The 72,089-nt window shown below is 36.0% G+C and overlaps 5 protein-coding genes across 7 annotated transcripts in view; 3 read left to right on the top strand and 2 right to left on the bottom strand.

Annotated features, from left to right (window-relative positions):
- Nucleotides 1-1,004, bottom strand: part of LOC145632120 (nuclear transport factor 2-like) — a 4,803-nt gene extending 3,799 nt beyond the window's left edge. The window contains exons 1-2 of the mRNA XM_081684408.1: nucleotides 723-1,004; nucleotides 507-641 (exon numbers count right to left, since the gene is read on the bottom strand). Coding sequence (XP_081540534.1) covers nucleotides 507-641; nucleotides 723-752 — 165 coding nt within the window. The 5' untranslated portion in view covers nucleotides 753-1,004. The remainder of the gene's footprint in view (nucleotides 1-506; nucleotides 642-722) is intronic.
- A 964-nt stretch (nucleotides 1,005-1,968) lies between these two features.
- LOC145632924 (uncharacterized) lies at nucleotides 1,969-5,360 on the bottom strand. The gene is made up of 5 exons (XM_081685246.1): nucleotides 4,819-5,360; nucleotides 3,606-4,656; nucleotides 3,314-3,463; nucleotides 3,048-3,213; nucleotides 1,969-2,918 (listed from the first exon to the last, which is right to left on the bottom strand). The coding sequence occupies exons 1-5, from the start codon at nucleotides 5,358-5,360 to the stop codon at nucleotides 1,969-1,971; spliced, it is 2,859 nt and encodes a 952-aa protein (XP_081541372.1).
- A 34,393-nt stretch (nucleotides 5,361-39,753) lies between these two features.
- LOC145630764 (uncharacterized) lies at nucleotides 39,754-51,816 on the top strand. 3 transcript variants are annotated; one of them, XM_081682935.1, is made up of 5 exons: nucleotides 39,754-39,996; nucleotides 40,294-40,395; nucleotides 49,456-49,544; nucleotides 49,635-49,727; nucleotides 51,093-51,816. In XM_081682935.1, the coding sequence occupies exons 3-5, from the start codon at nucleotides 49,496-49,498 to the stop codon at nucleotides 51,569-51,571; spliced, it is 621 nt and encodes a 206-aa protein (XP_081539061.1). In that variant the 5' UTR covers nucleotides 39,754-39,996; nucleotides 40,294-40,395; nucleotides 49,456-49,495; the 3' UTR covers nucleotides 51,572-51,816. The 3 variants fall into 3 exon arrangements, 2 of the variants coding, with proteins under 2 accessions (XP_081539061.1, XP_081539060.1); XM_081682934.1 differs by lacking the exon at nucleotides 49,456-49,544; XR_014112237.1 differs by lacking the exons at nucleotides 49,456-49,544; nucleotides 49,635-49,727.
- A 2,449-nt stretch (nucleotides 51,817-54,265) lies between these two features.
- Nucleotides 54,266-58,163, top strand: LOC145632119 (28 kDa ribonucleoprotein, chloroplastic-like). The gene is made up of 4 exons (XM_081684407.1): nucleotides 54,266-54,752; nucleotides 56,903-57,004; nucleotides 57,441-57,713; nucleotides 57,839-58,163. The coding sequence occupies exons 1-4, from the start codon at nucleotides 54,312-54,314 to the stop codon at nucleotides 57,890-57,892; spliced, it is 870 nt and encodes a 289-aa protein (XP_081540533.1). The 5' UTR covers nucleotides 54,266-54,311; the 3' UTR covers nucleotides 57,893-58,163.
- Nucleotides 58,164-67,802: 9,639 nt separating this feature from the next.
- Nucleotides 67,803-69,236, top strand: LOC145632923 (uncharacterized). Its single transcript, XM_081685245.1, has one exon. It carries the CDS (start codon nucleotides 67,803-67,805, stop codon nucleotides 69,234-69,236), a length of 1,434 nt encoding a protein of 477 aa, XP_081541371.1.
- The last annotated feature ends 2,853 nt before the right edge of the window (nucleotides 69,237-72,089 follow it).

Raw genomic sequence — 72,089 nt, 5'->3', positions numbered from 1 at the left:
CATGAAGCACCAACATTTACGCTGCTGGCAATTGAAGTGCAGAATAATTAAAGGCTAATTCACAGGGACCTAAGGGCATGAATTCACAGCTTTCCCAATCATTCATTTCCACCGCATAAACTACACAAATATTCCCATCAAATTCCAATAAGCAAAACACACTTTGCCGTCATTTAGTATATAGAACCATTAATCAATTTCCACCATCACCTAACATCACTCAACGCAACCACGATTAATTAACCCTTTATCCATCACGCCATTTCCAATTTAATCCCCATACCTCCCTCTTTCATCCGAAACACTCATTTCTCACCGAGCAAAGGCCAAAATACCCATTTCACAAAAGAATCCAAATTCACTAACCAAAAAACAATTCATTTCAAGTTACAACAAAACCCAACAATTCCTACAATTCCCACAACCAAATCTTGCACAAAATTAAGTAGCAGCAACTAAAACAAAGCAAGCATTACAAAAAGAGGAGAGAGAAAAGTGTATATGACCAGCATTGCAGTAGCAGTCTCGCGAGTATGACCATCAATACGAATCATCGTACTTGCGTCAGAGTAAAGCTGGTGCACAAACTCTGGCCTTTGCTGAAGCATTGAGTAATATTGCGTAACAAAGTAGCTGCCCACCTAAAAAAAATAATAATAAAAAAAATGAATAAAATAAAGTTGAAATAATAAAATTAGGATTGAAAAATGAAATTTAAATACCTGAGCAGCAGTCATGTAAGGAGTCGCCATTGATAAGCAAGAAAAAAATGGAAAAATTCAAAATTGAAAAATCTAGGGTTTCAGAGCGAAACCCTAGATCTGGAAAAAAAAATACAGAGAGAGCAAAGAGAAGAAGAGTAAGGGAGTTAGAAGACGAAGAAGAGGAGAGAGATAGAAGGTAATTTTTAATTTAAAATTAACTTAAAATTTGATTTTTAATTTAATTTGAAAGATCTGCGGGAGAAAAAAATGGGGAATAAAATTGGGATAAGCAATAAGATTTTTTTTTATTTGATTTTTTATTAAAAAAAATTAAGAGAGAGAAAGGAAGGAAGGAGGAGATAGGGTTTATTTTTTAAGGATGAGATGAATGATGATGATAGGTTGGGGTTTAACGCGCAGGAAAAAAAAAGGGGGGGTGGGGTGGGTGTCTGGGTGATTATGGGCGTAGTGTTGTACTGTTGTGGTAGCGTCGCTACGGTTTTTTTTTTTTCTTTTTTTTTTTTTAGTTTTTTTTTTTTTTTTTTTTTTTTTTGACAAAGAGAACTAACAAAAAAACTTTAAATGAAATAAAAAGCAACTCCCTACGCTTAGCAGCTGCAGCAAGAGAATGCGCCTCCGCAACTAAATCTCGAGAAACCTTAGAAATCCGGCAGCTGCCCAAAGAGGACAAAATACCCTGAATTTCCCGTAGAATCCAAACCACAGCAATATCCGTAGCTCCCAAATTTGCAAGTAAAGGAAGAATCCTCATGCAGTCAATATGAATACAAATACTCGTGAAACCACGCTGCCGAGCATGCTTAAGACCATACAGACAGGCTAACAACTCAGAATGGAGCGCCGAACTAGCCAAACAAGCACGAGCACCACCCCCCAAAACCTGAGAAGATGAGAGCTCATGAAAGGACCAACCTGTACCAGCAGCAAGAGACCCACGATCCCAAGCACCATCAAAACCCATCACGACCTCGCAAGGAGACTGGCAGTCACCCCTAAGAATTCGGGTTAACGGGAGGTTAGAAAACCCAGGAGGGAAAGTAGGACAAGAGCCTGTAATATCACGTGCTTTCTGACTACGAGAACACCACTCGGAAGCTAAATCTAAAACAGATTGCGGAGAGGAAACAGCCGATCTAAATTTGATATTATTCCGCATTAACCAAAGAGCCCAACACGTACCCAAGAAAAGATCTAAAATATCCCACAGCTTGCCTCTTATCAAAGTAGAAATATTATCAGAAAACTAGTCCTGAAAGGAAAGCCGGGAGTCCAGCCTAGGACCCGTATCCCATGGAAAGGAATCCCAAATGAACCGAGAAAAGGAACAATCTCGGAACAAGTGGTTCACCGACTCAACAGAGGAACGACAAAAGGAGCAAGTAGGATCAATCGGCATACCTTTACGAACAAGCAAAGAAGCCGTTGGAAGGGCGTCATGGAGAATTTTCCAAACTAAAATCTTCCATTTTGGTAGAATAGGTAAACCCCACAAACAATTCCACCAAACACGAGGAAGAGATGAAGAAAACGAGGGAACATACTGAGAAATTAACCAAGTATATGCTGATTTAGTAGAAAAAGACCCATCCCGGGTGAATTTCCAGTAGACATAGTCATCAATTATCTGTAACGGACGTTCCAACCCAAGAATCGCCGAAGCAATTGAATCTGGAAAAAGATGGCGAACAAGGGACACATTCCAGGCAGTAGAATCAGGCATCAGCAAATCAGAAACTGAAGAAGGCCTATCCTCCATTGGAACAGAATCCTTAAAAGCAACCGTTACATTTGGTACCCAACAATCATTAATAATACTAACTCTAACACCGGAACCAACCTTCCAGGCAATACCAGCAGATAAAACCGCACTCCCTTCCAGCAACCCCCGGCTACCCCAAGAAGGCCCAGCACAATTAATAGAAGGGTTACAAGAAAGAAGGGAAGGATACTTTTCTCTAAGAACACGAGAAGCCAGAAGCTGGGGATTAAGCCTCAGTCTCCAAGCTTGTTTGGCTAGAAGAGCCAAGTTAAAAGAGTGAATATGACGGATACCTAAACCTCCCATACCTTTAGGAAGATGTAAAACAGATGACGGAGCTAAAGCCAAACCTCTGGAATCCTTCCCAGAACTCCACCAAAACCGGGAGAGTAAAGAATCAATCCGGTCACAAATAGTGGAAGGAACTTTAAAAACTGAAAGGACATGATTGAAAGTGGCCACCAAAATAGAGTTAATAACGACCAATTTCGCAGCAGGAGAAAGATGGAGAGAAGCAAACGAAGTCAGGCGTCAGACCACTTTATCCACCATGAACTGAAAACTTTTGCATTTGCTACGACCCAAATCAACTGGAAGACCCAGATAATCACCAATAGATGATCGAGAATTCATTCGGAGGCAGGAGGACAAATAATCTCGATAGTCATCAGGAGTATTAGAACTTAAATCTAACAAACGATTTTTGCAGATTAACCATCTGACCTGAGGCTGCACAAAATTCATTTGTAACAGACAAAATGTGTTCACATGCTGACGGTGAAACACGAAAAAACAATAATGCATCATCCGCAAAGAAAAGATGAGAAACCGAAGGAGCCCTACGCGAAACACAAAGTCCTTGAAAAAGCCCTTTTTTCTCATCACGGCGAAGCATTAAAGAGAACACTTCCATGCAGAGGACAAAAAGATACGGAGATAAGGGATCACCTTGACGAAGACCACACTTAGGAAGAAAAGGCTGAGTAAGAACACCATTTACCAAAATTTGATATGAAACCGTAGTAACACATTCTTGCAAAATATGAATCCAATACGGGGGGAACCCAAAATGACGAAGGGTATCCCATAAGAAGTCCCAATTTACCCTATCATAATTAAGCCTTATTCATATCAAGTTTTAGAGCCGCCGAACAAAATCTAGAAGGCGAAGTAGACATGTAGGAGAGCAGCTCATGGGCCAGCAGCCCATTATCCGCCATTATCCTGCCCGGTACAAATGCATTTTGAGTGTCCGAAATCAAGGCCGGTAGAACACAGCGAAGACGATTAGTGAGACACTTCGCAATGCATTTATAAAGCACATTACATAAACCAATGAGGCGGAATTGTGCAGGAGTTTCCGGATGATCAACTTTTGGAAGTAACACCAAGAAAGTACGGTTCCACTCCTTAAGTAGATATCCATGAGCGAAGAAATACTGAACAACGTCAACAATCTGGGAACCCACCACCGCCCAGTGAGTTTTAAAGAAACCAGCTGTAAAGCCATCCGGACCAGGGGATTTATCAGAACCAATATGAAACATTGCATCCTTAATTTCCGAAGAAGAAAAGGGACGTAAAAAAACCTGACAATCATCAGTAGAAAGCATAGGAATTTCCAAATCTTCCCAATGACAAGGAGAAGGAGTCGGCAAGGATTCATCAGTGTTATAAATCCCCAAAAAATGACCTAGAAGAAGATTAGAAATCTGAGAAGCTTCTGTAAACCAGATATGATTATCATCTCTAAGGCCCATTATTTTATTTCGGCGATGACGAGCCTGAACTGAACGAAAAAGAAGACTCGAATGAGAGTCACCAAAAGCATCCCAATGATTCTTGCATCTCTGTTTCCAGAATAAAAAGGCAGTCTGAGCCCTCGAAATTGTGTCTTGCCTTGAAAGTAAAAGATCACTCCGACCCTGCGCAGAATTCAGGACAGAAGAATCAGAAGGAGCCGAATTATGCAAATCCTGCCAATCAATACCCCATTTTTTCTTATGTGAAACACACCATGACATCAATCCTTTCTTAACTTCCCCCAGCTTCCGAGAGATAGAAAACATACAGGATTCCGGTTGAAAATGCTGCCATTCGGAAGCTATCAAAGAAGAAACTTCATTTAGGCCTAAACACCAATTTTTGATCTTATACGGGGATTTTCTGAAACTGCATATACCAGATTCTCATAAAATTATAGTTGCATGATCAGAAAACAAAATTGGTTGATGAGCAATAGCAGCATTCGGAAACTGATCTAACCAAGAAGAGGTGGCATATCCTTTATCAAGTCTTTCAAAAGTAGGGTTTTGAAGTTGAACATTGGTCTACGTGAAGTGCGGACCAAAGAAAGGAATATCCATTAACTGAGAATTCAATTTCCATTCTATAAAATTATGGCGGCCAGGAATCTCAGGAGACCCACCTACTTTATCTGAAAAGTACTCAACCTGATTAAAGTCACCTAATAAAACAGTATTTGGAACTGAAGATAAGATGTTGGCAATTTCATCCCAAACTGAATTTCTAAACGAAATATGAGGCGATCCGTACACAAAAATAATATATTTCATTACTTGACCAGGAACCTTCACTTCACAAAATACAACATTAGTAGAGATACTAATAGGCTTAACTACAACAGGAGCAAACCAAAATACAACCAAACCCCCGCTAAGACCTAGGGAATCCATCCCGCAAAAACCATCAAACCCAACTAAAGACAACTTTTGTACAGCCATACTAAGAGACATTAGAGTTTCCATGAGAAACATAATATCTACACCAAAAGAGCGGACTAAAGAAGCGATATACGGAACCTTAGGGGAGTCCGCTGTGCCAAGACCCCTACAATTCCACGCAGCTAGATTCATGGCCAAGTTGGTGGCTCCTTACGGGCAGCCACCTCACCCTCAGATTCCACTGATTGAGAAGTCGAAGAAACCGAGCCATCTGCACTGCACTTCCGCCTTTTGAGCGGTTTAAGGAAAGATAGACAAACCGACCCTGCATCAGAAATGTGAGAACGCTGAACTTGAGGGTCCGGAGTAGAAGAGCTGTGCTTACAAGGACATACTTCTTTAACCCACTTCCATATTCGATCCCCCTTTTTTGATAATTTTAAAGTGAGCGTTTTCCTCTGACCTGTATCACGAACCAGGGGAGCTGAAACATCAGTAGTAGAACGGACTGGAGAAGGTGGAACCGAAATGGGAGGGGAGCAATCCATTGGAGTGGGACCCTCTGAATGAACCTCAATGCTTTCACCTGGAATTTGGTAATCCCGTAGCAAATCAGAAGTCGAATGAGAGTCTTGAGAAAAAGCAAAGCCTTCAGCTGAAGAATCTGCCATATAACCGGACTCCCCTGAACTATGAGTCGGGAATGAGGCCGCAAGAGAAGGAGAAGGTGACGGAAGCGGGAGCAACGGAGTTGTGGGGTCAACTCCGGTAGGGGAAACAAGCCAAGTACTCGCGCCTGCACCAAAGTGGTCCGAGAAGATCGGACCAGAAGGACCTAACGGAGGTGGCGAGAAATGGAAGGGAACAGCCGCCGGTGTCGGAGCAGACTCAACACTACCAAGAAGAACATAAAGGTCACTTCGTCGGTACAGGGGAATGTGAGATAAAGAAACAGGGGACTCCATATCAGAATTACTATGGAGGTGGGCTTGTTGCTGGGATGTTGAAAATGGGCCTAACATGTTACGTTGGTGAAAGCCCAAAGGAGAGGCAGGCCTTGAATTATTAATAGATAGACCAGCCGAAATTGTAGAAGAAGAGTGGCCCAGTTGGGAAATTGGCCCAGGATTGGGAGTACTAGAACTTGGACCAGATACTTCCTGATAAGTATCACCACTGCTACTTGAATCAGAGGAGATGTTAATCACATGGACTGGAGATGACGTGGCATAGGGATTACCACGTGTCTGAGTTGTAGCCGACCTCCTGGGATTAGGATGAAAAACTTGGTGGGGAAGAGGTGGGGGTTCACGTGGAATCAAATTGCATCTAGATGAGCAAATATGCTCTGCATGGTTAACACGTGTTGGCTCATTACGCCATGTGCCTTGATACCCTTCAAGCTGCGAGAACCTGCTCGGACCACCAGCACGCGGAGGCTGAACTTGCCGGAGAGAAGCGGCCGGAGCTTTAAACTCAGCCCTTAAAGCCCGATTAATACCCAAATTTCTACGCCAAACTTCATCTTGCTCACAACGAAAGCCACCAGGAATTGGGGTTGGAAATAACCCCGGCAAAGAGCGCGATGGTAGCGGGCCAGAAGTAGGAGAATCAAGGTTACCAGGCCCAAACACATCCCCATCCGAAGGATGTGAATCTCCTGAGTTTTCAGAAGGATCATTGTCATCATGTTCACCAAACCAAAGCTCCGTAGTCCAAATTTCCGGAGTTGGAGAAATACCACGAGTCGCATTTGAATATAAAGGAATATCCGTAGGACCAAATAAAACACGTGCGCCGCCCTCATGAAGCTTACGAAAGAGACGTTCAAGATGGAACGTCACCTCCGCTTGTTCTTTATTACAAGTGTCACGACCATGTCCGACAAACCCGCACTTTTTGCAAAATCTAAAAATACCTTCATATTTAAATCTTACCCAAGTAGCGCGATTCTCATAGGTCGGGAAGTAACAACCCGCAATTAATGGCAGAGACAAATCTACCAATATCCGCACACGGGGTCGAGGAACAGGAAACCCACCTGGAAGTCCTTCCTCCATAGTCACCTCACCAACTCGGGATAAAACTGAAGCAGCCACCATAGGTGTTGAATATCGAATAGGGAGGCCAACTACCGAAACCCACATGTCTGCTAAATTCAAGTTGTGATTTTCAGGAACATGGTAAGCACGGAGACGTTGTATCACCATAAGACTACCTTTAAGATGAACCCAACCTTGATTATCAAGATCAATCGCATCTTCTTCATTACCACAAAAGAAAATAAAATCCCCTTCATAAGGAAATACTGTAACCGATTGACGGAGATGCCAATATCTGGAAACCAGTCGTTGGACAAGCTCAACCGAGAAACTACGAGCATCCCAAAATCGTCCAATAACACAAAATTCCCAATTTAAGTTAGACGTTTCATAAACCAACGACGGATATTCAAAGGCACCAACACGGTGCGGGTAAACAAAGGTATTTGGAAAAACACGATCACTCATAGTGAACTAGTTGAAGAAAAACAGAGAACCTAGCTAAGGAAAAGAGTTTGAAACAAAAAGAAAAGAGATAAGAACTGAAGGAACCTACAAGAAGACTAAAGATACTTAACGAACTAGAGAGGATTTTCTCTCACTAACTTTCTTTCTCTCACTAGAGATTTTTTTTTTTACTAATCCCAGTCGTGTTTTGCTAAAAATAATAATTAACAATAATAATAATTAATATTTAATACTACCTCCTATTTTGATATGCAACTTTGTAGTATTATTTAAGAGATATAAAATATAATTCAAAAGAGATATAAAATATAATTCAAAAAAAAAAGATATAAAATATTTCTAAGTGATATATAAAAGCAATCAAAGGTAGGGTCTGTTTTCTTCCACTTATTTTCAGTTCAGTTTAGGTCAGCTCCAATACGTTTAGTTCAGTTCAATTTTTAATTTCCTTTTCTCATAAAATATTCAATTTGGTTTAGTTCAGTTTCAATAATTTTAGTTTAGTTCAGCTCAATTCAGTGCAGCTCATTTCAATCAATCAGAACAAATCTGTAATAATAATATTTAAAAATAATAATTAATATTTAATAATAATAACTAATATTTAAAGATAATAATAATAATCTAGAAGCTTGTGGCTTGGAGGATGATGTTTTAGGTAGGTGGTGCTCCTTCCTTGATTGGATAATCAATGTCTTCATTAATTTTGAGAAGGAGAAGCACAAATGGATAATGGTCTTCTGCAGGGCCATTTGGGGTGCTCGAAATCGGGGGTTTATTTGAGGGTGATTAGAGTGAGCCGGGGATGGTGGTGAGCTATATAAAGATGGAAACCGAGGATGTGGCTACTAATACTTCAGGTCGGTGGCTGGCCCCTTCTTTGAACCAGGTGAAGATCAATGTCAATGTTGGTATGCTAGGGGCTGCTAGGTTTGGATTGGTGTGGCTGTTAGTGTAATCCCCCATATTTTCAACCTAATTAAAGTATATTTATTTATTATTCATACATATATTTTTATTTTAATTTTATAGTATGAATTATTTTGATGAAAAAGTAACAATATTTTTATTATTTGTAACCCAAAACTACTAAGGCAGTGTTTGGGAATCAATATTTGATTTCAAATCATTCATTTCAATTCTTGGATTTGAAAATTCTAGTATTTAATTCCAAATGTGGTGTTTGGGAAATTACTGGAATTTTAATTCTAGAATTTCAAATTTATTATGTTGTTTTGATAGACTTGAATATCAATTTCACAATTCCTATCAAAAAAAAAAAAAAATCACAATTGGATTTTTAATTGATTTTTATAAACAGTAATATAAATTAAAAAAAGAACAAAAAAAATGATAACAACTTTGTCGTACTGCCGTCCCTTACAAGAACTCCAATGACAGTTCAACAATGGTGATCGACAATGCGAACTCGAATTCAACACTGAGAACTCCAATGGCACTTCAATAATGGCAACAAAAATGTTGTAGCGATCCTAGTTTAAGGTTCCATCATTGCTTCGTCGAAAAGTGGAAATCCTAGTTTGTTCTGACAACGAAGGTTGAAGCGATCAAGTGATGGAGCTATGAAGGAGATCGTTCATAACTTCATATGGTAGAAGAGAGGAGAGAGAAAACGTGAGCAGCTTTCCTAGTAAAAATGGAGGAGAGAGAAGTTGAAGGTGAATAGAGAGACATCACTTGGAATTGAAATGACATACTTTAAAGATGGATTTCAAATTCTTTGGTGTTGGCTATTTTTGATAAGTATGTGGAATTGATTCAAATTCAATTCCAAATGTTTTGAGTTTCCAAACAGCTTAATTGGGACAATTCCAAGATTTGAAATGAAATGACAATTCCCAAATAGACCATAAGTTTAATTTAAATTATAAGCCTCTCTTAACTTAGTAGCCCAATGTTTAATTCCTACTCAAGCCTAAATTACACAATTCCTACTCCTAATAAAATTAGGAAACTAAAGCCCAAATAAAAATCCCAAAACCCTCAAACCCTTCTCCCTCTCACGTAAAATTCATTCACCCTTTTTCCTCCTCCTTCTCTCCTCTTTCACGGCTTCACAACAACAACAACAACAACAACAACAACAACAAACTGAGATTTTCGGCTGTCGCTGCCCAGCCGCCGATGCACCACCTTCGTCGCCACCCAGCTAACCGGTGACCACCACAACCTACAATAGTTCTCTCCTATTTCATCCTCCCTTTCTTTACTTCTTTTTATTTTATTAAATTGATTTAAAGTTCCCATCTTTGTTTAATTTTGATTCTAAATTATTAATATTATTATGGGTTGATATTATACATGGGTTATCAAAGATTATAAATTTATGAATTTTTATATGTTTAAATTATTATACAAAACTTAAGATTTGTTTAATTAAGAAAATAAGGCTTTAAGTATTGATTTTTCATGTTTTAGGGCTTGAAAACGTGCTAAGAAAGTTACCAAATCATACTATATTTAAATTACGTTAAAGTATTATAGGGAATATTTCAAGCATTACCCCAAATTTGAACCTCACTATGATCATACACTTAAGCATGGTGGCGTCCAAAGGGAAAGAAGCTAGAGCAAAAGAGTCGCCAACAAGTTTTAAGAACTTGTAAACCGTTCACAGGGTGAAGGTTACACCCCTTAACGATCCAGGAAATCGTCAACTCCAATAGGTCTGGAACCATGACTGGTAGTTCGGGGATGAAGGTACAAATCCAACCTAAAAGAGATTGAACTTGCCCTAATAATAGGTGTAGACACCCATTTGTGTATCCCCAAAACCAAACCCAGTGATGAGTACCTTTCACGTCGAATCATAATCAAATGAAGTGAAAGTGTGGAAAGTTTAGTGTTGCGGATAGTTTTAATTTCTTTTCTCTTCTCTCTGTTTTTGAAAACTTATTTTAAGAAAACAGCCAATCCAATTCGGTTGGTCCATGATATGGGTCCAATAGTAGTGTAGTTGGATAGGGCTTGACAAGAGCTTTCCAACAATATATTATAAGCCCAATTCTGATGAATATTGAGGAAGTTATGGCCAAATTACTGAACTGGGCCCGGTTTGAGCCTTATATGCGACCCAATGATCTAGGGGAGGGCCTAATATAGATTTATCATTCCTAATGCAATTAGGAATGGTTTTAGTCCTCTGGATTCTTCTAGAAGGTTCTTTTCATTCCTAATTCAATTAGCGTTGATAAATTGATTTTTGTTGACTTTTTAGAGTTTTAATTAAAATCAAAGAACATATTTTGAGAAAAAAATACGATTTTATACTCCTGTACGGCAATTTCTATCTGATTTTAAGAAAACGCGTGAATTTATGAATGAGCGCCAAACGTCAACTGTAGCGCCTGGCGCTAGCATTGGCGCCTGGCGCTAATGTTGGCGTCTGGCGCCAATAGCCAGCGTTGGCGCTAATCAGATTTTATCTGCGCCAGAACTCTGTTTTGATATTCTATCTTTTTGGCTGATTTTCTCTATAAATAACGTCGTAAAACTCCGTTTTCATTCATCAACAATCATCAATTCTCTCTCATTCTCTCTACAATCTACCAACTCTCATTAAGATTCTCTTGATTACTTTATCTCTCTCTTTTTCTAAACTAGCTTCTCTCAAATATAAAAATTCCGCATTCATTAGATGTAGATACACCTAGCCATATTCGAAGTTGCCTTCGCCCTAGGCGTGAAAGGTTTAATTTATGAGGGTTTGGTCCCAAATCTCTACTTCAATTATTTAATTTAATTGTTTTGTTTATTATTTTCCTTGAAGTTACTAACGTGTGTATTTTGTTATTAGAAAGAGGTACGAGGCATCAAAGTAAGTGTTTTAATGACTTATTGATTCTATGATATAGAGTTCATATTTAGGCTGTTATTATGATTCCTAGTACCATGTCTAGGGTAAATTTAATATCAAATATGATTGTTACGATGCTTCCTATGTTCTTCCTAATATTTATGATTGTTATTTTGATTATTATTATGTTGCTTGATATATTATTGTTATTGCTTGATCACACCTTTTTATGCATGTTTAAAGGGAATTTGTATTTGTAATCACGCTTAATAAGATAATTAATAATCTTATTTAGGGTTAATTTGATTAACTCAAGTGATCGCCAATAATAGATTTATTTGTGCATTAACATTCAACCAACATAGATAAACAGGTTTAGGGTTAATCCTATTGCTTGTATGTTAGTCAGAAAGCGCACATGAATACGATCAGAATAAAGTAGAGGCCTATTATTAGGGCAGGTTCAATCTCTTTTAGGTTGGATTTGTACCTTCATCCCCGAACCCCATTTGGTTCAAGACCTTATGGAGTTGACGATCTCTTGGATCGTTAAGGGGTGTAACCTTCACCTCGTGAACGGTTTACAAGTTCCTAAAAAAACTTGTTGGCGACTCTTTTTCTCTATCTTCTTCCCTTTTGGACGCCACCATACTTTAGTGTGTGATCACAGTGGGGTTCAAGTTAGGGGATTAGCGCTTGAAATATTCCCTACAGTTTTTTGGCGACTCCACTGTGGAAGATTTCTATTTTAATTCCTGAATTTGTTTCGGCAATGATTTAGAATTAGTGGATGAGACTCGAAACATTCTAAGTATTTCATGTGCGTAATTTTGATTAACATTATTGTCATATGCATAAAAAAGATCTCATTGGAAAGACCATCCGTAATGAGTTAAAACATAGGATTTTACACGTAGGAAATTTGAGAAATATCTTTCACAACTAGGACCGAAATAACACTGCGCGAAACTGGAAAATTTTATCGAGCACAGAAAACTGCTGAGGCATGTAGGAATTAGCGTAAGCAAACAGAAGCTGGCGCCAGACATTTAACTGTAGCGCCAGACGACAGCTCTGTCGCCAGGCGCTACAGCTAAAACCTGGCGCTAATCTCTGTTTGCTGGCGCCAAGTTCCTCTAATACCGAGCCAGAAATATGCGTTCTAATTTCGACCAGTTTTTTGCATTGTTTGCTCGATCCTACATCCTGATTGAATTTTTTTTCTCACTTTTTTGAAACCCATATGTGTTCTACATATGGACATAACCCTCTGGGAATTCATGCTCCATCGACCTGATTGAACGCTCTGAGCAACAAAGGGTACATCCGAGAATGTTGAATTCACCAAACCATGGAAGCGAGTTTTTCTAAAACTCGCGGTGTCCCATCCACTTGCGCCAACCCTTCACGGTTAGGCTTCCGCGCGGTGCATCTGGACAATTAACCATGGACCCTCTATTGACTAAACCATATCCCGAACTTTAGAGAACTAGAGCCATGGTTAGGTTGCAAACTCATTGCATCATATTGTGCCTACTTGACTAATTTTGCATTATTTGTTGTGCATATATATGTTTTCTTAACCGTTTGTTTGACTTGTGTTGAGATTTAATAAGTTAATGACTTAAAGAACTTTGCCTAATTAATTAATTGATTAATTTGAGTAAATAAAGTCTAATTTTTTTTAATCAGAATTGACTTAGTACGACTTTAGGCATACCCCTGTTGATTAATAACACCGAAAACAGTCTCGGATTGAAGCTCCAGCATTGGCGCCAAAGTCTGGACTGTAGCGCCACTCTATGGAGTGTGGCGCCTGGCGACATCTCTGTCGTCTTGCGCTACACTACACAGTGCGATGCCAGTCCTGTCGTTTTGCCGACAGTTCGGATTATTGATCGAGTCATCACCTAGTATCTAATTAACCAGTTTGCTAATTAAGTCGGTTAAATTTCGCTGTCAATAACACCTTGTCGAGTCATTAATTGAGTCTAGTCACATAGTCTAGCCACATGGTCATGACACGAGTCTTAACATATCACCTACACTCACTAGTCTTAGCACACACTTCAAGTATGTATCGCCATGACCATGTCTTAGGTTCATGCATAAGTCGATCTTTCCGTCATTTGAGTTGGGGGGTACATCCTACTCCTAATTCTTCATATCCCTCCATCTACGTCATTTTTCTTCACATTCTATTCCAATCTTTCTTCACTTCCTCCATCCATTGCATGTTGAATAAAGTTTGAGTCAAATAATTAACAATGAATATCCCCAAATTCCTTTTCCACAGTACTTGGTCGAGGAGAGAAGGGCGATTAATCAAGGACAACCTCTTTATTCAAGTTTCACTTTTTGATAAACCAATTCGTCAAAAGAGGAAGGCTAAAAAGATAATGGCAAGTCAAGAAGAAGTAAATGAACTTAGGAATCAATTGAATGACATGACTGAGGTGTTAAAGGCTTTAACCCTCAAAATTGATGACCCTGTGAAGCAACAACAAATGAAACTCATGCAAGAAAGTTTGAGAAAGCTGTCTAGTGACTATAAATTTCAGGGCATGAGTTCACAAGGGGTCTCGCTGGACAAGGAACTTCTTCCGCATAAGTTCAACGCCACTGACATCCCTAAATTCAAGGCAACAGATAACCCTTACTTCCATCTAAGAGCTTTCGAAACTATAATGAACATTAAGGGTATCGATAAGAAGGTTTTCCCCTCTCTGTTCTCACTATCTCTTGAAACCGTTTGCCAACAATGGTTCTTCTCCCTTGACAAAGAGAAAACCTTTACCTGGGAATTGATAATAAACGCTTTCATTGATAGGTACAAGTGCAATATTCAAGTTGAAACCGACTATAGACAACTTGAGATGCTAAGACAAAAAGAGAATGAAGGCTTTACTTCTTTCTTTAATAAATGGAGGGAAACTTCCGCTAAGATGATTGAGGTGTCCACTGAAAAAGAATCTGTGAGGATGTTTATCAAGAATCTCCAAAAGAAGTATTCGAAGCATTTAAAATATCAACACAATATGAATACTTTCAAGGCCGTCTATGACATCGGAATTGAAATCGAAGATGACCTCGCAAAAAAAAAAAGCTACTAACAATAGTAACCACAGTGGCTGGAAAGGAAAGAAGAACGACAATCCTTCTTCTTCCGAAACGCCCACTCTAGTAATAATGTTAGTACCTTTGACCATAATGGTGTCTTAGCCATGGACAATCAAGGATCTAAAAGGAAACCCAGGAGAGAGTTCACACCCATTGGAATGACCTACGATGCTGCTTTCGATCGTCTCTATGATCGGGGATTAATCAAACCTATTGGCCCTACCGAGGATCCAACGCCAGAAAATCGATCTTCGAGATGGAATCCCAACTCCTATTGCAAGTACCATCGAGGACGCGGTCATACTACTGATGAATGCTACAGGTTTCAAAATCTCATTCAAGATCTCATAGAAGCATATAAGATCCCATTGCCTCTAGCTAACGAGAAGACTGGGTGATGATGAAGCAAATAACACAAGACAAGAGGCGAGCTTCAACGACAAGATTTCATGACATTTTTTTTTCTTTTTCTCTATTTACCCTTTCCCCGATAAGTCTAGCATAGACACCTTTCTTTTCCCTTAGATTATTTTTTGTAGATTCTTTATTTATTTTCCTTTAATAAAATGAGCATTTATTTTCTTACATATGATCATTTCATTACATTGCAAAAAAAAAAAAAAAAAAAAAAATCCATGTCGAATTAAGCACAAGGTATATTAATGATTTGAGGCACCCCTTGTAGCCACATCATATTACCTTTCACCCTTCAATTATAATCCTTTTTTGGTAAACCACTTTGAGCCTCATCTAACGATAAACCCTTCATTTTTTCAACCCATATCTACCTAACCTTGGGATGGGATGGTGTGTAACTTATACAATTTCAAAAAGGCTTGAGTGAAGTCAAAAGATTAAAACAGCAAAAATAAGCAAAAAAATAAATAAATAAAAGTGTACAAAAGGGTAAGTGTTCCAATGTCTTTGACATGAACATGTCTTTGATATGAACACGTCTCAGATTGCGTCTCTTATCGAGTGCTCGGTACCATGCCTGAGAAACATGAATGCCAAGTGAGTGATAGACCGCATGATCGGGATTTCCCACACTTATAAAAATGAAATAAATGTTAAAGCAAATAAAGAGCTAAAAAAGAGTAGAAAGCTAAACCTCAAGCATGAAAATATAAAGATTCAAAAGCAAGGTTGCACACCTTGGGGGTTTATCTAGGGTCTTGAGCCTTTTATCCCCTTCTTCTTCAACCTTTAGCCTAACCACGTTACAACCCTTAAAAAGACCTTTTTGAGGTATACACACTTGTGCGAGGTTCAGCTAGAGCTACATTCGCCCTGATTCCTAATGGATACGTAGGCAACCTCACATTGAGGTGCGGCTGCAATAAAAATGCATTCATATTTACATTCACAATTGATCATATCAAGGGATCCCTGTGCTCATCCCTATTTACTTAGAGCTAGACTTGGGGGCTTGATCCCTACATCATTAGATTACCTAGCCTAAGAGTCACCACCATTTGACTCTTTTCAATATATTTTTCCACACACTTAGCCCTTGTGGCCTTACTTTAGTGTCACTATCACACACATCACACATACATGACAAAATATACTTCCCTTAGGAACCCTTTGTCATGAAATCTTAACACAACGTTGAAGCATGCCTTGTCATATCAACATCACTCCTCAATCATAATTGTCATTGCATCACGAAGTATGAAGTGCTTAGCCTCCGTACCTAAGTTACCCAACTACTTTCATCATTGAGTCAACCATTGAGATAGCCTAGGATGAATTAATCCTTGCACCTTGAGAGATAGTATCAAACAACATTTGACTAAGCTCATTCAACATGCACCCTCAAAACTCCGATTCTTTTTCGCGTCTTTCTTTTTCGGGAGAAAGTCGATACCCTCCACAAAAATGACGGAAAATTTTTGCTTTTTTGCATTTTTGAGTCACATTGAGTCAACACTATGCACACATGGGTCATGAGTCACACGAGTCATTTCACTTCGAGTTGAGTCAACCTCGAATCAATCACAGCGAGTCAAGTTTATACCTTGAGTTGTGTCAAGTCAATGAGTCAAGCAATGCTAAACCTTAGGTCAACCCTAAGATGATTAAAGAGATTAGCAAAGTTCTATAGTCAAAAATAAATACAGGTGCATCAGAATAAGGAAGACCCTACCCCAGCGCCAGACGAAAACATCTAGCGTCTAGCAATAGCTTTTAGCGCCTGGCGCTAGATCCCAGCGTCTGGCGACAGAGTCAATTCTTGGCGCCAGAGATATTTCAGCAGCGATAGAGCTCGAAGCCTCTCAGAATGGTTATTTCGACTTCATACAACAATTTCGCGTTCCTTGGTACGTCAGTTAGTCCCTATAAGCAATTTGACATGATTAGTAGTCGGCTCGATTACAATCGTGGTAAGTGATTGACCTGACAAAAAATCGTCTCACTTAGCTAAAGCGCCTAAAACACTGGATCATTACAAGCACCAACGTATCGGTTTAAAAGCAAGCACTTAAACGACAATATTTTCAAATATGGATTGTCGCGCATTCTTCTTAAATGACAATTTTTCCAAGATTGGATTGTCATCTCCAACTGACAATATTTCCAAAAATGGATTAACGACAATTTTTCCAAGATTGGATTGTCATCTCTGGCAAAGTTTCCAAGCGTGGATTGTCGTGCTCCTTCTTTGTTTGGCAAGTTTTTCCAGGTTCGGATTGTCATACATTCATCGACTCATTGGCAAGTTTTTCGAGATTGGATTGTCATACACCCAGTTCCCTATGGCAAAATTTCCCAAAGGGTTGTTGTAGGTCTCTATTCATCATAAAAATCGGCAAAGGTTCCTCAACGTGGATTGTCATTCATTTCAGTAAGTGGCAAATTTTCCCGAAGTGGATTGTCGGTCGACTCTTTTTTGCAAATGTTCCAAGACGCGGATTGTCAATTGTGGCAATATTTTCCTAAAAGGATTGTCGCATAGCGTTGGCAAATTTCCAAAGTGGATTGCTTTCAAGAGTTATATTCCAAGATGTGGATTGTCGATCGTAGCAAAATTCTTATGACAGATTGTTACGAAACACTGGCAACTTTTCCCAAAAATTGGATTTTGGCAAATTTTCCGAGATACGGATTGTCGCTTCATCGTGGCAACATTCCAATGATGGATTGTTACGAAGCATTGACAACCTTCCCTAAATCGGATTGTCATACATCATACAAGAGTTGTGTTGGCAACTATTCCCAAATAAAAGAGGATTGTCATCACAGCAAAAGCACGGACATAATGGTTCACAAGCAGCAAACCATCGACGTACTGGCATAACGGAAGCAAAGTTCAAGCGAGCATTAGAGATCGGTAAGCGTTGGTCTTCGGAAATTTTTCTTCGGAATATTATCATCAAAGATCTTTGTTCAGAGACGCGTGAACATATAAAAAAAAAAGAAGCTCTATGTTCAGAGACGAGTGAACATCGAAACAGCAAGGTGGCGTTCCCTAGATTGTGGAAAGTTGACAAAAAGAAATTGAAGATGATTTCAAGCGAAGTTGTCTTCGATCATGTTCCCTTAGACGTGGAAGGTGGTCATAAAGCGGAAGAGGATTGTTTCAAGCGAAGCAATCTTCGATAGTATTCCCTTGGACGTGGAATGTTATCAAAGCGGAAGAGGATAGTTTCAAGCGAAGCAATCTTGAATATTGGAAGCAGTTACAAGCGTAGCGGTTTTCAAGCGGGATGACATTCTCTTGGCAGGAGATCATCAAAACAACAGTAAGCAGCAGCAAATTGGTTACCTTCAGATACGTGTGCTCGGCGGTGTAAGATACGCGTTTCTTAACTCTTTTATCTGTTTAATTAACGCTAGCTTGTAGGTATCGGCGTTACAAGAGTGACTTAGGATCGCAGAACGTTCTGAATCATTCTCCGTCCCTATCAATACTTTGACTTTTGTTTTTGAAACTTGCGTTTCTCCAAACTCAGTCAAAGTGGGGGCTTCTGTAGACACCCATTTGTGTCTCCCCAACACCAAACCCAGTGATGAGTACCTTTCACGTCGAATCATAATCGAATGAAGTGAAAGTGTGGAAAGTTTAGTGTTGCGGATAGTTTTAATTTCTTTTCTCTTCTCTCTGTTTTTGAAAACTTATTTTAAGAAAACAGCCAATCCAGTTCGTTTGGTCCATGATATGGGCCCAATAGTAGTGTAGTTGGATAGGGCTTGACAAGAGCTTTCCAACAATATATTATAAGCCCAATTCCGATGAATATTGAGGAAGTTATGACCAAATTACTGAACTGGGCCCGGTTTGAGCCTTATATGCGGCCCAATGATCTAGGGGAGGGCCTAATATAGATTTATCATTCCTAATGCAATTAGGAATGGTTTTAGTCTTCTGGATTCTTCTAGAAGGTTCTTTTCATTCCTAATTCAATTAGCATTGATAAATTGACTTTTGTTGACTTTTTAGAGTTTTAATTAAAATCAAAGAACATATTTTGAGGAAAAAAATACGATTTTATCCTCCTGTATGGCAATTTCTATCTGATTTTAAGAAAACGCGTGAATTTATGAATGAGCGCCAAACGCCAACTGTAGCGCCTGGCGCTAGCATTGGCGCCTGGCGCTAATGTTGGCGTCTGGCGCCAATAGCCAGCGTTGGCGCTAATCAGATTTTATCTGCGCCAGAACTCTGTTTTGATATTCTATCTTTTTGGCTGATTTTCTCTATAAATAACGTCGTAAAACTCCGTTTTCATTCATCAACAATCATCAATTCTCTCTCATTCTCTCTACAATCTACCAACTCTCATTAAGATTCTCTTGATTACTTTCTCTCTCTCTTTTTCTAAACTAGCTTCTCTCAAATATAAAAATTCCGCATTCATTAGATGTAGATACACCTAGCCATATTCGAAGTTGCCTTCGCCCTAGGCGTGAAAGGTTTAATTTCTGAGGGTTTGGTCCCAAATCTCTACTTCAATTATTTAATTTAATTTAATTGTTTTGTTTATTATTTTCCTTGAAGTTACTAACGTGTGTATTTTGTTATTAGAAAGAGGTACGAGGCATCAAAGTAAGTGTTTTAATGACTTATTGATTCTATAATATAGAGTTCATGTTTAGGCTGTTATTATGATTCCTAGTACCATGTCTAGGGTAAATTTAATATCAAATATGATTGTTACGATGCTTCCTATGTTCTTCCTAATATTTATGATTGTTATTTTGATTATTATTATGTTGCTTGATATATTATTGTTATTGCTTGATCACACCTTTTTATGCATGTTTAAAGGGAATTTGTATTTGTAATCACGCTTAATAAGATAATTAATAATCTTATTTAGGGTTAATTTGATTAACTCAAGTGATCGCCAATAATAGATTTGTTTGTGCATTAACATTCAACCAACATAGATAAACAGGTTTAGGGTTAATCCTATTGCTTGTATGTTAGTCAGAAAGCGCACATGAATACGATCAAAATAAAGTAGAGGCCTATTATTAGGGCAGGTTCAATCTCTTTTAGGTTGGATTTGTACCTTCATCCCCGAACCCTATTTGGTTCAAGACCTTATGGAGTTGACGATCTCTTGGATCGTTAAGGGGTGTAACCTTCACCTCGTGAACGGTTTACAAGTTCCTAAAAAAAACTTGTTGGCGACTCTTTTGCTCTATCTTCTTCCCTTTTGGACGCCACCGTACTTTAGTGTATGATCACAGTGGGGTTCAAGCTAGGGGATTAACGCTTGAAATATTCACTAGGAATCATAATAACAACCTAGACATGATTTCTATATCATAATATCAATGCAAACAATTAAAGCACTTACTTTGATGCCTCGTACCTCTTTCTAATAACAAAATACACACATTAGTAACTTCAAGGAAAATAATAAATCAAACAATTAAATTAAATAATTGAAAGAAAGATTAAGAAAGTTTAGACTAGATCTGGGACCAAACCCTCAGAAATATCAAACCTTTCACATACAGGGCGAAGGCAACTTTGAACTCGGCTAGGTGTTTCTAGATCTTGTGAATGCGGAATTTTTTATGCAAAAGCTAGTTAAGAAAAGAGAGAGAGAGAGAGAGAGAGATAGATAGAGAGAGAGAGAGAGAGAGAGAGAGAGAGAAAAGATCTTGTGAATGCGGAATTTTGTATGCAAAAGCTAGTTAAGAAAAGAGAGAGAGAGAGAGAGTGAAAATAAGCTTTAGCTTAGAGAGAGAAGAGAATTAGAGAGTTCTTGATATTTGATGATAATTAATGATTGAAAACAGAATTTTAGGAGGCTATTTATAGAGAAAATCAGCCGGGCGGATAGAAAAACGAAATAGAGTTCGAAGAGAATAAAACGCTATTGGCGCCAGACGCCAGACATTAGTGCCAGACGCTAACGCTAGCGCCAGACGCCAAGCCTTAGCGCCAGACGCTAATGCTGTCGTCAGGCGCTAGAAACAGTTTTCACGTGTTTTCTTAATTTTGATAAAATTTAGCCGTACAGAAGGGCAAAATCGTATTTTCCTTAAAAACACTTCTTTTATTCTGATTAAAACTCTAAAAAGTCAACCAAAGTCAATTTATCAATGTTAATTAAATTAGGAATGAAAAGAACCTTCTAGAAGAATCTAGAAGACTAAAACCAATTCTAATTGCATTAGGAATGATAAATCAATATTAGGCCCTCCTCTAGATCATTGGGCCGCACATAAACATCAAACCGGGCCCAGTTTAGTAATTTGGCCATAACTTCCTCATTATTCATCGAAATTGGACTTATAATATATCGTTGGAAAGCTTTTTTCAAGCCCCATCCAAATACAGTATTATTGCACCCTTGCCATGGACCAAACCAAATTGGATTGGTTGTTTTCTTAAAATAGGTTTTCAAAAACAGAGAGAAAGAAAAAAATTAAAAACTAACCGCAACACTAGACTTTCCACACTTTCACTTCATTTGATTATGATTCGACGTGAAAGGTACTCATCACCGGGTTTGATTTTGGGGAGACACAAATGGGTGTCTACAAGTATAATTATTTTGATCATATATAAATTTTCAGATTATTAAATTTCAAATTTCATGAACAAGTTATATTAATTTCATATTTTTATGCTTCTAATCTTATAAAATAATTATTGTGGGCATTTCACGATTAAAAAGCCTTGAGCTTTAAATTCTAATCTCAAGAATAAATTTTCAGATTTTAGGTTATTGTTTTTGAAGCTTCTAATTGCATTGAATTGGTGAATTTTTGAGTTTAAAGCCTACTAACTTAATATATAATATTGGTAGTTTCAAATATTACAATAATTTTAAGATTTCATGTATAAAGTAAATTTTTCAGATTTTTATAAGGCTTTAAACTTGTTGTAATTTCATTTATAAGGGTATATTTTAAGGTTTTTATGAAGAAAATTTAAGCTTTTAATTAATTTAATTAAAGGGGATGTTTTAAAGTGTTGTTTAATTGGATTTTGAAGGTTTTTAAGTAAGTTAGTATTGCTGTAAATTTGGTTATTTGAGTATTGATTGAAATCTTATTGTTTGGTTTAGGAGAGGACTTTATAGAAGGTGATTTCTAGTTGATAAAGTGGCATACCAATTCGTTTATTCAAGGTACGTACAAGTTACGAAACCTTGCCTTTAGATGCATGTTTAGGGATGTATCGAGAACTTAGTATCATGCATAGAGAAAACTAGGCTAAATTGTTTGGTTATACATTGTGATTTCCGTATGTTGTGCACTATTCAATATTGCAAGTATTATTTATGCTTTAATTATGCAAGATGTGCTTAGAGGCAAAGGTATGTGATTTGGTGAAATGATTCATTTATTACTCGTTCATGATAATGGAGATAGAATGAGTAAAGGAAAATTTTAAGTTTTATAAAACGAGGTTAAGGTTTTGGGGTGCCTTATGCACTCAAGGTGTTTATACACCGAGGTAGTTAAAGGAATAAATAACAAATGTTGCTTGTCACAAATAAATCAAGAATTAAAATTGGAAACTTGCTTTGCTTGATTGAATTGATATTGGATTGATTGTATTGTTATGCATATGAGTTATCACCAAGTCTAAACTTGTAAATCACGTAAAGTGTAAGATGGATGAGCAATAAAACTCTGGATTTGTGCACATGTGGAGTAATGACAATCAGGGGTTGGGGTACACGGGGTATTAGCCATGCACTTTTTTAGGGGTCGTCTGATCTACGAGTCTCTTATTTCAAATACTTTTCCAAAACTAGGAGTTAGTTGAGATCTCATACTAGCTACGGTCACGAAGTCATCGCGCCCGTGGTCGTTGGATGTTTTATTGATGTTTTCGAAAGGTGACATGGGGTTTTTTCTTTTATTGATGTTCCAAATGGAGCATGGGGTTTTTCTTTTATTGATGTTCCAAATGGAGCATAGGATGGACAACCTTGTCTATTGCTTAATCCAATGATTATAATGAAATTAATAAATTGTCATTAAAAAGAGGTGTCTTAGTACGTAGTGTTTGAGTCGTTAATTAAATTGTATGTCATGATTGATTATTAGTAGCATGCTAGGGATTTCTATTATATTTCGCAGCTTGTATGTACTCATCTTTGCTTATTGCGTGCTTTTCTTTGGTCATGGCTGCCGCCTTTCAATGACCCTGTAATGATCCAATTTTTACACTTGTAATATTGAGGAGCAGATTACCACAGGTTCTTACACATGCAGCATTCGTTTCTAGATGGTGGGATCTTGAGTGGAGTGTTGGTTGCTTTTCCCAATTTATTTTGCTATTTACTTTTGAAGTTATTTAAACTCGATTTCATTTTTATACTACTTCTACTTGTAATACCTTGTATTTTTATATGTATTTTAATTAAATAAGTATTTTGAGAAGTATTTAATTAAATTGATTTGTTTTATCTTAAGTATTTTAATTATTTATTTTAAATAAGTTTGGAAATATTTATAAAAGAAAAGTTTATTTAATTAATTATTTAAATTAAGTTGGGGTTTAATTTAAGGAGATTTTTATTTTAGCAAGTTTTATTAGGGAAGGGATTAGGAAAATTAAAAGAGGAAAGTTTAGGGAGAAAGGTTTCTAGAGAAGGGGTATAAATATTCAACACTTGAGGCAAATCAAACTTTGCCCAGTGGAGAAAACCCAAGATAAACTTCTCTCCCTTTTCTCTTTATTTTTCTTTTTCTTTCTTTTTCTTTCTCTTTTTCCCCTTCCCCTTCCTCTTTGGCACAGCCCACCACCACCATCACACCACCGGCCACCACCGCAGGCCACCGGCGTACGACCAGCAGCCACGGCGGCACAGGCAGGGCGCGGCAATAGCCCAGCCGTGTCGTGGTGGCTGCTGTTGCCCGTATTTCCCGAAAAAAAATAAAAATATTTATTTTAAAAATTTATTTAATCCTAGATATAATTGTTAATTATGAGTTTTGGGATTTGATTTTTGATGTTTGATTATGAGTATTAATTTTCAGATTATGTGTTTAATTAAAAAGCCCCAATTTTTGAAACCCTAGGTTCTTGATTTACAAATTATTGAAGGGTTATGATGTATAATGGTTTAAACCTTTGATTAAAGTGTTTTAAGGCTTAATTGTAGCAAGTTTTCATTAAAATATAGTGCTGGAATTTTTGGTAGAGCATTAAAAATCAAGTTTCTTTAAGGAATTTTATTTACCCATTAATTGGGATTAAAGTATGATGTTTTAAATATAATTTCAGCTTATTTTAATTAAATTATGAGGGGTTTTATAATAGTATATATTGCTGGAAATTTGTGTAGAAAGGATTTTAATACTCTTCTATGATTTTAAATTGTAGGAGACTTTGAAGTGAGCGATTTCTATTAGTCGTGGCGATTTTAAGATCGTATACAAGGTACGTTCGCGTACTTAGCATAAATTCATTGATGTAGTAGCATGCTAAGTGTGTTTAATTGATTATAAGTAGTATCATGTTAGATTTGGAATGGAAATTATGATTTGGATGTTATTGGTGATTGGATTATGAAGCATGATTTATTTGTGATGGATTATTGGATGGAAAATTATAGTTTGGAATATTGTTTATGAACCACATATTTATTTGTGGCATGTTAGAGAGCATGTTTAATTAAATTGAATATTTTAATTTGGTTTGGAATATTGAAAAGGAATTTTATTATGGTTCACATAATTTTTATTGATGCTATAAGCATGAGGAAAGAGCTATTTAAGTGTCTTTGTACACGAGGAGTAAATTATGTTTTGGCGCCTTAGTGCACTTAAGGTGTTTTTAACACCGAGGGATAGGATTTGTGGCGCTTTATGCATTTAAGGTGTCATTGGCACCGAGGTAGAATTAAAAGGGGTTCAACATTAAATATTATGTATGTGGTCACTAATTATTCAAGAATTAAATTGGTATATTTGATTGTTTGAATAATTATTGTTGATTGAATGATTATGGTTTGAGAGTCATCACCAAGTTTAATAATCTGTAAATAACATAAAGTGAAAGAGATTACACACCAAAAGTTTTGGAACGTATATACCTTGAGTATGAACATATGGGGAGAGTTATGGGGTTTTATATTTAACCATAACTTCTACTGGAGTACAGGACGCTATACATTCCTTTTATTATTATTATTATGCGCAGGAATTTTGCCACCTATGAGTGGTTATTGATGTTGGCATGGTTAGCTCCCGTGTCAGTAACCTCAATTTATTTGGGGGAGGTTAGGGGGAAATCCGTTCGATGCGTAGTCAACATTAAATAAATTATGTAGTATCTAGTGAGGACTTTTATTGAATGTTGTGTGCTTGAAATACAGGTGCAACAAGGTAAGTTGTGTGTTGATAGGAAATTATATGTTAGTGTGTTAATTACGGTTATGTACTCAGCTTTGTGTAAGGAGGGTGTTCCCATCGTAAGGGGATCCTTCCTTAGATGCCCATTTGCCCTTTAAAAGCCTAGGACTTTATACTTGCTAAGGTGTAATAGGATTTGAATTCCTGACTGTTTGGGGGACCTTGAATTAGAATTGATCTTGTCATCACGCTTTTTTATTAGAAACAAGTAGGGAGTCGCCAATGAGTTTTAGGAAAACTCATAAACCTCGTTGATGCCTTTCTCCCATGTGGAGTTTATGGGATAATTATCATGAATCGTAAGTTTACCCATGCCCAAATTGGTCTACATAAACCAGAAATGAGTTCGAGAGCGAGGGTACTAAAATAACATTCCTTTTAGGGAGGAATCGCTATTCTAGCGTTAGTGTGGCCTCTAATAGCTCTTCCCTTTTCACAATTTCATCACCAAACAATGTATGCAACACGATACCTAAAACTAAGTTAGTTGATTTTATTTACACGCATTAATCATGTAGGAATTACATTGCAAAAGTCGTTATTCTTATTTAATCAATATTTGTGAAAGAACAATAAATAAACAATATTCACCTTGTCTTAAGTGATAAAACAACAATTAATTATTCAAATTCTAGTCTTGATTAACAAAAGAGTACTATGTGAATTAATTAATTAAAATTTTATTTAAAGTGTTCAAACAACACTATTTATTCAATTAAAGTTATTTAAACAATAAATGAAAAGTGATTTATCTAAGTGCTCAGGAAACTAACCATATTTCTTTTATGTTAAATCCCCGTTTAATGTGTTTATGGACTTTCTTTCTTCTTCATACCTCCAAGGACTTCAATGGATTCAATTAGGGTTGGAAAGTATTTGGGAAGAGAGAAAAAAAAGTAGTATGATAGTAAGAGAAGTTGAGGAGATTAGGGTTTTGAGAATACTAGGGTTTTAATTCTGAATTTTTGGTCCCCGTAATGCTGAATGAAGACCCCTATTTATAGGCGTAGGGATCTAGGTTTAGGGTTTTAGAGCCGCGTCGTCAGGTGGCGCTCGCAACTCTATGAGTCGCGCTAGGTGCCGCGCACATCTCAATGAGTCGCGCGCGCCAGGCACGCGCAATTAATTGAGTTGCGCTGGTTTGCGGTTTGCCTTATACGAAAACACATTTTTAAAACTTCCATAACTTTTGATTGCTGAATTGGATTAAGGCGTGTGAGATATCATTGGAAAGCGCTGAATGTCTAACTTTCAATGCCGTTAGAATTAGGTTAAAATAATTTATGGATCAAAAGTTATGGCCGTTAGAGTGCAAGGGTATTGGTTTTAGGGCCCGGTTTAGTGTTTTGATCATAACTTATTCGTTTTGGCTCAGAATTGGGCTTATAATATACCGTTAGAGCATTCCCAACAATGAGCAAAAATTGGTTTCCTCATTCTCTCTCTACCCACTTTCTCTCTCTTTTAACCCATGAGCATTTTTGTAATCATATTTTTATCCCACCAATGATCAAAAAAAATTCTTCCCCATTCTCTCTCTAGTACATCTTCTCTCTTACTTTTACTAATATCCTATTATATTTCTCTCTACTATATTATTTTTAATTCTTTTTTTTACTTGCATTGTGGACCCCACATGATTACTATTCATCTTAAAAAATGCTCATCCTATGAGCAATTTTCATTTTGCTCATGAGCATTTTTCAATATGCTCATTGATGGGGAACATCTTCTACCATTTTTGCTCACCATTTTTGCTCATGAGCAAAAAAATGCTCATTGATGGGGATGCTCTTAGAAAGCTCTTTGGAAGGGATATCCATATGTATAGGCCTTTCATGGGAATTTGATGTTTGGTTCATCTTTTTGGCTCAGTTTTTCAACAATGTAGGTTCCATTGGATCCAATCATTACATTTGACGCATTTGGGTCCGTTATTAATCAAGTTTAAACATGTATGAACATGTTTTAGGCCTAATTAGTAATCGGATAAGGCTCTAAGATAAATTGGTCTCAAATATGGGTTTCAACTTACTTCATAATTCTTCTCATAGTCCATAAACACTTCAACTTTGATCTAGCATGAAGAACGGATTTTTGTAACATCATCGCACTTCCTTTCGGGACAAGAGGCCAAAAGTAGGTGTCAACAGTTAGCCCCCACTTTGATCGAGTCTAGAATAGACGATGATCAAAGTAGTCAAGGAAATAAATTCGAGACTCATTCTGCGAAGTTCTCAAAGAATAGAGAATATTTCAGAAATGTTAAGGATGTCGAAACGATCCTTGATTCGCTAAGTGTTTGAAACAAGTAGCTATTAAGGCTAGAAAAAGTTATCTCTAGTCTCAACACGCTAAATAATCTAGATTGATCCTTTGCATTTGTAGAACACTTTTACAAGTAAAGGTGTTCTAGGTGATGTCAAGTCATAAGAAGAAATCAATTTAAAAAAGGAGTAAAGGGGATGATTTCCTCTCAATCATGTCATCGTTGGTCTAAAGTCCCTCGATATGTCATTGAAACTTTATCATGACTTTAACAAAGTAAAAAGATGAAAAAGTTTTTTTCGACATTTGAGCCTAGACGTTTTCGGCATTCGAGCCTAAATGTTTCGGCATTCGAGCCTAAATGTTTCGGTATTCGAACCGGATGTCCACAAGATAGAAATACATGTCTCAGGACCGGAGGCACATATCCAAATCCAGTGAGAGAGAAGAAAGTCAGCAACTCTTTCAGCAGTTTTGTCCACAAGATGAGTACATGTGTCTCAGGACTGGGTGCACGTGACTACATAGGCACGACATCGTCTCGTTGCTTCTTAATACAGGGGGTGGACGGACACCCTAACTGCCCGGTAAGCTAGTAAGCTCACTAACTACCGTATTTGCTTCCAATCAAGAAATAGATTAAGCCCAAATTCAAAACAGGGTCCGTGAATTATTGTCAATACTTTGAATTTTCAAAAAGAAACCAAATCATGAGAATCAAGGGGATGTGCCACTTTTCCAACAACCTTGCTTCATTTTGCAATCTCAACAGTAGATACCTCAGACCTCAGTCCGTATATCCAACTGTGAATTATTGGCGCGCCTGTAGACTCGTGAGCTAACGCCTAAAGTAATCCTCTACCTTTTAGTTGCGAGAGGTAGATCTCGCAAAGCTTGGGCTGAAGTGAAATTTTAGTAACACCTACGCCGTACAATTTTGCGCCATACGATACGCCTTTTGCATTTTTACGCTGCATGACAACGCCTTCCTTTTTGCTTCGGACGTGAAAAAAGAAGAAAAACCGGACATTTATAACGTCAGTACAGTAAAATGACAAATCTGTCTATGGGTGCTTTTACGTAAAGCACCACCACGGAACGTCTTAAGATACTCTTACGAAAAACGTTCAAAACGTATGCTTAGGGAAGGCACAAAGCACGGTGAGCATGCAAAATGATGCAAAAAACTATCAAAGAAGAAAATAAACTACTGGACGCAAATCAATTTTAAAAGATTTCGATAATTTGCGCGTTATTACGTTTAACAACGTACAAAACCGTTGAGAAAAATTTAAAACGAATCAAAATCTGAGTACTGGTCTTTTAAGTGACCAGTGTCCGTGCACAGCTCAATAGGTCGCGCTGGCCAAGTGCGCGCAAGAAACTGGGTTGCGCTGGGATGCCACGCGCAACTTAATGAGTTGCACACAACATTTGAATTAGTAAAAGATTTGGAGAAGCGTGATCTGCAGCTCACTGCCTTCTTCTCATCTTTCTCCAATTTCGATATCTTTCCATTTCTGGTTGTCGTTTGAAGCTAAGGAAAGTAAATCTTTCTCCTTTTATTCTACAAGACTTTGATCTTGGTCAATAAAATGGAGAAATCGAATGAATAATCCTAACAAAGTTGGGGTTTTCGATTCGATTTGTTGTCATGAATTTGTTTGTTTGTTGTTCTGACATGTTTAAGCAATATATAGCAACAAATTTCATGTGAAGTGATAAAGTATTGATCCTGTATGAGCATGTCAAGCATATATGTGTTTTTTTTTTCATTCTAATTTTGACTTTGTGCTTGAGCTTTATTTCTCCTTTTTTTTGCTCACATAGACTATACTTGTTAATTTTAATGTAAATTGAAGTGTTTAGAACAACAATTATGCATTAAAATTATAAATGAAATTTTGAACTTTTATAATAGCATGAATTTGTTCTTGCGACTCATGTTTATTTTTTTTTTCATGCTTAAGTTGCAAAATTGACTTTATCAATGATAAAAATAACCGATGGTTATTATTATTCACTTATAAAACTGTTAATTCAAGATTTTCACAAAACTAGTTAGTTTAGGAAATTCTTGAAGAGATCATCGAACTGGTTTAGCTTAGTTATATTTTGGGTTCGTAAGCCCCCATTTTACATTTTCTAATGTTGTAGCCCCCAGTGTTGGGTGACTTGATGATTTTCTTGTTGTCAATAATTAGACCCTTTCATGTTGCTTAAAATGGGTCTATAAATCCTGTGTTTATTCTTATTATGATAACAACTAGGATCTTAGAAACGATTAAAATAGTGTGTTTAAATCGTTTTTTTTACCATTCATGGTTTTAACAAAGGAAATTTGCTAAGTCTAGTAATATTAGTTATTCATTAGAACAAGTGAGAGGAAAAAAATGAAATGTTGTTCAAATTTTTCGTCTATTCTTGCTACTTTTGAATTCTTCTTTTTTAAGTTCAAATTTTGTCAGTCTTGAAGCTCGAGAAATTAGATGTTATCCTACTTGCGAAATTCCAATGTGTGCAACAATGGAGAATAATTTTAAATGAAGACTCCTTAATTTAGGAGTCTTTTGTTTACATTCTAACTCATGAAATTGTTTGTCTTATGTTAATAAAGTGTCTTGATACAATTTTCATGATGAATGATTGAGTACTAAACTTTCATATGAGCAAGTATGTATTATGATTTTGTTTCTTTTGCTCTATACTAGTCATACTCTCTAATCTCTAGAGTAAATTATTGAAGTATTGAAACAACAATTATGCACTAAGATTAGTTTTTGAAGTTGAACTTGAAAATGGCTCGAATATGTAACTTGTTTCATGGCCAAGTTCAGTTGCAAACTTAGTTTTCAAAGGAACAAAATGATTATTAAATCATTGTGATATTAAATCATTGTGATGCATTTGAAAACTATAAGGCTCGAGATCTACAACTAGTTAGGCGATTCTCGAAAGTAGCTCGAATGGCATGAATATCTCATTTTGTTTCTTTGTGGATATTGGAGCCCCCATGTGTCGGGTTATGCGCATTCTTGCTATTTCTCAAGTCTTGGATCCCTCAATTTGGGGTATTTATAATGACTTGCTATTGTTTAGGCCATTCATATAATCATGATATTAAGATGGACCTATGTATATGTCCTATTTTTGTTTTGAGATATTTAGGACAATGACATGACTTTCACATTTTAGTTAAAGTCATATTCAAGAAAGCAAGTTAGTTCTTTGCTTGTTTATAAACCAAAACAATTGTGTTTAAGGTTTAATGTATCATACCTAATGTCTAAATGTTTGTAAAGATCATTGTGGTGATTTTATTCTCAAAGTTGATTTAGAACATCAAATATTTTCTTTGTTCTTATCAATAAATGATTTTGGTCTTGCAGGTGGTTTGTTTACCATCCATTAGCCAATATTCGCAGGAGAACTAAGCGAGAACAAGTTCGAGTCAAGAAGAAGTCGAATCTTAATTCATTCCTTTTGGAAATATTTATGTATATACATGTATCATCCAAACGATTATTGAGAATCTAAAATTTTATTTATTTGAGGAAACAAAAATTCAGAAAGGAAATTTTGAATACTATTTTTATTAGAAACATGTTGTTTCGAACTAGAATTCAAAATTTGAAAAGGGATCCAATAATTATATTATTTTCAAAACTGGACCTAAAATGGAAAGAAAAGTCTAGCTCGTAATTGAGTGTGACTTTTTTGTCCATGATTGATGAAGATAAGTTGTAATTTGCAACTTATTTCAACAAAGATATGAAAATGTGAGCAAACTTTCGTATATCTGATTTTGTTTATGTTTTTCTGCTTGTCATCATTGTCATATTTTTCTAATTAAAAGTGAAGTTCTTTCAATTAAATAAGCACCGTAGTTTGAAAATGAATGTTTATCAAACCTAGGTTTGGTGAAGTGTTAAAATAATTTATAAAATCATTCGAATCACTTTCTAAAATATGGTCTCATTTTAAAATGAAATTTAAGGTGAGACCTATATTTTTAATTTGAAGCCCCAAAGCGTAGACTTTAGGTGGCTTTTGGAATTCATGTATACATATGCTAGGGGAAGTTTCTCATGTTTACTTAAGGCCCCGAGATTTGTATTTTCGATTGCGGAATATTGCATATGTTTATCATAAATTGTTTGATCAAGTAACATAATTAATTATCTTGGTCAAATAATAGGAAGTGGTATTCTTCCCTTTGTCATTTAAAGTTATTAAGATGGTTCGTAATAAGCTTTGCATGACATTGATTTTATAGCATAAATAGCGTGTTTAAATCTGTAAATAGAGAGAGGTGGGGATGTCCTGGCTTTTTAAAGCCCCCAATTTGAGGCAAAGAGCGTAAAAATTATACTATTTTCGAGTATTTTAGTTGCCAAATGGGAGGGATCATCCCGACTTACCCCCTAAAAAAGAAATGAACAAAAAACACGGATTTGTATAAAAAGGAAGTGGAATCCAACTTTCCCAAAGAATAATAAAGAAGGGAAATTAGACATGTTTTCGAAAAGCTAGGATTATTGACTTAATATTTGAATCATCGTGATGACTTGACAGTGAGGTATACGTGTGATAGCGATAACGATAATTTTTTTCATGTAGCGGTCATGTTCAATAAAAATTCCTCGCTTAGAGAAGATGGAGATATCCCACGTAGGCGGATATTTTAGTTGTATGACAAGTGAAAAGACCAATTCTCAAGAGTGGTAAAAGACATCTAAAGTTGACGTCGAGGCTGTCGATATATCAAATCAATTTATTGTATTAACTCTTTTTCTTTCTAGGCAATGTATATAGAACCTGAATTACCTTGGTAATAAATAGCCCTATTATTAAAATAAAATAAGATGATTGTGTTTGTTTTTTTTTTTTTTTTTTTTTTTTTAAGTGATAGTCATCTCATTTTTCTTTGACAAAGGATATGGAAAACATCAAATTTAGTTTGATTCGATTGCTTTACTAGCATGATGTAATCAAGCCAATGGTTATCAAATCATCTAAATCATTTGAAATTTTTTTAAATGATCTTGTAATCATAACTCAACACTTCATGCATTTTATATATGGGCATGACTACTCAATAGTAGGTCCATATGTGCAAAGGCCTAAGATTGGCCATATTTTCATGGAATGATGATTTTGGTATATGTTTATGGTCTACCTCAAGGAGGGCCTTTCCAAGGTTGTAACGTGGCTAGGCTTGGTGTTATGAAGAATGGACAGGCTCAAGTATACTCCCAAAATCCTTTAATTTTGGTGCTTATCAAATTAGAACCTTTCTGCTTTGTGTGACAACTCCTACAATATAGGTGCCTTTTCCTTGTCATCTCTCCTTCCTTTTTGTTTTTGACAAGTTTTGTTTTAGGTTAAGACTAAATTTGTGTCCCCCTCTTATGTTTCGTTCCCCCAATTTCCTATTTGTATCTTTGCACCATTCCCATCCCAAGGTATGGAATAATGTAGGTTGAATAACTAAGGCTCAATTGACGAGGCTCAAAAGGGATGCCAAAAAGATGGGTTTTCTCTAAGGTTAAGAATATGGGATTAAATTTGTGGAGTTTCAAGTTTCCTCCTGTGTTGGTGAAATCATCATATCCTTTCTTTGTGGGCCTAAGATGGGCCTCTTTTCATTCAATACATCTTGTAAGCCAAAGCTCATCAAGATTCTTAAAGTGTTGAGTATGTATGCCTTTTGATATTGCCTGTTTGTATGTATACGTTTTATTTAATTCAAGGTAATAACAATAAAGAGATTGAAAAGAGAACAAGATAGACGTACTTAAAAATATATTTTTTATTCATTAATTCATGAGAGTACAAAATAAGTAGATTCGACAGCATGAATCTCTTAGTCTATCATAAAAAAAACAAAGGAAAGAAACAAAACAAGACCTAGGGTGCTACATCTTGAACTGTTGACAACTTATTGAGATTTCGTCTTCGAGCTTTGTCCGTTTCCGACGTAGGTGAAATCCTCTCTAAAAATCAAGTCCATTTATATGATTCATGGTTTCATTTATCAAGTCCCTTTTAATTAATATTCCCACAGTATAGACTTTTTGAAATTTGTCTAAACCAAGATATTGTAAATGACACTTGTATGGTGGAGACATATTGTCTATGAACTTTGGGACAAGTTCATGATCCGGAGGTCTTTGCAGAATAAGAGCAACCTTTGATCACCACCTAGAAAAGAAGTCAATGAAGCCTTCTTCTTCCCCTTGCTTAAGCAATTCGAGATCGCGCAAGGTAGTTGTGAGCTCGATGTTATCTCCATATTGGGTTAAAAACGCTTTTACAACGTCACTCCAAGTGGAAGTTTGTCTTGCATCGAGGTTATAAAACCATGATCTAGCAGTTGGGTCTAATGAATGAGGAAAAGTACATGCATATAGGCTTGGCTAAACCCCTTTCAATGCCATAATTCCAATAAAGCTCATTAAGTGAGTCCTAGGATTGTCTGTAACCTTAAAGGTTGCCAAATCCGTAGTCAAGAACTATTCTGGGAGAGTCTTGCCACCGGTGCAAGCTCATAACTGAAGTACTTATTCCTTGAGTTAGCTCGAAGGACAAGTTTCTCCAAGGCCTCTACTCTTTCGGGTCTTGCTTTTTCTTGTAGAATGTTTTCTTTTTCCTTTTCTGTTTTTATTTTAGCCTTTTCTGCTTTTTTATGAGCCTTCATTTGGACTTCTTCTTCTCGTAGGGCCTTTAGGTTTTGGAGTTCCTCTCTAAGTTTCTCCAATGCTGCTTTGTCACCCATGATTGGACTAGTATGTGAATGTGGAAGAGGATCTAGTAATGTGTATCAAGAGAAATTGAGCGCGTTCACTTAAGCCTTTTCTGCCAAGCATTCAAACAATGAACCAAAGTCACAATGATTGTTTTTATTTCTTTTTTTTTAAATCCTTGTAATACGAATTCACTTTAAGCAAGTTTGTTGATGAAGAATGTTAAAAAAATTCATGAACAATCATTAATGGAATGTCATGATTTGTGTTGACTTCAACAAGGTAATCATCTAAGGATTTTACTTTAAATGAATTGTTTTCGAAAAAGGTAGAAGAGAAAGACAAGAAAGTTGGATTGAAAATGCTCATCAAATTTTAGGAATATTAATCAACCCGAACATACTCCTTCATATGATCAAATATACTATGGTATTTGTTGATCACTTAGATTGAAATAGAGATCTATATCATTTTTTTCAATTATGATTCTCATATTGCTCATCTTTAAAGTTACTATTTTGTTAAAAAGAATGATGGCCTCCGAATGTTAAATCCAAGAAATAATTAAATCATTTTCTCGGTTTTATCATTCATTATCTTCTCTCTCTCTCTCTCTCTCTTTTTTTTTTTTTTTTTTTTGTGCGGCAAACATCCCTAGTAAGGTTCTCGGGATTTTCTTTTTAAACCATAGAAGAGGTAAATAAATTATACTCTTAAATCAAGGTTGATCAATTACAACTAAAACATTATGAACATGAAAATAGGCACGCTTAAGAATAAACATATTGATGACGTCCTATTAAGGGATGAAACTTCTAATGACGAACCTCATAAGAAGTAATGTCATTAGTTTGATTATGAAGTACGTAAACGAATCATCATAATAAAAAATAGTATCGCGCGTAATTTTTCGTCTTGCGCTAAGGTGGAAAGTGCATCTTCAAGAGTAGCATCTACCACATTTTTTTTAACGAAAACGCAAAAAGAACGATTAAAAAACATTTTTTTAATTTTTTTTGTGCGAAAACGCAAAAAGAACGATAAAAAACATGTTTTTGGATTTTTCGAAAAAAAAGACAATCATAGTAAATGTTAGACAACGTTGTTAGACAAAGAGATATTTTAGCACCTACTTAACGATTAACCTTGAAGCGGTAGTATCGTTTTCTCCGTATGATATTGCTCGTAACGAGTCAAAGTCAACGTTGAACAGTGGGCGCGCGCAAGACACAGTGTTGCGCGGAGGTGCCGCGCGCAACTTCTGAACTTGCGCTATGAGGACGCGCGCAACTTTGACAGTTGCACGTGCCACCTGGTATGTTCAACAATTTTTTTTTTGGCGAAAACGCAAAAAGAACGATAAAAAAACTTTTTTTTTTAATTTTTTTTTTATTTTTGTCAAACCATAATTTTTGCGATTTTTTTTTAATTACATCTCTAGGTAACAAGTTGGAATTAGTTAGATTAGACACGAAACACATATTCATGTAGTCACATAAGCACATAAAAGGAACCGTCAAAGCATAAAATGTCATTCTAAGGTCTAGGCTTGGGTGTCCAAAGATATCATATCTCAAGGGACGATGCACGAATCAATCACTCAACGTGTTCACCCACGACATAGCCCTCCCAACATATTGGTGGCGAAGGGTGTCTATTCGGGTAACCGGATGGAGTTAAAGTTGACCTGCAATGGGTCGGGCCTGTTTGGGTCACCCTTTTAATTCGCCACAGTTTAGGTTGTGTGAATTTTGGGTCTAGTCAATTTCGGGTCAAACTTTAGATTGATTCATGTTAGGTTCAAATAAATTCGTATTTGGTTCAAAACATGTATGACCAAGTTAATTTTCGGTCAGATGACTTTGGGTCAGGTTGATTCCGGTTTGGTTGATTTTAGACCAATTAATTTCGGTTTAGTTTGATTCGGATAAGGTTGATGTAATAATGAATCAATTCCAATTAAAGCCTTTTCAGGTTTGGCTATATTTGAGTTGATTTGACCAATTTCAATATACAAATAAAGTCCTTTAAAACTAGTGTAATTATTAAGTTATTACCTTATCACGTCATTCATGTGCATTTTTCATATTATGTCATTAACACTTACGGATTATTAAGCTAAATTAAAATCAAATTATTAATGACTTACATACTTACATAACGTGAGACGATAAGTAATGAACTAATGATGATAGCCATGTATTGATTAAACTGACTTGAGTATAGTAAAAACATCAAATTGATGAAATAAATTGAAGAAATATTTACTTCCTATGTTTTCTTTTAAATGCAATACACCTATTCGACACGATTTTGAGAAAGAGACTAAGGGCATGTTCTCATTGACTGAACTTAGCTGAACTGAACTGAACTGAACTTATCAGAGTTGAACTGAACTGAATATTTTATAAGAGAAGGAAATTAGGAGCTAAACTGAACTGAACTGGACTGAACTTATTAGAGCTGAACTAATTAAACTGAACTGAACTGAAAATAATCGTATGAGAACATGCCCTAAGTAATGTATATGGACAAATTAATCAAATTATTGTTTAAATGTGGTGCCTATCATTTACCTAGCTAGTCTAATCGTCTTCTAAAAAAACCATACCAAAAAGGTGTGTTGCATTTAAAAGAAAATGGAGGGGTTAAAATTCAGATCAGGTTAAAATTCAGATCAGGTTAAAATCAATTAGGTCAATACAAATCATATTGAATAAGATAATTGTCAGGCCAATTTCGGGTTGAGTTCAAGTTGGGTTAACCCGGTTCAATTTGAGTTCAAGTCGGGTTAAATAAGTGATGACCGATTAACATTTGGATTCGAGTTGAGTTCTGTAGACATCTACTTTTGGCCTCCTATCCCGACCGGAAGTGCTTTGATGATAAGTAAAACCATATTTGTGTTGGATCAACGTAAAGAATGCTTATAGACAACTGATTGAGCCACAAGAATACAAAACACCTAGCCTAACCCAAAGTAAAATGAATTAAAGTCCAATTAACTAAGCCCGATCAGTAATTAGGCTTAAATTTGAAGTATAAACCTAATTTTGACGGAATTAGAGGCGCATAGGTTAAAAATTAAAGCTGCCGCAGAAAAACCTGTGCGCATCACAAAGAGTCGTGCTGGTGTGGAGCGCGCAACTCATAGGGTTGTGCGCGACGTCTAACGCAACCTCTAGTACTGCGCTCGCGAAAGATTAAAAATGTAAAAAAAAATTATAAAATCGAATCTTACCATAACACTGCGTGCAAGACGTTCTGTTGCACTGCCCATAGCAGCGCATCCGAATCACTTGCACAGAGCAGGCGCGCGCAACCCATTCAAATGCACGCGACACCTGTTGCGACAGAACACTCGAAACCCTCAATGCATCCATTCCCTACAATATAGAGGCTTAATTAGAGGCTTAAACAGACAGAAAATAAATAACCCGAAATTCTGGCAATAACTTTGTAAACTTGTGTACTATCAACCTTCTTGTCCTAAACACTCACCCCCTTTATTACTTGTTAGGTGGAGGATCCTGAACAAGAAGGAGTCCACAAGTGTTTTAAACGAAGATCTAGTAAGGAAAAGTGGTTAATTCCCAAACACTTAGATCAATCACCTTTTCTTTTCTTGTTTAAATAACCTTTAAATTGATTAATTAGTGTTGTTTGATAACTTAACAAACTTTTAATTAATTAATTTCACATAGTATCTTGCGTTAAATAAAGGATAGAATTGAATAATTAATTGTTGTTTGATCACTTAAAACAAGGCGAACATTGTTTATTTATTGTTCTTTTCACGAATATGAATTAAATAATGAATAACGACTTTTGCAATGTAATTCCTACGTGATTAATGCTTGTAAATAAAATCAACTAACTTACTTTTAAGTATCACGTTGCATATATTGTTTGGTGATGAAATTGTGAAAAAGGAAGAGGTAGTAGAGGCCGCACTAGGGCTAGATTAGCGATTCCCCCCCCCCCTAAAGAGAACGTTATTTTAGTACCCTCGCTCCCGAACTCATTTCTGGTATAAGTAGATTAATTTAGGCATGGGTAAACTTATGATTCGTGCTAAATATCCCTTGAACTCTACTTGGAAGAAAGACATGAACGAGGTTTATGAGTTTTCCTAAAACTCATTGGTGACTCCTTACTAGTTTCTTACAAAAAAAGATATAATAGAATCAGCTCTAATTCAAGGTCTCCCAAACATTTTGAAATTCAAATCCTAATGCACCCCAATAAGTGTAAAAGTCCTAGGCTTTTAAAGGGTTATGACAATATAAGGAGAAGGATGCCCTACAAAGAGCACACCCTCCTTACAAGTTAATATCACTGTAGGTTTGGTTTAGATATGAACTAGATTAGTACTCGTGCGATGCACGATTTAAGAATTAAAAAGATATTTTAATTTTAGTAATATTATATTATTAATTAATTAATAATTTACCACCAATCATATGAAAGAGTATTTTTAGGAAGAAATACTTCATTAATGCGTTTTTAGTAATTGATACTCATACTTTTATTTATTTTTTAAAAAATAATCTTTCTAATATTTGAATTTATTTGTTAGAAAGACTTGCATGGACCTGGTTCACAATAATATTATTGTGGACCTGGGGTTTATACACACGCAACTGACATTATTTTGGACATAATGACCCTTATTTTGAACATAGTAACCATATTTTCAACATAGTAACCTTTATTAATACTTGTGTAACATTTAATGTTATTGTGAATAATTTAAAATACGACGTTATGACCCCTGATTTTAACATAGTGACCTTTATTATTCATATTGAATATTTCATCAAAAATATTAACCTCTTATAGCCTATATATTACCAAAATGACTTTTATTTCCACATAGTGAACTTTTTTATTATTATAAAAACCATTTTTATATTAATAAAAAAACTATAATTTCTCTAATGTTAGTGGTCCATAATAAATTAGTGTGAACCAGGTCTATTTAAGAATTTGTATTTATTTGTTGCAAAGATAAAAAATTGAAAAAAAATGATTGAAAAAAAAAATGATATCATAATCAATTTTGTAGGGAAATTTTTTAATTAGATAATGACATGTGTACAAAGATGATGTCAGCGATTTTAACTTTAGTAATAATTATAAATAAGTTTTTTCAAGTCAAATCAGATTGGTTAAAGTTCAAAACGAATGGTTTCAAATCTGGTGGGTTTGGTTTCCAAATCTCAATACCCACCCACTAATTTTAAAAGTTGACCCTTCCCTTGTTCCTTTCCATTTGCGCAAGAATCACTTTATATTCACCTAACATATGTCATGAAAACAATTTTCAGTTACGCAATCAAAGACCTTTATTAATTCTTTCATTCCATCAAACATTCATTTTGTTCATACAATTGTCGTTTTTTTTATTTTTTTTTAAAGGTCAACCTTCTTAGAAACTCTAAGAAAAACTACGTAGTACATACACTTCCTTCAATATATTCTTTCACATGCTCAAACAGCAACCTGCTTAACAATTCCTCGCATCAGTAAGTTTACTTTATTATGTTAAAATTTTTGTTTTTGTTTCATAAGTTTTCATGATCATTGCACTTTAACGACAATTTTTTTTGGCATCTTTTGGTAATTATTGGGAAAAGTTGAACTTTTGATGTGTTTTTGTTCTAATTTGAATTGGGTACATGACAATTATACTAGGTTTTTTTTTTTTTTTTCAACTCAATTATACGAGTACTAATTTTAAAAGAAGCTGAAAATTTGAATTGGCTACATGACAATTATACTAATTTGTTTGTTTTTTATTTTTTATTATTTATTTTTGGAAGTGTATCCAAAGGTGAAAATTAGGGCTGTAAAGCAGGATGATAGCCCCAGAAGTCCACTACAGGGTTTTAATTCTCTCTCCATTCGCGATTCTACACCTCCTGGTATTGCTCATGACCTCTTAATTACCTTGTTAAACTTGTGTATTTTATCTTCTATGTGTGTGTAGTGGAGTAACAAAGGGCAGGATTCGATCTCGATTGTCGTGTTTTTTTTTTCGGGTACCGCCTACAAGACTTTAAAAAGTTATAATGAACCAACTAAGTTAGTTGGTATCCAGATGTTTTAACAGTGTGCTTAGATAAAGAAAGGGGAAGGAAAAGAAGGGGAAGGAGGAAAAGAGGAGGGGAGGGAAAGGAGGAATGGTGAGTTTTCCTTCCAAATCTCTCCATTGATGAAGGGATCAATTTCCTACAATTTAATCCCTCTATTTCTCTCCCCTCTAATTCCCTTTCTTCTTCATTTGTTATTCAAATAAAAGATATTTCATCTCTGTATTTTTTTTCTCTTCCTTTTCCCCCTATTTTCTTCATTCCAAACACACCGTAAGTGTTTTTTTTTTTTAGCTTTTATGAATATTACTTTAGTTACATTCATTAAGATTTGCTTTAATTCCTTGATGAACTATACTAAATTACGAGTACTAAAAATTTATTTGGTGATAGTATTCATAGATTTGTTATTCAGGATGTTAAGGGAAATTATAAAATTTTCTGATCAAAGTTTTTAAAGATGTTGAAAAATATAACATCTTATAAAAGAGTGGGTTATCTTGCATTTTGGTATTCCAAATTTGGGTTTCATTTATTTATTATTACTGGTCACGGAGTATAATATCGTATATATTGGCTCTCGGTTAATCCAGTAATTTTTTTTGAACAAGCTGTTTTTAGTTGGACCCTTTGGATAACTGATTTCCATATTTGAATGACTTGTACATGTTAGTAAATTTTACTGTTAAATTTCTTTTTCCCTTTTTTGGTAGTGATTATATTGTTATTTAATTAAGTCATAGATTCGTTTCAAAATCAATGTCATAGATTGATTTCAGGTGCTTTCTGTAATTTCTGTACTAGCCGTAGTCTTAGACAAATTGTTGGCAGTTGTATTAGTTACCCTTATGCCTACATCTATGAAATATATAAGGCAGATAATCAGCTAAATGTCCTCTCCTTATGGACTGTTATCTGTTTTTCCAAATGTTGTCATCATATGAAACATGGAGTATCTTAATTTACTCCTTTCCATTTTTGTAATGAATCATTACCATGTAAAATACTTCATTTATACCTTGTTATCATTTTAAGGAATTCCTGAAAATGCACACTTTTGCTTGGGTGTCTTGAAATGTGACATAAATGTGACGGAAAAAAAATACATGTGAAGGAAGTAGTTCAAATTAATAAGAACAGAAGGATTTTTATGTAATTGGAGAAGATTTCTGGTCATCTAAATTTGGATGCTTGCCTTGTTATGCATCAATTTAACATAATTGAATGACGCTTTTGTGATTTGGTGGAAATTATTTTTATCTTACCAAACTTGAATCCTCGTAACACATCTCTTCTTATATGCAACAAAGTGAATCCAATTTCAATAATATTTTGGAATTCAAACAAGGCATTTTGATCTGAAGTGTGATGTTTGAGCTCTACATACAAGACCGATGAGTGAAACACTGAGCAGAGACTCATCATGGACAAATGATGCATTCTTCTCTTTAAAGCCTTAACAAAATTGTGCATTATGAATTTCTAATCATGGATTCTTCTCTTTAAAGCCTTAACTCTTGAGGGGAGAACTTCTAATAGACTCATACACTTGCCAATTATAACCTTTTTCTATTTCAGCAACATAACTTTTGTAGGACTCAAATATCCTGTCCACAACACAAAAAGCAACCCTCTAATATGATTTAGCTACCAAAAGATTTATGATGCTCATGTATTTTAGTAAAGCAGCCTTGAGTTTATATTAGAACCAAAACAAAGACAAACCGTACAAGACTTTCGAGAATAACCGTACAAGACTTTCGAGAATAACCGTCACTCACAAATCGCATTTGACCCGCGCCCGATCGGGCCGGCCATCGCCCGATCGGGCTATCCTGAGTGACGAAATCTAACACCTTCTCGCTCCCGGTCGGGCGAGAACCACCTTGACCGGGCGACTGATCGGGTAGCAGTACAACACTACTCTTTATGAGTTTATTCTTATTTGTTGTGTTACCTTCCTCTTCACCGAGGCTCTTGTTTCTTTTAACCAAGGAAATTGCTCTAATAATCTTATTTAATTCATTACAACACCATTGCCTAAGTAATTAATTAATTAATTAACATGTATTTAGTCCACAATACTCTAAATTATTAAACAATCCTCCCCCATTTAGGGGGTGATTGGTATGAAAATTTGTAACATAGGAAACGTAAACAAATAAGTGTTTCCGTTTCTATTAGTTTGGTATGAGTTATAAGTAACAAATACCGTTTCCAAAGGGTAACAAAATCCCCCAAATTGTTATCCTTATCCAACTAGTGGAAACAAAATGTGTTTCCCTCCTCAATCATAAACTCCTCAATTTGTTTCCATTTTATAAAGATACCAAACATATATCAAAGGTAACGTGTATCATTACCCTTTCCCTTACTTATATAAATCATTTCCATTCCGTTTACGGAATTTATACCAAACGCCCCCTTAGAGTATAAACCTAGACTCTTTGCAAAACATCATCATCATAAAGATAATCTCGTGCATAATTGAAAGTGTACAAAGACTTAAACTTCCCCTTAGTGCAATATACATCCCAAGAACCCGTATCCATTCGGTGTCGTAAAACGATTGAACCAAAAGCAATACATATTGGATTCATGAAGATATTACACACACAAGATACATTACTTGATTACATTAATACTTGACACGTAAAGCCATGTGTCCCTATCTTTTCGTAAGTACTTCAAAGCTATGCCCCAATAGCTTATTGAAGCGGATAAACTTCGTCTTATATAGGTAGACTTCCAACTAGCTCTTGTGACCGAGCAGTATATCAGGAATTGTATTAAGTTAAAACAACCTCTTTTCATCACAGTAAAACCGGAACTTAACCTTGGATGATTAAACAAGTTCCCAATCATCATCTAAGAGAATTAATCTCATTGAACTTAAGACCCAACGTCTTATTGGGCGTTAAGTTGAGATTCTCCTAATTGTGATTACCATAGGGCTCCAATCTAAAATGATTGCCATCCTTTTATTAACATCTCTTACCCATGCTTTTTCAGCAATTGGCAAGATTAAACTTCGTACGAATATAAACAATAGTGATTACACTTCCTTGTTAAGTCCTTGATGTAACTATACCTTACACCAATATACCTTAACTCACCATTTTACACTTGACTATATGCCTTAGCCAAAAATTACATTGTTATCACAATTCATCACTATTAGTGATATTGGCTTTTGTAATAAAGGAATCTCATCATGCATTAAAACCCTTAACTATTCTGCTTTTTTAACAGCGGAATGTAATGCAACGAACTTTAATGTCTTATAGAATCCGTGATGAAGTTAATTTGCTTCTTAGATGCCCATGAAATGGCACCTCCCCCATATGGGAATACTCATCCACTTGTGGATGAATGATCTCTATTTGAGATCCAACTTGCATCCGAATAACCTTCAACAACCGAAGAATACCCACTACAATTGACCGAAGAATAATCCATGGTTTTATTCAAGTACTTCAACAAACAATGAACCGTTTGCCAATGTAGCATTCTAGTATTACTAGTGAACCTACTACAATTGACCAATCGCATAATCAATATTCGGCCTAGTACTTATCATGGCATACATCAAATATCCTATAATTATAGCATATTCCAGTTGTGAAACTGCATTAACATTACTAGGTAATAACTTTATGTTAGGATCCATAGGTATTGAATAAAGAAAGGTCGAAATTTTATTAACATTGAACTTCTTGAGCACTTTCTCAATATAATGAGATTGTGACAAGATCAACTTTCCTTTTTCTTTCTTTCTTTATTCTTATGCCCAAAATGACATCATGTTTCCCATGCTTTCATGGAAAACTATGAACTAAGGAAAAATTTTGTCGTTTCAACTTGTGACAAATCCGTTCCATTCAAAGATCTATATGTCATCTACATATAGACAAATTATGACACCTTGACCATTGTCATAAAATTTGCTATACACACATGTCTGAATTGTTTACCTAAAAACCATTAGACAACACTACCCATTAAACTTTTGATGTCATTGCTTAGGTGCCTATACATCAATTTAAATAACTCGCAAACTTTTGCCTATTGGCCTTCCACAACAAACTCTACCGGTTGTCGCACATAAACCTCTTCCTCTAGATTTCCATTCAAGAACACTGTCATGACATCCATTTGATGGATCATTAGATTTTTAATTGCCGCATGCAATTAACAATCTAATTGTTGAGATTCTAGTTACAGGTGCATATACCTTATGCCATTAACGGGGCCTGGAACCTTTTACAGTTCTATCAATCCTCAATTTCTTTTGAAGATCCATTTGCACCCTATTAGTTTAAACTAGGCGGTAAATTAGCTAAAACCCAAGTGTTTTTTCCCATGATAGATTTCATCTTATCATTAATAACTTCCTTCCAAAATGGAACATCCCGAGACTTCATAGCCTCATCATATGTTAAAGAATCATCTTCCACATTAAAATGTATGGATGTTGTAGTGAAACTTCATCCCTTGATCCTTCAACGAAGTACACATGAAAATCCAATCCAGGCCAAAGATTTTTCCTTTCCTTGCCCTCTTTCTTATCCTTAGTTGTGATGATGATGTAAATGCCTCCTCTAAATGAGTTTGGTCATCCACCTCTTTATCAATGAAATCTTTATCAAAACTTTCTGCATTGGTATTCGGAGTTACATCCTTTGATTTAGGAATTGAAGAAAATCTCATTTCATCAAACCATGCATCCCTTGACTCAATGGAGGTGTGAACCAACCAAAAGTCATTTTGCTCTATTACATATAACCTATAGGATTTTCTATGTTCCACATATCCTATAAAATGCATCCAACTCCTCTTTCACCTAATTTAATTTTTTACGTTTAGGTTCCAGCATTTTTACAATTGTCATATAACTCTAAATTTTGAGATGACTCAAGTTTGGTTTCCTTTTGTACCATAGCTCATATGGGGTAACATCCTTTCCTTTATTGGGAACACGATTTAACATGTAAAATGCCGTTAAAACGGCTTCACCCCAAAATCCATCACTTAAAATCGAATATGACAACATAGAATTAAGCATTTCTTCTAGTGTCCTATTCTTTCTTTCCGCTACACCAATTTATTATGGTGTAAATTCCGTGGTAGATTCATGTACTAAACCTCTAGATTGGAAATAACTTGGCTTATAGTATTCACCTCCTATATAGTTTCTTAAACTTTTAAACTTTCCGTCAGTTTGCAACTCTATTATTCACTTTGTAGATTTTAAATATGTCTAGGCTTTATCCTTAGAATACACTAAAATAAACATAGCAACATCTTGAAAAAACATCAATGACAGTTGCTAAAAACTTCATATTGCCTAAGGAAAGTGTGCTATGAAAACATATATGCATTTAATCAAGTAATAAATTATTCTTTTCACATTGGTTTTAAATGAGAGAATTTAAACATAAATAAACATCAATTATATGACAACACCAATGAAATAAAATAATTACGTCATAACTGAGTTTGCTTAATCGCAACATCACATGACACATCTAAACCAACAAAATAAATCAATATTTTGTCAAAACATCTATCATTTCATCATGACATTTAAGAATTAAATTCTTCCTCCAAAATATGGTCATCAAGAAAGATAAATACATCTAATTCACTCATTATAAACCAAAATCAGTTTCATGCGTGCATAGGAAATAATGCACCATATATACAAATTAAACAAACTCCTCATTGCCATCAAATTTGTTTCATATACATACACTTATACAACTAAAATAGCATGAAAATATAACACAAGACATCAACACCATAAAAACATAAAATAAATCATGATCTTGTAAAATAAAACAATAAAGTCAAAAATGAATAAATTAAATAAACAATAGTATATACTATACTATCCATACTAATTTGTCCATGGCCTATCAAGATGGGCATTACTTGAATTGAATCAAGACATTTGAATTACCTTAAAAATTACCTCAAAAATCATTACCGCATAACCCATTGAAAACTACAACGGATCTTTTACCATGCATAGACCAATAAATACTTTATTAAAGCATAACTTTTGCCACATTAATTACCATCGATAGTCAATAATCCATGAATCACAATTAACATATGCAATACAAATTACATATTAAATAACTATTAACATAATAAATACATGTCAATACTTCCATAAAAATCATCATCAAATAAAAACATATTTGATAATAAATCTTCCATGCTAAATAATCATTAAATAAATAATCAAACAATGAACTAAACCATTCATCATTTCAAGCATGAATAAAAATAACAATATAGAGAATTAGATAGAAATACTAACCAATTCGCCATGGATAATCACAATACTAAAATACCGCGAATTGCATAAATTTAATGATACCGAACAAACCGTTATCCTGCTTAATTCTCTTCCTTCAACGTCTTGTCTTCCTCCACCATTGACTTTGGGGATGAGAACAAACATCACTCCAAGAGATGTAACCAAAATTGCAATTACGAACTTTTACCATCTTCGTAAAACTACTCTTAATTTGTCCAAATTATGGAAATTGCAAGACAATTCTTACACCATGACATCTTTGTAGAAATATTACTTTGGATTGTTGGGGAAATTGATTTATCGGGTCACAATAATAACACGAAATTGGACAAATTAACACTTTGAGGCCTGAACGAAATCAGTTTCTCAAAGTAATATTTCGACCCTGAATGTACACATCGGGTATCACGAAATTACTAGGAGATACAACGAAGACAATCACAACAGTGTGTAGTATGTTTGTGATCTAATGTAACCAAACTTTGGTAATTATGATGATGATGATTAACACTTGTAAAATGATCTCAAGAAAGAAAAGAGAATCTGATTTTTTCTTCTTGAAAACCCTCTGTCAACATATGTTCCCAATGAACATATTTATATTAGAACCAAAACAAAGCCAAACCGTACAAGATTTTCGAGAATAACCGTCACTCACAAATCGCATTTGACCCGCGCCCAATCGGGCCGGCCACCGCCCGATCGGGCTATCCTGATTGACGAAATCTGACACCTTCTCGTGCTCGGTTGGGCGAGCGCCACCCTGACTGGGCGGCTGATCGGGCGGCAGTACAACACTACTCTTTATGAGTTTATTCTTATTTTTTGTGTTACCTTCCTCTTCACCGAGGCTCTTGTTCCTTTCAACCAAGGAAATTGCTCTAATAATCTTATTTAATTAATTACAACACCATTGCCTAAGTAATAATTAATTAACATCATTAGTCCACAATACTCTAAATTATTCAACAACCCCTGTACTGGCTGTAAGCATAAAAATGAAAAAATGGTAGCAAAGAGCATTATCTCCTTTATGGGCAATAACATCTTTAGGAATAGAAATGTCAAAGCCCATTACTGCATATATAAACTACTTTAAGAGCTCAAATCTTCAGGCATAAGAATATAAGTTACCTGCAAGGAACTTATCTATTCTGGGGTGCTTCCTTCCAATAGTTTTATTAAAATTTAAAAGACTTAGTGTTACAAAAGGAATATAGAAGACATAAAGATCCTGTGGGTACCTCACCAGTAAATCTTGTCATCCATGTACAGAAGCTTGACGATTACTTGATCCATGCAAACTTTGAGATCAAAGCTAATGCTCTCTTTTAGACCTTTTGAGCTGAGCCAGCCCCGATTTTCTAGTCTCCACTGGCTCTCTTTCCTGAGCAATTGTTCCTCAACTTTGGACAAGTATCTAGCATTAAATCAATTTTTTGTAATCCCTGATCCTTGATATTGACTGCATCCTCCACAACAGAACTTAATTAACCAAGTTTTGAAAATTCTCATGTCTTGGTTTGAGCTATAGTGGCTCTATCAATTTAGAAATACTGTAGATTTGGGATGGTCATATTAAGGTCTACATTTTGCTTCACATGTACCTTATTACTGGTTGCTTCTCTTTATTCATGGTGCTGAGGTATCTGTATGGATTAATCCTTATAATTTTCTGTTTCGTCTAGCTTTCTTATCGAAGATTCTTTACCTTGTTTGAATTCCATTTTTAATCTTAAATGTCCGCGCAAACTTCTTGTTCCAGCTACATATGAGATGTGATACATCAATTTCCTTCTGGACTTTGACCCCAACACCCTATAGCTAGAATGTGGAATTGTGGCTACTTTAAAGCAATTTTTCACAAGCAAGTGTCTTAATAAAGTTGTTGTAATTTCTTGGTTATCTATATTCATCTGAGGCGAGCCAGATCCAACTGTTTCCCTTTGGTGTGATAGTTATGGTCCCCACAAGCAGGGGTGCATTTTGTCTATGGGGGTCAGGGGCCGGCCTCCTTAAGGTTTTTTGGGTATTATTATAAGTAATGGGATGTCTATTAAATGCATATAAAAAGTTGTGGAGGCATCTTCTTGCTACAGAGAGAAGTTGTTTGTCTATCTATTGTTAAGCTAACCAACACTTTGTACTGCTTGAAGAGTTGTGTCTTCAGATTGTACATTCCTCTTTTATTTATTTATTTTTATAACAGTATATGTCCTTATTTCTTATTCATTGTAGGTATAGTCTTTGGTCTTATTTATTTATTTATGTTTTAATCTATCTGCATCCTTATGTCTTATTTACTATAGGTAAAGTCTTTGGTTCATTATATCTTGGTTGTATATGGTTTAGAGATCTTGCATGCATTCCTCTTTACCATGGTGAACATCATTGGTTCATGCAAAGTGTTATATGTGCGTTGATTGTATTGTAAAGGTCAAATCTTTTTATAAATACAATTTTGATTGAAGCAGTTTTTGATCATAACTCTTCATGTGCTTTGTGACATTTGCACCTCTATTTTCCTCACTGCATGCTGGTTTCTTGTAATTCACTTATAAAAGGAGTTAAACATCGTTCATCAGTATCAGTTGTAAGGTACCAATGTCATACATCTCAAGATCAACTACTCCACCCCCTTCCTCGCCAAAACGTAAGGTTCCGTGTTTACTGCATAGCTGCTCAATGTTTTTGTTAACAAAGTTAGGAATTCTTAATTATGGTACTCATTTTAAAATGGCAGCTGTAAAGAAGAGTGGAGCAGAAGAAGATGGAATTAAACCCCATATTAGAGCTAGTTCAATCCCAAGACCACGTGCTGTCATTTCTAGCCCTGGTAAGTTTATTAAGCTTCAGAGTCATTTGATAACAAATTCCATAAAAAGTTTATACTAGTATTTGAGATGCTTTGGTGTGCAATTTTTCTCCTAATGAAGTTTCATTCTATGTATGAATATATTTGTCTCTGTCTGGCTGCATTAGGAAGGTTTTCTGTGAAGTTAATGTCATTACTTTCTACCAACCTTTTCTGGTAGAAAGATCTCACTTGATGTCAACTTTTGTAACTTTCTATAGAAATTACTGTCTATTGAACGAGAACTAAATGAGAATTTATACTTATTTTGGTTGGAAATAGATATTGATTTAGGACTGTACACAAGAGCTAAGAAATGACTTAAAAAGAGATATTGCCCTTAATGTAAGAAGTTGTTTATCTTTAGAAAATAAGTTCTGTTCAGTGTTCACAATGATAAATACCATTTGTTCTTAATGAATTAACATTAAGGATGTTTTATTTTACTACTAATTTTTTTTTATTTTATTGGGAAGATCATGAGGTTAAGTACTCTTAAAAACGAATACTTCTAACTGCGGGGATCAATATATATCGAGGGGTAGTGACTGTTGAGTACATGCATGGTAAAAGAGGACCAGTAACTAAAATTTAATCCTTTAATTTAATCTTTATTTCAGAGCCTATGTGGGATTCTCTTCATAGAGAAAGCTTAGGTTACAAATATGTGTTTGTATGAACAGATTATCCAACTGTTAAAAGGCATAAAAGGGATAAGAGGAATACATGTGTGACTCAATCAATTGATGGTGCTAACTGGAGGGCTGTATTGGTTAGAGACTTATAATAGTACCACATGTGGTATCTCGTTTCTTTGGGATCTAACTGTCATTATTTTATATTCCTTTTTGTTACACTTGGATACCTGTTGCTTCACTGCTCTGTGACTGTGACCAGTCCTGCAGTCTTTGTACTGAATCACAACCTTAAGTTCTTAATAATTAACCAAGCTGGTTGGGATGCTCTTTGATCAGTCCTTGTACCTGGAAAACCTTCCTCGCTGAAGAACTTTGCCAATAATCTGCTACCATAAATGCATCAAGTGTGAAATTATTTGACCTCGTGGCCTTTATTCCATTGTGTGCATCAGTTCATAGATCAAACAAACATGATCACATTTTTTCATAGCTTGATATATATTTGTGATGTTGGACCTGTTACCTAAGGTGCTTCGACCATGAACTACTTGCATGGCTTTCAATTTTCCTGTTTACCTAGTACTTTAGGTGGTTTTTATGTTTGTGCCTGTTGCATATTAGATTGCATTTATGAGAAGTTAAGAATATATCCTTAAAACTGGGTTTATTATGATTGCTTGACTACCCTTCTTCTGTTTGTGTATTTTAGATAACGACCAAATCTTGGGAAGTAAGTACCAAAAGAGGTCTCAACGACCATCAGCCTTGAAAAATCATGACTTGGCTCAGAGAAGACAATTGGAAGGAAAGTGCACTCAAATGAGCCATACATCACCTTTGAAAAATTACAACTTGCCTCAAAGACGGCAAACTGGAGGAAAGTGCACTCAAACGAGTATTACATCAACTTTAAAAACCCACAACCAACCACTGAACAGACAATCAGAAGGAAAGTGCACTCTAACGAGTACTACATCAACCTTAAAAGGCCACAACTTGGCTCATACCAAACAATCAGAAGGAAAGTGCACTCAAACGAGTTCAAGATCCAAGAAGCCCTTAAATAGAGGTGAGTATAAGGAAATGACTACTATCAGTGATATGAAATCAGAGGAAGGGTCAGCTATACTAGTTAGGGTTCCAGTAGCAAACATTACTAAAGCAAAACCTTGCTTCATGATAACATAATTATCTGTGTTGTATGATAACATAATTGTCAGTGATAAGTAGTTGTATTTTGCTCTGCTAGGACTTATTATAATATACAAACATAAAAAAATTTCAACCAATGAAGTCTTGGCCAAGTTACAAAGACCGAGGGTCTGTGTACAATAGGTTATAGATTTGAATCCTTTTTTAAATACACAATTAACTTAGTAAAAACTTTTTTTAAATAAGCTAAAAGTTTTCTCCTAGTAATTGCCCCCTCTTGTGTACACTAGATGTACATTAATACTACCTTCGTTAAATGTTATGTGTAACTTTGGAATATTTTATATCTCACAAATAATACTCCAAAGTTGCACATAACATTTAACGGAGGTAGTATTAGGCCCCGTTTTTTAGAGCTGCTCTGCTCTGCTCTGCTTCAATTTGTCCTGCTTCAATCTGCTCTACTCTGCCCTGCTCTGTTATGATTAAAAATAATAATAATAATAAAATCTGTTCTGCTCGGTTCGGCTCTGCTCTGCTGAAATCTGCTCTGCTCTGCCAGAAGTTCAAAAGAACAGGGCCTTAGTGTACATCAACAATTTTTGGGTAATACATAAATAAATAAATAAATAAATAAATAAAGGAATAACTAGTGATAGAAACTAAAGGTCATATTATTCATTTCCGAGTATGTAGTTTAATTGATTCACTTAATTTGCAACAACATAAAGCTTTGTTTTTTCGCCTTACTTTTAATGAATTGAAATTATTTTTATAGAAATGGAAATTTTTCGCCGAATAAAAATTATTTGTAATAATTACCTTATGATTATTATTATTATTAGGTTAATTTTTAAATTACTATAAAAAAATTAACCATTTTCGAATTAACCACCCGTTTAATTTTTTATTTCAGATTACTACCCATTTCAAAAAACCGGTGGATTTTCCGTTTATAAGCCCCACCTTTGACTAATTTTTTTCCTCGATCTTTGTCTTTAAAAATGCTCTCTATACTTTAATTCACATTTTCTTTACCAAATTCTACCAAATTTCAAAGAGAAAAATGTGAATCGTAGTTAGGAGAGTGTTTATAAAGAGAAAAATCGGGGAAAAAATCAGTCAAAAGGGTCAAAATAAGTGTTAGGTGGGGCCCGCAGACGGAAAATCCACCGGATTTTTAAAATGGGTGGTAATCTGAGTATTTATTTAATTTAAGGGTGGTAATTTAAAATAAAAAATTAAACGGGTGATTTGGGTGGTAATTTAAAAATTTTCCTTATTATTATTTTTATTTTAAATTACTCATTTTTACTGAATTAAAATTATTTTTACTAAACCAAATTTATTTTTACAAAAGTGAGTTTAATTTTAATAGGACTATTATTTTAAAAGTGAATCGACATAAGTATATTGTACTCATTAGTGCTGTCAAATTTCAAACCGATACCGTTTAACTGCCTGAAACCAACCGACCCAAATGAGAACCGAACCGATTTTGTAAAACCGACCCGAGTATCTAAGTAAATCCGAAACTGAACCGATCCGAATAATGTCAAACCGTATAAGAACCGAGCCGTCTCTAACCCGAAACAGTTTCCAACCCGAAACCGTTTGAACTGAGGTAAAAACCGTTTACACCAAACCGTTAACAAACTGCAACCCGTTTGCACCGAACCGTTTATAAACCGAACCACTTACAAACCGAACCGTCTATAAATCAAACTGTGATTTCGATGTCACTATAACTCATCAAATCATGATTATGACACATCAATTAGATGATTGAATAAGAAGCAATTAATAATGTGATAGTAAAACAATAAAAATTCATTAATACACTAAACTTTTATAATCTATGTTACTTCATAATAAACTAGCAAGACCAGTATAACTAAACTTGAAAATAACATGATGTGTATTTTTAAAATCGATGAGAATTTGTATATAATATAATGCCTAAATATGAAGTGATGAAGTCTCGGCGTGATATAAAACTTGTTAACCAGCAAAAGGTTAGCAAGTACTATGAAATTTCAAACCAAAATCGTTTAACTGCCCGAATCTAAATGACCCGATTAAAAACCGACTTTTTGAAATAAAAAAACTGTTCTGAACCATAATTTAGTAAACGTGACATGTAACTGATCCGAATAACATTAAACCGTATAAAAGGCGAACCCGTTAACAAATCGAACCAAAATAAAACTGAACCGAAAAAGAACCGAACCGTTTCTAACTCAAAACCGTTTCCAACTCGAAATTGTTTGAACCGGTATTAAAACCGTTTACACTGAACCGTTAACAAACCGCTACCCGGCTGCACTGAACCGTTTACAACCCGAACCGAATTAAAACCGCTCAAGAATAAACCCAAACCGAATCGAACCAATAACTATTTAAACCGAACTGAAACCGACCCGCGAGATACTTAAACCGATGTCAAACTGATCTTGTTTAGTACTGAACCGATTTCAAACCGAACCGAACCCGAACTGTGAAACTGTTTTGACAGTGCTTAAGTCATTAGTCATATACTCATTCGTAAAACTTTTCAATCCAAATACTCCTAATAACCTTATCCCAAAAATCCTTAAGTCAGCCTTCACTTTTCTCATTGGCCAGAAATTCCTCATCTCAACCTCATATTTTAGCCAACTCCTATTCACACAATCACAAACACTTACCAAACTGCCTGAGCTGCTCAAAAGGGGGGGGGGGGGGGGGGGGGGGGGGAAACACCACACATAACCTCCACACTCTAACTCTTTTTCCCATGGCTGCCGCAGCAACCGCTAGCACGACCGTGCAATCTTCGCTTTCGACACCGAAACCATCCTTCGCAATTTTATCAAACAAACAACTACCATCTGACCCAATCCAAGTAAAATTTGGTTCAACAAAGAAATCATATGCACCCTTAATTTCACAACATTACTGTTTTACAAATGAATCAACTCCGATCGCTTGCGTATCCCACAAGCGGCGAGCCCCGAGGATAGCCGCTGCGGTGGCCGAAGAGGGAGTGGTAGAGAGTGCGGATGATGTGGAGCAGGAAAAAGATGAAGCGCAAATTGAAAGTGAAGGTTCAAGTGAAAAGAACAATAATGAGGTTCAAGTGAATACTAAGCTTTACTTTGGGAATTTGCCTTATCATTGTGATAGTGCTCAACTTGCTGGTATTGTCCAAGAGTATGGCACCCCTGAATTGGTTGAGGTATCAATTTTCACATATTTTAATTGTAATTTCTTATTTTGAACGTTTCTGCCATTTCCCGATTTAGACAGACTAACGGCTAGGTACAATTCTGATATCATATTGACTTTCAAAGTGAGTTGCAAATTTGCAATTCACTAAGAAACTCAAGCATCCCTATACAAAATGAGGAAATACTCGTTAATATACGATACTAGATGAAGCCTATGCGATGCACGGTTTGTTTGAATTTTTAAAAATAATTTTTTTTATACATATATTTATGTGCTAAAATTTGTTATATATTTAGATAAAATTCCTAATATCAAAAGATAATATTTTATATTTAATTAATTTAAATTGAAAAATCTCATTCGCCAATTTTGCTTACGTGGCATTTGAATTATTTAATTATAAAAGATTTTAATAATCTCCTATTTAATTGGTTATTACTAAAATTTATAATCTTATATGACACACTAAGAAAATTAGATCCTATGTGGCTCTCTAAAAACTCGGGAAAAACCCCCCTTTATATATATATATATATATATATATATATATATTAGATTAACATTCCGTGTTTGCGTCAAAAAAAAAAAAAAAAAAAAAAAAAAAAGAAACATTCCGTGTTTATATGGGTTACGGAGGTCATTTCCATATCATACAATATACGGAGTAGTATAAACTAACTTTAATATATTACCGTTGTGGCGTTGTGACATAGCACAAAACCTTGTTAATTAATTGAAAATTTTGTGAACTGCCTTAAAAGGTTCATTTGTGAAGAATTATGAATTATCTATTTTTTTTATTTGTTTACAATTACCCACAAGTTACAAAACGTTTGGGTAGCGCTATCTACTAACGTTTTAATTAAGACGTTATTGGGCCCAATTTTTCACTTTTCCGACTTAATTAACTCTCCTAATTACATTCTCTCTCATCCCTAATTAATTTCCCCTCTATTCTCACTCAAAAATCCAAAAGATTATACTCAATTAATTGAACACAAATTCTCAATTATTAAAGTAATGTTTCACACTTTCCTTTTTATTCATTGTTTATTGTATTTGTATACAAGTTTTAATTGAACGCAATTAACATAATTAAGGTGTAAATTTGGGATTTGGATTAGGGTTTATGGGTTCAAATAAATTTGGGGGTTTTAATTTCTAGGGTTTAGGGGTTCAATTGAGTTTTAGGTTTCGATTATTTTGACTTGACATTGAATTCAATTGCATTTTAATTACTAATTGGTCATTGCAGTTGGTATGATGTCTAATTGGCCATTGTAGTTGATAGGATGTTTAAATTTGGGGGTTTTAAGTTTACGGTTTAGGGGAAGTTAATTAAAGAATAGAAAAGGTAATTAGGGGAGTTAATTAATTGGGAAAAGTGAAAAAGTGGACCCCATTAACATTTTTTTTGGACGGAAAACTTTAATGGGTAGTGTTACCCAAACTTTTCTTAAATTCTCTTAATAAAAAAAAAGGATAGTTGTTCACAAATGACCCTATATTTAGGGTAGTTTTAGACAAACTTTCCTAATTAATTTCTGTTTTTTTAATAGATTAATTCCTATGTGTTTTTATTTTTTTTATTATTTTTTTTAAGTATTAAGACCCTGTGATGTTCTCTTTAAAGAAATAATATTAAGTTTTCTTCAAAAAAAAAAAAAAAGAAATAATATTAAGTAAAAATAATTTCATTTTAGTGAAAATAAGTTCAATTCAGTAAAATTAATTTCATTTCAGTAAAAATAATTTCATTTTAGTAAAAATAAGTTTACTTCAATAAAATTCAATTTTCTTAAAGAAGAATTATAATTGAAAATCAATAAAAATAATTTTAGTTCAACAAAAATAATTCCAGATCAGTAAAATTAATTTCAGTTAAGTAAAAATAATTTAAGTTTGGCAAAAATAATTTCACTTCAATAAAAATAATTTCAGTTCAGCAAAATTAAGGTGAAAAGAACATGGCCTAATTGTATAAAAAATGATTGTTTTTTTTAAGTGTCAAATTTTGTTAAATGAAAATTTTATACACATGTTCTTAATTAGTTTATCACATTCGACTCAACATCCTAATACTCTATGCTAGTCAAAGTGTTGCACCAAGAATATATAATCGATTTTGATATATTACAAATTTATTGCATTTTACAGGTTCTATATAATAGAGATACAGGGAAAAGCAGAGGATTTGCATTTGTAACCATGAGCAGTGTTGAAGATTGCAGTGCTGTTATTGAGAATTTGGATGGAAGTGTAAGAATCTATCAGTGTCTACCATTTTAGTTTTGAAATCATAAGTTAAATTTTCAATCAAATAAATAGTTCAAGTGTTACAGTCTCATGGAAGTGGCTCGGAATTAAATAAAAAAAAGAAAATCATCTTATACATGTGAATTGAATGTGTTAATATGCTTAATGGTTTTTCTAACACGGATAACTGGCTGTTATCGTAACATAATGGTTTAGTCGGATGTTGGAAGGTGAATTGAATGCACACGTACAAAAATTTGAAGTAGCATTTTTGTGGATTGACAAATGAAAATTTTGTTTTGGTCATGTTTGGCAATTAGCTGGTATCATGAGATCAATCATATAAAAAGATGGCCTTGTTTTGAATTCAATGCTCAAGGGTGATCAACCAGAAGGCGAAATAATTACTAAGATAAGATGCTTTGATTATTCGATGCAGGAATATGGTGGGCGATATTTGAGAGTGAATTTTGCTGATAATCCAAGGAAAAGAGAGCCCTTATTTCCAGAGACAGATCACAAATTGTTCGTTGGTAACTTGTCTTGGTCAGTTACCTCAGAGAGTTTGTACCAAGCGTTTCAAGAGTACGGGAAGGTGGTGGGAGCAAGAGTGTTGTTTGATGGAGAGACTGGTAAGTCACGAGGCTATGGTTTCGTTTGTTACTCAACAAGATCAGAAATGGAAAAAGCCCTTGAATCTCTTAACGGAGTGGTAATTTTCTATCACGTTCTTTTCATTTTACAATCTGTTTTGCCTTGTTCAGATGTTCGTTGAAGTATTATAGTTTATAAATTTTGTTGTATATAAACACATTATTCGCGCTTTCTTATACATAGGAATTGGAAGGCCGACAAATGCGAGTAAGCTTGGCAGAAGGGAAGAAATTATAGGTGGACATGGTGCTACATTATCAATCTATTTTGTGTTAAGAAGAGAAAAAACAAGGGGATGAAAGAAGATCTAGTCTTGCTTTCGAGTCATCTGGCTCACACGGTGTATGGTACTCATGACTGCGATGAGTATTGAGATGATTCTTGTGTTACTGTTCTCAGTAATGAACATTATAGTTGAGGTGAGCACGGGTTGCTCTTGATAAAAGTTATTCATAAACTAGATTAATTCTGATTTTATCACTCTCATGTTTAATTCTTATTTTGGTCTTATGATGGTTATACATAAATCCATACAAGAAAGATTTAACAAGCGAATCTAAGCAATACTATGAGAAGATCCTTGTACGGTTTTGCCCTAATTTTATTCTGTTAAAGGTTCATAAGTTTATAAAAGTTCATAATTATAGTATAAATCTTCTATTAACATTATGTATGTATTATATTACAATACCTTTGTACATAGACCATGAAGACAGGTAAATTTGGAAGTTTTTATATATTTTGATAAAGAGAAACTCTAATTGGGCCAAAACTTTACATTGGTCAACTTCTATTTGGGTTATTGGTAACGACCAATGAAAGTGTTTGAGAAAGAGTAACACCCCCCGTAAGAGGGAGTAGAAATGTAGGAATGTTATGTATTAACATTCATTAAAATATTTTAAAAATCGACGCCTTTTTGGTGCAGCAGGTCACACCGTGTGGCCTGCTTCCAAGTCAGCAAAAATAACTGACCCAGACGTGCGCATAACAGGTTACTATTCACACGCATGTAGGAGTTACTGGTATTGTCAGGGTTACTTGTATTTTTCAGGTGTTACTGGTATGATTAATTATTTAGGGGTTACTTGTAATTTTTTTTTTTCAAGAGTTACTTGTATAGATTACTTATTCATGGGTTACCTTTTTTTTTTTTTTTTTTAAGGGAGTTACTTGTATGGATTACTTATTTAGGGGTTACTTGGTTTTTTTTTCAAGAGTTACTTGTATGGATTACTTATTTAGAGTTTACTTGAATGAGTTAATTAAAAGGTTACTTGTATGATTACTTATTCAGGGGATACTTTTTTTTTTTTTCTTCTCCAGGGGTTACTAGTATGGATTACTTATTTAGGGATTACTTGTATTTTTTAGGGGTTACTTGTATTTATCACGGGTTACTTGTTTTTTTTTTTTCTAGGGTTACTTGTATGGATTACTTATTCAAGGGTTACTTGAATGAGTTAATTAAAGGGTTACTTGTATGATTACTTATTCAAGGGTTACTTGTATGGGTTACTTCAGGGGGTTCTTGTGTGAGTTACTTATTCAAGGTTACTTGTATGAGTTACTTATTCAAGAGTTGCTTGTAGGCCCCAATACCAAACCAGTAACACCCTACAAGTAACTCCCGACCAAAACCAGTAACACCCTACAAGTAACTCCCGACCAAAACCAGTAACATCGTACAAGTAACCCCTAACTAAACTAGTAACACCCTAAAAGTAACCCCTGAAAATTTAACCAATCTCACCCTACAAGTACTCTATAATCTGCTCATACTACTATTGTTGTTTCTGTTGCTGATTTTTTGTAGAAGAATGTTCGATCGAAGATTCCACGAAGAAAACGAGCTCACATTTCTCCGGTTCTCATTGATTTCACTACTCAAATGTTGTTGATGATCATAAGCTTAATTAATCGCAATTTTCACAGCAATTTGACACCCAAATTCTACAATTTCGGGCTTTAATTATATCAATTTGGCAAAGAGGAGAGAGAAATTGGGTTGAGTAGAGATATGCTTGTTGGTGATGTGTGGTCTGACTTGAAGAAGAAACTAAGAAAAGAGGAGAGAGAAAAAGGGTGGAGTAGAGATATGGTTGTTGGTAATGTGTGGTTTGACTTGGAGAAGAAGCTAAGAAAAGAGGAGAGATATAAAGGAGAGAGAAGACTTATTTATTTTTTTAAAAAAAATAAATAAATAAAATTGTGGCTGACCACACCATGTGGCCAGCCACATACAAAAATTTGTGTTTAAAAATACATGGTAAAGAGAGAAAAGAGGAGAGAGATAGGAAGAGAGAGGTCTATAGATGGACCCCACCTATATTTTGGTCAGATTGTATCACGTGATGGGGGACTACATGATGATTGTTCCACGAAAAGCTTATATAGTATCATTGAATCTTCAGTGGTAGTATTTATGCATATATTTTGTACAACTGAACGTATATATAATACCATTATATGCATATATAGTATCTTGTATTTTCAGTAGTACCATTTGATAATCTAATAATACCAGAATATGCATTCGTTTGTACATACGTGTAATTATATAAATACCCCTTTGAAATCCCTCCAAGGGTAAGGAGAATGGAGGTTTGGGCAATTGGAGTTGGCAATTTGCCAATTTGGCATCTGGTTTATTAGGTACTCCCTCCGTCCCTAAATTACATTCCTATTTCTAGCATTTATTCTTCATATAATAGAGAGAAGTAGGAATACAATTTAGGGACGGAGGGAGTACAACTTTATTTTTAACCCATCATGTATTAGAGCAACTTCTAACAAATCTTCCTCAATTATTCTTCTTGTGTTCACTATTCCAATTTTTTTAGTGGACACACTATTCCAATGTTAATTAGTTTTTCGATCAGTGTGATGCACAAGTTATCAAAAGTCAAATTGTGACCAAAAAAAAAAAAATTGTTTTTTTTTGTAAGAAAGTGTACTTCTATTATGACAAACTAGCCTTTTGGTCCGTTTAATGCACGGGTTCTTATCTAGGTTATTTCATATGTAGGTATTTTTTCAATAGTTGAAACTTTTGATATGAAATACGAAGTAATTGTTACATTGCTAAAACTTAAAAGGAAAAAAAAGAATGAGGATAGAACTGTGGAAAAGATAAAGGAATTTATTAGATACATATATATACATAAAGATTTTAGGATATGAAATGACATATTGGTTTAAGTTATATTTTAAGTCTATTAGTTGAAAAGACAACTTTTATATAATTCAATTCATATGTTTATGTGATGTATATTAATTGGTTCAACTTTATTTTATTATGATGGAAATGAAACACTTCATTTTCTTAATTGAATTTGCAAGTTATAGAATGTATAAAGACTTAAACAAAAAGATCAAAAGGGGTGACATGTGTCATATGTGGTAGTGAGTGACTTGTAATGACATGTGTCATATGAAAAATTATGGTTTGTGTTTTTAAATACTAAGTATAGATATAAAAAGTAAGTAAAAAATTTACTCATAAGAATTAAGTCATGGGAATTTTTTCACTCTCATTTAACAATCTTATTTTACTCACTTTTTTTTTTTTTTTTTTTTTTTTTTTGAAAAAAGTCCTAAAAGGACACTAAATTCTAATTCTAAAGAAGTTCCACTTTATATCACCTTGATAAATAAAATGGCTAAATCGTGAATAAATCAATAATTAATGAACACAAGTCTATGAGACTGACATGGAAGCTGGCAAGCTGCTGCTTCTTCCAACTAATCTTACAACTGTTGTACTCCTATCGTTTTTATATACTTGCTCCATTTCTCTTGGACACGCATGCCGATGCTAATCTTTTATCACTAATATCTTTAACTATCAATATGTATAACTTCTAACAAATGAAAATTAATAATTAATTCATTGAGATGATTCTAACAAGTACCCACACGACTATATTTTTTCTTATGTATAAATCACAAACATTAGTCAAAGTATGATAAATGAATAGTGCAAAAAATAGAAATGAAGCAAGTATTTAAAAATGGAGGGAGTACATCTTTTTTGGGTGTACAAAACTTTAAGTGGGAAATTGATTTTGACACATCATCAATTGATTTTGGCACACCCTTTATGAGGATATCGTAGATAATTATACTCTTATAAAAAGGTGTATCTAAATCAATTTTGGTCTGCCAAAATCATTTTCCCTTTTAGTTTAGTGCTTTGGTTAGTCCTGACTGATATCAGGGTCGTTTCCGAGATTTCGGAGGCCCGGGGCAAACTAATATATTGGGCCCTATAAACATAAGTGCATAACTATAATTTTGTTTAATGTATTAAGAAAAATAATTTTTAATACGAGTATTTTGAACAAATTGTCTAATTTAATTAGTTCATCTATTTAAAAAGAAAACCTTATAAAAATCGAATTACTACCTCCATTAAATTACTAAATTTTTTTTTTACTCTTTGGAATACGTATCCAAACTCGGTAAAAATTATTTACCATAAATTCTCATTATTGTATACTTTTATATATAATTATGTGGCATCTTGTTAGACGTGTCTCGATTTATATTTTTCAAATATTGAATTATACTCCCTTCGTTTTTTTATATGCATCACATTTTTTTATGGGTGTTCTTTTTTTTTATATGCACCACTTCTATATTTGGTAAAGTTATACTATATTTTATTATTTCTCTCTCTTACTTTAAACCCCACTCAAATTATTTTATCATTTCTCTCTCTTCTATGTCCTCACTTAAATAATAAAATATCTATTCTCTCTCACATACTTTCTCTTTCATGGTCCCATCATACTTTTATTATAATAATTTATTCACCCACTCACAATATTATATTTATCTCCTAAAACTATGTGCATTCCCAAGTGATGCATATAAAAAAAACGGAGGGAGTAATAGTTTTTTCAAGTACGAAATTAGATAATTAATGGTTTAATATCGCTATAGAGTCTGTGTGGAAATAGCAAGTGTACAAAACTTTCGGAAACGAAGGTATGTATTATATCATTAGTATTATAATACATGAATATGAAATACAAGAAATCATTCACTCTATGTAGATACGTCAATTGATTACTAATTTGTTGAAATCTATTACGAGTACCTTTTTCAAATTTACCATAGTACCAATATTTTGGGTGCAATTGTAATAAAAATAAAAGAAAGTTAAGTATACTAGCTACAATAGTAAAATAATTAACTTACCAAATTAGTATATGAATAGAACTACAATTAATTTGTGGATTAAGTTATAAAGTTCAAATAATTAGAAAATATGGAGAGTAGGGAACGGGAATCATATTCGGGTATGGACTGATCCGTGGATTCCGGGAACCCAGACTCGTCAAGTGATTTCTCCAAGAGGATCGGCTAGTTTGGATATGACAGTTGGGGAGCTTATTTGCCCAGTGAGCAAGCAATGAGATGTCCAAGCTGTGAATCAACACTTCTTACCGTTTGAGAGAGGCAGAATTCTTAGCATTCCTATTAGTGATAGGCTGCCTGATGATAGAGTGAGTTGGGACCTTGAAAAAGATGGTGTATATTCTGTCAGTTCAGCGTATAAAGCTCTATTTGGTGATGACTGTAAGAAGAAGGAGGTGGCTGCCTCTAATACTGTGGATGTGTGGAAGAAAATCTGGCAAGCGAATGTTCTTCCGCGGGTTAAAATCTTTGCCTGGCGTGCGAGTCAAAATGCTTTGCCAACTCGCAAAGGGATTAGCACTCGAGTGAAGGAGTTTGATGATTGTTGTATAGTATGTAGAGGGGAGGTGGAGTCAGTGATGCATGCCATTAAAGACTGCCCTCTGGCTCAGAGTATCTGGGATAAGAGCCCGTATGATCAGCTTGCTCAGGCGAGATGTTGTTCGTTGTTGGATTGGTGGGATTCTTGTTTCAAGGAATTGGAGGATGTGGACTGGGATAATCTGCTTACTATTTGCTGGGCAATTTGGGGGGCTCGAAATTCTGTTGTTATTCTTAATGAAAGGGTGGATCCTGAGTCCGTATTGAGCTATGCGCTGAGAACAAGTGCTGAAGCTCGTGATGCAGTAGCTTCACCAGGGACTGCAATATGTGGGAATAGTCCTGAGTTCCAGAGTAAGTGGACTGCCCCTTCTACTGGGCGTCTGAAACTCAACGTTGATGCTGGGTTATTAGCAGAAAGTGGCAGTGGGCTGGGTGTGGTGGTGCGCAATTCTGATGGGGAGGTCGTGGCTTGTGGGACTTGGCAGTGCAAGGAGGTTTGGGAGACCAGAATAGCTGAAGCTAAGGCGGTTTGGTGGGCTCTCACATTAGCTGTGAACGCGGGATATAGAGATATTGAGGTGGAGTCTGATTGTCTTGTTGTCGTCCAAGCCTTGCAACAAAGATCGAAGGGTGCTAGCTCATTCCATTTGGTGATCGAGGATATTCTTGCTTTGAGCTCTAAGTTTACTAGAGTTAATTGGCTATTTGTTAAGCGTAGTGGCAATAGGGTAGCACATAATTTGGCCCATCTCCAACCTTGGGATTTTGGCCAAAGAGTGTGGTTTTCTGATTTTCCCAATCATGTTATTTCTGTAGCCACTCTGGATTTAGTTAATTAATTCTCCCTTTGAGGAGTGTTTCAAAAAAAAAAAAAAATTAAAAAAAAAATAAATTAGAAAATATGTTGTAGTAGTCTGTATCTAATTTTTATTGGTCTTACTTCGAGATAGGTTTAAAGTAATAAAGAGAGAAAAAGGAATTAAAAAAAATAAATAAATTGTGGATTTCTGAAGCTTTGAACCCGTGACATCAGGGAAGTTTAGTTTTCACCAAATGTATCTACCACTAAGCTACGGAAACATTAATGATTCTTTGATTTGGGGCCCTTGGCAGCCACCCCGGTTGCCCCGGCTCAGATATGGGCCTGACTGCTATATGCAAAGACAGTATGTTTGCTGTTATGGGTAATTTTTAGGCTCGTCTCGACGCAAGTCAAGTCGCACGTCAGAGGGAACGCCAAGCAGCGAAGATAACAGAATTCCCTTGAAAGACGGATTGACCAAGTCCTCAGTGTATATTCGTTCGACAGTTTTATCCCCCAAAAATCAAAGATGTTCTCCTTTAAATATTCGTCGCCAACAAAGAGATAAGCTAAAGACCAAGTCAAGAAACGACTTCCCATTTTCAAGGGAGACGTTGGACGACTCCAACGGCTCTATGAACAGCGTAGTTAACCTAGTTAGCTCTATTATAAATAGGGGAGTAATTGTATCACTTAGGATCATCTCATACAAAGCTCTCTAGAATTTAAACTATAACATTCTCGCAATCATTGTAACCATCAGTTTCTCATAGTGAATCGGTGGTCTTGCACCCACCCGCAGTTTTTCCCGTGTTTGGGTTTTCTGCGTAATCAAATACTTTGTCTTTTACAGCTTTCTTTTACACTTTACGAAGTTCAATACTCTAGCCGTCGTACGTCCCAGCCTTAGGTCGCCCTTAGGCGAAATTTGGTATAAACAATTTGGCGCCCACCGTGGGGCCGACGACTAGATAATCCATAAAAAAAATCACAAAAAACAACCTTCCATATCAACAAATCATCCCATCGCCATGGTTTCATCTGAAGACAACCCGACAATTGATCAACTCATGGAACAAATCCGCAAGACGCGGGAGGAGCTCGAGCAGCAGAAAGCGGAGAACGCTAGAATCGCTGAATAGAGTCAGAAGACCGCGGAGACGCTCAGAAAGGAGTTGGACTATGTCCTCAGTAACAATCGCCGTGCGACGCCCTACCGACGACATCCCCACCATGATGGACCTAGACACTGATGGGGAGGACGGAGACGACGATGAGGAAGAGCAACTCGACGACCAAGAAAAAGAGGACGAGCCAGACCCTACAGCTAAGAGGTTGAGAAATATTGAGGCCCAAAACGCCAAGCTGCTTCGCCTGTGGAAGAGGCTGCCAGGAGCGCCCGTCCCGACGATTACTGAGGAAGCAGACGGTTTTTCCGCGTCACCGTTCGTAGAAGAAATTGCAATGGCAGACGTCCCCCGAAGACTAAAGTACACTAAAGTACGGTGGCGTCCAAAGGGAAAGAAGATAGAGCAAAAGAGTCGCCAACAAGTTTTAGGAACTTGTAAACCGTTCACAGGGTGAAGGTTACACCCCTTAACGATCCAAGAGATCGTTAACTCCATAAGGTCTTGAACCAAATAAGGGTTTGGGGATGAAGGTACAAATCCAACCTAAAAGAGATTGAACCTGCCCTAATAATAGGCCTCTACTTTATTCTGATCGTATTCATGTGCGCTTTCTGACTAACATGCAATCAATAGGATTAACCCTAAACCTGTTCAATCTATGTTGGTTGAATTTAATGCACAAATAAAACTATTATTGGCGATCACTTGAAATTATAATCATATTAACCCTAAACAAGATTATTAATTATCTTATTAAGCGTGATTACAAGTACAAATTCCCTTTAAATATACATAAAAGGCGTGATCAAGTAATAACAATAAATATAATCAAGCAACATAATAATAATCATAATAATAAAATTATAATCATAACAATCATAATTAAAAATAATCATGGTCATAAATTAAAACAATTATAATCATAAATCATAAAGTATAATCATAATAATAATCATCATAATAATAGTAATAATCATAATAATAATAATCATGTTAAAGCATAACAAGATCCTAGGCATGATACTAACAAGATTAATAATAAACCCTAGCATGTCACTAAGCAATAAAAATTAATTCTTTAACCCTAACATGATACTAACAATCATAAATATTAGGAAGAACATAGGAAGCATCGTACTTTTAATCATACTTGATATTAAATTTACCCTAGACATGATACTAGGAATCATAACAGTCTAAACATGATTTCTACATCATAACATCAATAAAAACCATTAAAGCACTTACTTTGATGCCTCGTACCTCTTTCTAATAACAAAATACACACGTTAGTAACTTCAAGGAAAATAATAAAAATCAAACAATTAAATTAAATAATTGAAATAGAGATTTGGGACCAAACCCTCAGAAATTAAACCTTTCACGTCTAGGGCGAAGGAAACTTCGAACTTGGCTAGGTGTATCTAGATCTAATGAATGCGGAATTTTGTATGTAAAAGCTAGTTTAGAAAAAGAGAGAGAGAGAAATCAAGAGAATCTTGATGAGAGTTGGTGAATATTATTATTGAAGAGAATGAGAGAGAATTGAAAACTGGTTGTAGGTGAATCAAAACGGAGTTTTTACGACGTTATTTATAGAGAAAATCATCCAAAAAGATAAAAATACCAAAACAGAGTTCTGGCGCACAGAAAACAGAACCAGCGCCAACGCTGGCCGTTGGCGCCAGGCGCCAACGTTAGCGCCAGGCGCTACAGCTGGCGTTTGGCGCTGATCTGGAAAATTACGCATTTTTCTTAAAATCAGATAAAAATTGCCGTACAGGAGGATAAAATTGTATTTTCTTCAAAAATGCTCTTTGATTTTAATTAAAACTCTGAAAAGTCAACAAAAGTCAATTTATCAATGCTAATTGAATTAGGAATGAAAAGAACATTTTAGAAGAATCTAGAAGACTAAAACCATTCCTAATTGCATTAAGAATGATAAATCATATTAGGCCCTCCCCTATATCATTGGGACGCATATAAGGCTCAAACCGGGCTCGGTTTAGTAAATTGGCCATAACTTCCTCAATATTCATCGGAATTGGGCTTATAATATATCGTTGGAAAGCTCTTGTCAAGCCCTATCCAACTACACTACTATTGGACCCATATCATGGACCAACCAAACTGGATTGGCTGTTTTCTTAAAATAAGTTTTCAAAAACAGAGAGAAGAGAAAAGAAATTAAAACTATCCGCAACACTAAACTTTCCACACTTTCGCTTCATTCGATTATGATTCGACGTGAAAGGTACTCATCACTGGGTTTGGTTTTGGGGAGACACATTTGGGTGTCTACACATCCCTCCTCCAGCGTCGCTCTATGACGGAAGAACCTGCCCGCTGGAGCATGTCAATCATTACAAGCAGCGGATATGGCAGTACACTCCATCCCTCGCAACCTGCTCGAGCCAGTCCTATGCAAATCTTTCGGAGCTACCCTTATAGGGCCCGCACTTGAATGGATGTGCGACATCAAACGTGGTTCTATAACAATTGCAAAGTTGAGAAGCAGACCAGCGACCTCTACCGCGTCGTGCAGACAAATGGCGAATCTATCAAGTCTTACTTTAGCAGGTTCAACAAGGAAATGATCGGCATCAAAGGGTACAACGTCCATACAACCATCGAAGCCTTCAAGAGAGGACTGACGGACGACTCAGAGCTATACAAAGAGCTGACCAAGTATCCATGCACGACCTTTGAGGAAGTCAGGACTCGCGCCCTAGCACAAATGCGGTTGGAGGACGACCTCGCCATTCGAAAAGGCTTCCAGCCCTCGACGTTCCCTAGCAATGACAGAGTTACTAGGAGGCCTAATGACAGGAAGAACTGGCGTCGTAGACCTTATGACAATCCAGGTCAGGTAAATGCAGTCAATAATGTTAAAACTAACGTTGCTCAAGTTCCTGTCGATAGATCCCAGAAGCAGGATGTCGACGCATACCCCGACATTGCTGAATATGGATTATGCGTCGACCTTGGGGGCGTGGTGAATGCCCTTCATTCTTTTGGAAATGTCGCCCGTTGGCCGAGGAAGAGCGACAAGCCAGATGAAAGTAAAGGAAAATCCAAGTGGTGCGACTATCATGGTGATCATGGCCATCGTACCGAAGACTGCAACGCCCTGAGAAAAGAAATAACTTTCCTCTTGAAGAAAGGTCATCTCAAGGAGCTGCTGGGAAAAGGTAAGTCAAGCAACAAAGAAGCGTTGCCCCAGCAGGAGAAAGACCCTCAGCAGCCGCCAAAAGGACCAACGGTCACTAAGGTAGTCAATGTTATTACTGGTGGTTTTGATATTTGTGGACTAACCTATTCTGCAGCTAGAAAAATAGCAAGAACAGGTAACCCCGAAGAAGCCGTCCCCATGGACGCAAGATCGAACCAAGACAAAGCCCTAGAAGCAATGGTCCTTGCCTTCGACAACTGCGACTTAGGAGATTATCGAGAAGAGCATCATGACTCCCTAGTGATATCCTTGACCATCGGCAATTGCCTGCTGAAAAGAGTGCTGGTCGACGGAGGAAGCTCAGCCAATGTCCTTTTCAAAAGCACCTTGGAAGACATGGGGATCGACGCCAGGGATGTCGTCAGAAAGTCTACAGTCCTCGTAGGTTTCAGTGGAAAGACTCTCTATACAAGCGGAGAGATCATGCTACCAACATTTGCTGGGGGCGTCAACCTTTCAACGCATTTCAACGTCGTAGATTGCCCGTCAGCCTACAATGCCATCATCGGTCGCCCTTGGATCCATAGAATGAAAGCCGTCCCGTCAACATACCATCAAGTAATAAAATTCCCAACTAGATGGGGTGTGCAAGTTATCAAGGGAGAAAGGCAGGAAGCCAGAAAGTGCTACAGTTCTACATTAAAGCCATCCAAAAGGACGGTATAGCAATTACAGCAAGGACCAGCGTCAGAAGAGCCCGACGAACAAGCAATCGATGAAGTGGCGCTGGATCCCAATGAACCAGAGCGGACCGTCCGGATTGGGGCGTCACTCGACCCAGGTATAAGAACTCAACTTATTGAATTTCTTAAAGCTAACAAAGACTGCTTTACTTGGTCGCATGAAGATATGACAGGCATCAGTCCCGACGTGATTACTCACAAGTTGAACGTCGGCCCCAATAATAAACCAATCAAGCAGAAGCGACGTAAGTTTGCGCCAGAACGAAATCAAGTGATCAACGACGAGGTCCAAAAGCTAATCGAAACAGGAAAGATAAGAGAAGTCAGATACCCCGGCTGGTTAGCAAACTTCGTGGTAGTCAGCAAGAAGAACGGGAAGTGGAGAGTCTGCATAGACTTCACTGACCTGAACAAAGCATGTCCCAAGGACCCATTTCCTCTGCCGCACATCGACGTAATGGTCGACGCAACCGCCGGTCACGAGCTGCTCACATTCATGGACGCATATTCAGGCTAGAACCAGATATTGATGCATCCAGACGACCAAGAGAAGACAACCCTCATGACGGACAAAGGGATCTATTGTTACAAAGTTATGTCGTTTGGACTAAAGAACGCGGGAGCAACATATCAAAGGCTCGTTAACAAGATGTTCAAAGAGCAACTAGGGGACACAATGGAAGTATACATCGACGACATGCTAGTCAATTCCAAAAAAGCAGAAGATCATATCGGTCACCTCAAGCAATCCTTCGACGTTCTAAGACAATATGGTATGAAACTAAATCCCACTAAATGTTCTTTTGGAGTGTCTGCAGGAAAATTCTTGGGATACATCATGACTCAAAGAGGGATTGAAGCAAGTCTCGATCAAATAAAGGCAATCATCAACATCCAATCCCCCAGAAACGTCAAGGAAGTACAGAAGCTGACAGGACGCGTCGCGGCACTCAATAGGTTCATAAGCAAGTCGTCCGACAAATGTCGCCCGTTCTACGACGTCCTAAGGAAGAACAATGATTTCCTATGGACGGAGAAGCACGAGAAATCCCTGCAAGATCTCAAGAAATACAAGGCATCACCTCCTCTGCTGTCCAAGCCAAAAGAGCACGAGACGCTGCAATTGTACTTGGCTGTCAGCGCGACGTCCGTTAGCGCAGTCTTGGCAAGGGAAGACGACCACCAACAACTACCTGTATACTACGTCAGTAAGTCTCTACTCGATGCAGAGACCAGGTATTCCGCCCTTGAAAAATTAGTACTTGCTCTAACGACCGCTGTTAAAAAGTTGTGACACTATTTCAAAACCCACCCAGTGGTGGTACGCACTAATTTTCCTCTTAAGTCTGTATTACGCAGCCCAGATTTGACAGGTAGGTTAGGCAAGTGGAGCGTCGCTCTTAGCGGGTACGACATTAAGTACCAACCAAGAACGGCCATAAAGTCCCAAGCCCTTGTAGATTTTGTGGCGGATTTCAGCCCAGAACTGGAAACCCTAGCAGCCCAAGAACTCAAAGAAATCAACAGTGCCCAAAAAGAAGCAATCTGGATAATGTTCTGCGATGGCTCGTCAAATCAGAGAGGCGCCAGGCTAGGCGTCGTGCTAAAATCACGACAAGGGGACATGATCGTACAATCCATCAGCTGCGACTTCAAAGCGACAGACAATGAAGCAGAGTACGAAGCTCTAATTGCAGGCATGACCGTCGCACTAGACTTAAAAGCAACAGGCCTAAACATTTACAGCGACTCGCTATTGATCGTCAGCCAACTGAACGGGGAATTTGCAGCCAAAGATTAAAAAATGATGGCTTACCTAGAGGCCGCCAAGAGAAAATCTAAGCAGTTCAACCCGTTCACAATCAAGCAAGTTCCAAGGGACAAGAACACCCAACATGACACCCTAGCCAATTTGGGTTCAGCACTCAGGAAGTCACCCTTCAGTACCATCCCTCTGGTCCACCTTCAGAAGCCGTCAGTCGACACATCCCAAATACCAGATGTAATGGCAATAGACCCAACTCCAAATTGGACGACACCAATCATCCAATACCTGAAGGACGATGTTTTGCCAAACAATCCACTAGAAGCAAGAAAAGTCAGGTATAAAGCCTCTAGATATACCATCAAGCATGATGTATTGTTTAAAATATCGTCTACAGGTCTTTGGCAAAGATGTCTCGTCGGCAATGAACAACAAGAAGTCTTGCAGGAGAAACACGACGGAGAGTGCGACAACCATTCTGGAGGTCGCAGTCTAGCAAATAAAGTTTTGCGAGTGGGCTACTTTTGGCCAACTCTGAAGAAAGACGCCGAAACATACGTAGCAAAGTGCGACAGCTGCCAAAGATTTACAGGGTTAACGCACAAGCCACCTGAGATGCTCCATCCCACGCTGTGTCCATGGCCCTTCATGAAATGGGGGATGGACATAGTAGGGAAGCTTCCAGTCGCCCCAGAACAGAAAGTATTCATGCTTGCACTTAAGAACTACTTCTCAAAGTGGATTGAGGCAGACTCATTCACTCAGGTACGTGACAAAGAAGTCACTTCTATTCATTTATATGGAATAACATCATCTGCAGGTTTGTCATCCCCTCAGAAATCGTTTGTGACAACGGGTCGCAATTCATAAGTGACAAGACCAGAAGATTCTGCGACAAGTGGAACATCAAGCTTTGCACGTCAACACCTAGGTACCCACAAGCCAATGGCCAAGCTGAATCAAGCAATAAGATGATTATTCAATCACTCAAGAAATGACTTAAGAAGGCCAAGGGAAAGTGGGCAGAAGAACTCCCGTCAGTCCTTTGGGCGAACCAGACGACTCCAAGGA

This window comes from Chenopodium album, chromosome 5, assembly GCF_948465745.1.
Source record: "Chenopodium album chromosome 5, dcCheAlbu1.1, whole genome shotgun sequence".
NCBI lineage: Eukaryota > Viridiplantae > Streptophyta > Magnoliopsida > Caryophyllales > Amaranthaceae > Chenopodium > Chenopodium album.
Note: the sequence above shows the minus strand (reverse complement) of the source record. Positions and strands in the feature narration are given on the sequence as shown.

Excerpts from the sequence above, each read along its gene's own strand:
- LOC145632924 (XM_081685246.1), bottom strand. The coding sequence starts at position 5,360 with ATGAATCTAGCTGCGTGGAATTGTAGGGGTCTTGGCACAGCGGACTCC. Across the intron at positions 3,464-3,605 it reads TAAAACTTGATATGAATAAG|CCTTTTCTTCCTAAGTGTGG; the intron begins GCTTAATTATGA and ends GTTCTTACTCAG. Across the intron at positions 3,214-3,313 it reads TTTCGCGTAGGGCTCCTTCG|CCTCAGGTCAGATGGTTAAT; the intron begins GTTTCTCATCTT and ends AATTTTGTGCAG.
- LOC145630764 (XM_081682934.1), top strand. Across the intron at positions 40,396-49,634 it reads TCGCGATTCTACACCTCCTG|CTGTAAAGAAGAGTGGAGCA; the intron begins GTATTGCTCATG and ends TTAAAATGGCAG. Across the intron at positions 49,728-51,092 it reads TGCTGTCATTTCTAGCCCTG|ATAACGACCAAATCTTGGGA; the intron begins GTAAGTTTATTA and ends TGTGTATTTTAG.
- LOC145632119 (XM_081684407.1), top strand. The coding sequence starts at position 54,312 with ATGGCTGCCGCAGCAACCGCTAGCACGACCGTGCAATCTTCGCTTTCG. Across the intron at positions 57,005-57,440 it reads TTGAGAATTTGGATGGAAGT|GAATATGGTGGGCGATATTT; the intron begins GTAAGAATCTAT and ends TATTCGATGCAG. Across the intron at positions 57,714-57,838 it reads TTGAATCTCTTAACGGAGTG|GAATTGGAAGGCCGACAAAT; the intron begins GTAATTTTCTAT and ends TCTTATACATAG.
- LOC145632923 (XM_081685245.1), top strand. The coding sequence starts at position 67,803 with ATGGATGTGCGACATCAAACGTGGTTCTATAACAATTGCAAAGTTGAG.